The 72,089-nt window shown below is 45.2% G+C and overlaps 4 non-coding genes across 4 annotated transcripts; 3 read left to right on the top strand and 1 right to left on the bottom strand.

Moving 5' to 3' along the window:
• Positions 1-41,086: 41,086 nt before the first annotated feature.
• On the top strand, positions 41,087-41,159 carry trnat-cgu (transfer RNA threonine (anticodon CGU)). The gene has a single exon. It is a non-coding gene; the product is annotated as a tRNA-Thr (tRNA).
• A 9,027-nt stretch (positions 41,160-50,186) lies between these two features.
• trnat-agu (transfer RNA threonine (anticodon AGU)) lies at positions 50,187-50,260 on the bottom strand. The gene has a single exon. It is a non-coding gene; the product is annotated as a tRNA-Thr (tRNA).
• A 1,112-nt stretch (positions 50,261-51,372) lies between these two features.
• Positions 51,373-51,456, top strand: trnat-ugu (transfer RNA threonine (anticodon UGU)). The gene has a single exon. It is a non-coding gene; the product is annotated as a tRNA-Thr (tRNA).
• Positions 51,457-57,140: 5,684 nt separating this feature from the next.
• trnas-uga (transfer RNA serine (anticodon UGA)) lies at positions 57,141-57,224 on the top strand. Its single transcript has one exon. It is a non-coding gene; the product is annotated as a tRNA-Ser (tRNA).
• The last annotated feature ends 14,865 nt before the right edge of the window (positions 57,225-72,089 follow it).

Here is a 72,089-nt window from a genome sequence, read left to right as displayed (position 1 = left end):
GACAAACTCTGTGCATTCTGTCCTCTGGAGCTCAAACATTCTCTGGAGAAAAGACAATCCGACCTTCTGGAACGGTACAAAGACATCATTTGAGCCTGGGAATCTCTCCCATATCAATCACTGAAACCCCCCGAGCGTGAATCAAACCCCAAGTCCAACGAGCCGCTGGAAACGAAGCCGTAAGATTTCGCTATCACCCACTGCTGATCAGCCATCGTTTCAGAGCGCTTCTGTCCATCCAATCCGCTTTCTTACACAATGTTCAACAATATCAAGCGGTTCACTAAATATTCCAAGTCAACAATATTAGTCTCAATTCACCAGATTCGGTTGGAAAGTGCGAATTTTACTTTTCTGAATTACTTTCCTTGCCGTCTCAGTCATTATTTCTTTCTTTACTCTTTCTGCTGGTGTTGCAGGTTCGGGGCAATTCCATCCGGGGAAATATTTTTTTCCAATGAATGACACAAAGCGCAATTTGCTGTGAGGCCGAAATAGCTCAGTTGGGAGAGCGTTAGACTGAAAAAGATCTAAAGGTTCCTGATTCATTCTCTGGTTTTGGCAGTTTTATGGTATTTCCTGTCACTTTCTTTGGTCTGAATCTCGAACTGAATGATTTACTCTGAAATTCTTTATCCGGAACTGAAGGGTTGGGTTTGAATCAATAATGAAAAAAGACTTGCATTTCTATTTTGCATTTCATGACCACCGGACCAATCAAAGCACTTTACAGAAGTGGAGTCACTGTTGTAATGTCGGAAACGCGACAGCCATTGCGCACAGCAAGCTCCCACAAACAGCAATGGGGCAATGACCAGATCATCTGTTTTTGTTATGATGGTTGAGTGACATCTAGAGTGGGACATATTTATATCCTCTGTATTTAGTTTTTATTTCTCGATCTACTTCTGCCATTTTCTCTGGTTTTTTCTCTCTCAGTACCGGGTGAACATTTGATTTGATGCATTTGTCCTAAACTGATGCCTTTTGCACATCTCGGGCGGTCCGACACGCTCTGTCTGTCTGTTAATGCTTGTGACCATTAACGGGAACAGGCCGCCAGTTAAACGTTTATCAGCAAACCGAAGAAACACAAATAAACAAACAGATGTGTTACTCCACCCCAGTGCAAAGGTGCAATGGATGTTATTGAAAATAAATTCCCCTGACATTCTGTATTTTTTTGTAAAGGCGTTATTAACACCGCCTCTAACCAACTGAGCTGACGGACAGAAAGACTCACCTCGAATGGGTGCGAGCCCCAGGCTGGGCGGTTTGTGTTTCACTTCTCACACTGGGTGACAGAGTTACTGTACCAACAATGAATACATCACATCCCCTAAACATTGTTCCGATATAAAATAAAAATTGCCAAATAAAAACTGAATGTGTAACTGGGAAGTAACAGAAAAAGAGCACAATTCTGAAAAACACTGAGTTTCCCTGCTTGCAAACTGTTCCGTTTTATCAATTTAGGAGCGGTTTCTGTAACTGCGCATGATTTTGAACACGCAGCTTTCATGAACTGGCTTCAGACTGCGATACCATTGCGCCACAGTGAACGGAGTAAAGTTGGGATCTATAGGAGTGAGATCAGTGCGGACTGTGGCTCAGGCTTTCCGAGTGCGAGAGGTGGAAGCAGCAACAGCCAGACCGTCTCAACAACAGCGCAGGATCCCCGCCCTCTAATTCAGCGATTCACCCTGTCCCTGAACACATCATCTGACTTGCCGATAATAAACGGAGCAGAGGTTTCCATCGTGTTGTGATTATCACGTTCACCTGTACACGCGAAATGTCTCTGGTTCGATCCCGGGTGGAAACATTATTTGGAACTTGCTCCAGAAGAACCTCCAGGAGCGAAGAATGAAGCCATTGTTTTCGGTCACCATCACGAACTCTGTTCCCTAGCCATTGACTCCATCCCTCTCCCAAATAATTTTTTGAGGCTGAACATCACTGTTCGCAATCTTGGTGTCATAATTGACCTTGAAATGAGCTTCTGACCACATATCCGCGGCATAACGATGGCCACCTACTTCCACCTCTGTAACATCGCCTGTATACACCCCTTGTTTTGCTCATGCGCTGCTGAAACCCTCATCCATGTCTTTGTTACCTCTAGACTTGACTACACCAACGCACTCCTGGCTGGCCTCCAAGATTCCACCCTACATAAACTTGAGATCATCCAAAACTCGGCTGCCCGTGTCCAAACTCGCTCCAAGTCCCGTTCGCCCATCACTCCTGTGCTCGCTGACCTACATTGGCTCCCGGTTAAGCAGTGCCTCGATTTCATAATTCTCATCCTTGTTTTCAAATCTCTCCAAGGCCTCGCCCCTCCCTATCTCTGTAATCTCCTCCAGCCCCACAACACCCGAGATATCTGCGCTCCTCTAATTCTGCCCTCTTGAGGATCCCTGATTATAATCGCTCAATCTTTGCTGGCTGAGCCTCCTGTTGCCGCCCTAAGCTCTGGAATTCCTTGCCTAAACCTTTCCGCCTCGCTACCCCACCTTCCTCCTTTAAGACGGTTCTTGAAACATATCTCTTTGACCAACTGCCCTAATTTATCCTTGTGTGGATCGGTTTCAAATTTTTTGACTTAAAACACTCCTGTGCAACGCCTTGGGACGTTTTCCTACGTTAAAGGCGCTATGTAAATACAAGTTGTTGTTTTTATTGTTGTTGAGCGCCACCGAGAGCCCGATGTACTCTCCAGATAACGAATCCCCTCGGTCCTACTCTGAAATTGAGCTCAGATTTTGTCGGATGTTTGACGCCAATTATGTGTGTGATACTGTCCATCAGGGCCATGGTAATTGAACATCCTGTATGGACGATCTCGCTCCATCAATGTTGAAGTTCGACAGTTAAATGAATCTATAATTGTGGATATGTGGTTTGGGCGATTCTCTGTACGCAACTTGCGTCGTTATAATCCTGAACAACGTGTTCAGGTGAATCGTTGTTTGTGTTCAAAATGATGTAGGAAACATGTACAGATAACCCGTGAGTTTACACATCTTCTCCTTTGTGTCAATGGCTTACTCACTGCGTTGAAATCGAATCTAATTCCTGTATATTTTTCTTTGTCTGATAGTTGCTGCTTTAACAGTTAAAACTGACCGCACCTTCCCTCCTGTCAATAAGCAATACTGAAGGGCTCCTTTAAAAGTCTCATGCTTTATTGCACCACCATGTTGTTTAATTGAGGAGCATTGGCTGGGGTTATATGCTAGAATGCAGCAGGAGTTACTCTCATGTATTCACGAGCTGGTGAATTTACCAAAGGCTGCACCAGATTCCTGGTGTCCTAAGCACTGAACATTTTTACCCAACTCCTAATATATAGTCTGTAAAATGAGAACGGATGAAAATACATCACGTGCAGAACACAATATCTTTTTAAAGTTTTGCCTATGACTCGTTAACCATGTGAGTATTTCGCTGAGTCGGAAACAGAAAGTTAGCAGTTGATTAATGGCGATTAAAACAAACTTTTCACACAGTTTATTGAGTTTTGTGTAATTAATAAAATAAACAGTTTTCTGAAAGTTAATTCCTCGACGTGGAATGGAACCATCGTCGCATGGATAAGAGATTTATAGATGAACAGTTGCTGTTCTGGGCTGTTCCTCTCATTATTTAGAGAGCAGCGGTTTCTGAAGTGTAACTTTCGTCTCAAGTACAACAGGTCCCCGGTTCAATCGTCACTTGTAGGCAGAGATCAATAAAATATATGAACAGCCGCGCAGTATTCTCCTTTTCTCTATACAGTTCTGTACACACTCAAACTCTACAGAGACACCGACAGTGTGGAAGATCATTACAGGATCCTGCAGCGCTGCCTCGGTCAATAGCAACAGTTCGGAGCCGCATTTGAGGCCCGGCAACAAACCCATTGTGTTGGTTTACTGTTCCCCAGCTCCTGGAGTGAGTGAGGCCGCGACAGCAGCAACGTTCAGGCCGCCTGTCCGTCCGGTTCCCTCCAAGCGCCCGCTTCAGTGATAGCTTGTTTCGCAGCGATGGGCAGTTTACGCTCTCTGAGGCTGCAATCGCTGCAATTTGGAAACCGCTGCTCTCTAAATAATTGTAGGCACAACTCAGAAGAGAACTGTCATCTATAAATGCTCTTATTCGTGCGACATGGGTTCCATTAACTTTTCGAAAACTGCTAATTTATTAATTAAGCAAAACTCATTAAACTGTGCAAAACGTTTCTGGTAATCGCCAGTAATCAACCGATAGCTTTCTGTTTCGGACTGATCGAAATACACACATGGTTAACGACTCATAGGCAAAACTTTTAAAAAAATGTTGTGTTTTGCATGTGATAAATTTACATCCGTTCTCATTTTATAGACTGCACTTTTAGGAGTTGAGTAAAAATGTTCTATGTTTATGACGCCAGGAATCTGGTGCAGCCTTTGGTAAATTCATCAGCTCGCGAACACATCAGAGTAACTCCTGCTGCACTCTGTCATATAACCCCAGCCAATGCTCCTCAATTAAACAACAGTAACCAGTGCCGCAGCCCCGCGCACTATTAAGCAATCTGAAAAATTAAGTAAATGAGCATGGATAACTCCAACCCACGGTGCACGTCTCTAGTGGTGCAATCGTTTAGCGTGCCATATTTCTATGAGAGTAGAGGTTCTGGAAATGCCGGCGTTGTGATTTCGAGCCTCACTTGCAGCAGCCAATGCTTTTGCGGTGTGATATTTCTACTGGAGCTGATGGTACAATTGGTGTTTGCGGAAGCTTTCTCCTTATTAGCTGTTTCACGTAGGCACTTAGTTTCCTCAGGCCCACCGTGTTGCAATAACGGATGCGAGTTTTAAAGGAGCCCTTCGGTGTTACTTATTGACAGGACGAAAGTGGAGCCAGTGTTAACTCTTAAAGCAGCAACTATCAGGCAAAGTATAATGTGCAGGAAATAGATTTGATTTCAACGCAGTGACTAAGAATTTGGCACAATCGAGAAGATGTGTAAACTCACGGGTTATCTGTACGAACATACTAATTAGGAGCAGGAGAAGGCCACTCGGCCCCTCGAGCCAGCTCCGCCATTCAATAAGATCATGGCTGATCATCGACATATACTCCACTTTCCTGCGTGATCCCCATATCCATTGATTCCCCTAGTGTCCAAAAACCTATCTATCTCAGCCTTGAATATACTCAAAGACTCAGCATTCACAGCCCTCTGGGGCAGAGAATTCCAAACATTCACAACCCTCTGAGTGAAGAAATTCTTAAGGAAGCTCGGAGCTCTTTGCCTGAGATTTGTCCCACGGATGTGAGAGGATGGATTTACCTTCTTTAACTGAAGAATGACGGAAAGTTTGATACATATTTTAAAAATTGTATTCTTTGTAGTGCGTTTCATGAATCTTCTTTAATTTAAAAGGATTACCGAAATACTTCAGTCAGAATTTAAACTTTGCATTGGCCGGAAATGGAACCCGCATGGTAGGCGAGAATTCTACCTCTGGACCAACAGAGCCTAGTATTCAATTCTGTTGTTACGCTCCTGATTCTTTTAATGAAAGAATAAAACACAAAGCAAAATATTGCAGAGTCTGGAAATGAAATTATTCAGAAAATGTTGTAAACACTCCGCAGGTCCGGGATCATCTGTGGAGATGGAAACACAGGGTTAACGTTTCAGGTCGATGAGCTCTCCTCCGATCTAATGTTTCGCACCAATCATTGAAAAAATTGCAGGTCATTTTATTAAAATTGATATTTCCACGCTCTGGTCTGTGTGGTTTTCAGATACAGAGTTATTTTGTTGCTTAATTTCACTAATTATAAAACAAAGCTGGGAGTCCAAGCCAGAAACACGTGTTTACTGAACAGGCACTTTAACCAACTGAGCCACGGAATTTTAAGAGAGGTAACTTTTCAGGTCGACGAAGGGTCATTGACCTGAAACGTTAACTCCCTTTCTCTCTCCACAGATGCTGCCTGACCTGCTGAGTATTTCCAGCATTTCCTGTTTTTATTTCAGATTTCCAGCATCCGCAGTCTTTTGCTTTTGTGCCAAAGTATTTTTCCTGAGCTAAAGGTATTGCAGTTTTCTCTGGTTGTGTTTATCTTTCATTCTCCATCTATGAGTTGTTTCTGAATCCATGAGTTTGTGCTGCTTTGTGGGTGAGCGGCAGACTTGTAGATATGTCCGGCTCGCGCTCCCAGATTGACAGTGTGGAAAATGTGGAGCAGGCTTCTGTAAACAAGCGGGTTAACATTATACAGTTTCTGTACACCTGAGACTGAATTCCTGCTTTTAATAACAAAATCGCGGGTTTCTTGCGTGTACTGGACACAAGCTCGGTGCAGAATTTTTGCCAGTTATTATTTTAAATCTTCTGCAATGTCGCCAAACTGAGGGATTTGGGGATTTTCGTCTAAAGAACGGGGCTCATCCGCGATTTGGGTCCTCGTCTCTCGCATTTAAGTCAGTGGATTTTTCTGTGCGAGAATTATACCGGTAGACACCATCTCTCAATGTTTCCGTCTCTCTATCTTGCCTCTCTGTGTTTTCCACAGATAGACGTCTCAGGCTTCCTTGAACTGCCAAGGCTGATCTAACCTGCCACACCAGCAGGAAACGGTTAAGAAAGAAATAGTGACTGAGACGGCAGGGTAAGTAATTAAGTAAAGTGAAATTCGAACTTTCAAACAGAACCTGGTGAAGTGAGGATGATATTTTGACTTGAAATGTTTAGTGTACCGCAGATATTGCTGTACATTTTATAGGAAAGCCATATTGAACGGACAGAAGCGGTCTGAATGAAATGCTATGGCTTCATTGCCAGCGACTCGTTGGTCCTCGGGTTTGAATTCTCGCTTGGGGGGTTTCCATTGATTGATATGGGAGTGGTTCTCAGGTTCAAATGATGTCTTTTTACAGTTGCAGAAAGTGCGCAGATTGCTGACATGTTAATTGTTCACAATTCGAAACGACCTCATTGGCTTTTCTCAGTCCTTGAAGGACATCAAAGTGGTTTTGCTTCAGAAGTTCATCATCGAAACCTGACTGAACAGCGACTCTGGCGGCACTCGAATCCACAGCCTTTGAATAACTTTTACCAACTCTTGACACGAGAAGTTCAACGCGCTATTCATTGCGCAACAGAGCCGATTACGTCGGAGGATGCTGAATCCGTGAGTTTGAGCTTCTTTGTGGGTGACTGGGAGACTTGAAGATATGTTTACGTGATTTCCCTGTAAATCATTTCCACTTCCGTCTGTTCCCAAAGTTTATAGAAACGAATTAATGAGAGGATCAAATTGATCGCTCGGAGAAACTCGTCCGCTAAATATTGAAAGTTCACAGTGTTTATTGTGAGCGGTTTAGATTTATTCAGACGCACATCTGGTATAAAAGTAGCCATGATCTGGGCGTCATTCGAACAGGCGGTCTTATAATCTGGAGTTAGACAGGTTCCCGAAATCCTGTGTGCGTCTCAAATATCCCCATATACAGGCTCTTCCATTATGGGGTCGCACTTTGAGACACCACGTCATCAATTCTAACTATGTTGCACATGAAGGCTTTCAAACCCCCGCCAGCTCCCGCGGGGTGTGAGACAGCCATGAGAAGCAACATTCCCTATCAGCACCCATATCCCGCTTGCTTCTGCTGCCTGCTGCCAGTAATCTGCAACAAACCCAATTGCAGAGACAGGGCGCAAATAACAATCGGGGAAAGAGGCATGAACTCAAAATCCAAATTAGCAGGACAGGATCTGAGTGACAATTAATGTTCTGGGGTGTGAACTTCCGTTAGAGCTGCAAACAAATAGGTGTAAGAGAGAGAGAATCTATTTGCTCTGTTGGGAGGGTCCAGCACAACGGGGCCTAACGGTAAAATTAGAGCTACCACGTTCAGGGATGATATAAGGAAGCTGTTCTTCACACAAGGGTAGTGGGAATCTGGAACTCCCTTCCTGAAACAGCTGTTCAGGCTGGGGTTCAATTGACAATTTCCAAATGAGATCGATAGATTTGTGTTCGGCGAGGATGTGAAGGTTTATGGAATCATTGCAAGTAGATGGAGTTCAGATACAGATCTGCCATGATCTAATTGAATTGCGGAGCAGGCTCGAGGGCCTGAATGGCCTTGTGATGTTTCTATGTTCTTATGACAGTAACAGGACAGAAACATCAACAGCTGCAAACATACGTCGCATTTTATTCATAGTTAACAGCAAAAATATCCGTGCCGTGCGCAACTATGCTGTAGCCAGAAAAAATACGCGAAGCTGACGTGTGGCGCTGTGATCATTGATCATATCATCGTTAATGCTCTGCATTGTGGCCGCAGCAACCTCGGTTCAAACTTAAATCATGTCACAGCTCGCTTTTTATCTTCTGTCCTCTGCGGCACCTGCCAATGGAACTGACTGAAAAATCAATCTTTATGACATGAAAAATTATGTTTTTTTGGCGGTGAAAACCTTTTTACTCCTTTAAAACCCCGCGCTCTCACAAGCCTGAGCTTGATGCCCCATAATTCAAACCCACCTCTTCTCCCAGGTTTTAACTCTTCCACAATCAGTAGCCATTCTTTACTTCCCTCCTTCCATTTCATTGTCACTTGCCTGCGGTATTACCTTAATCTAGCATTCACTTTCATGTGCTTACGTGGTTAAATTCTCTCTGCTACCACCGCGGTTCATGGGGGCACATGTCCCATTCGCACCAATGTACAACCAGTCGATACATTTAGATCTGTGTGACAGATCGACAGATAATCACTGTGAAAGCAGGACTGAACTTCAGATGGACAGCGGCCGGATTGTTCACGAAATTTCCTTGGAGAATCTTGTTAACTGAAGGACTGGGATTTATTTTAATGCTGGTTCGTGCTTTTCCCAAAACTGTTGTAGTGCGTGAGTGACAGGGAGCGCTACCTAGCTGCCAATGAGGGTTTAAATGTGAACAAGTGGCCCGCTGTTACAGTGCAGTTGGATCGGCAGTGCTTCGTCTTAATCTTAACAGTTCCTTTGAAGTGTGCGATTGAAACAAATAGAGGTTAAATGGAAAGAGCACTAGTGGGTGAAACCAGCAATTACAGGAGGTTGGCCATAATTGAAATGTTTTTGAATGCCCATGGCGCGGGACCCTCTGTTCTTTATGAAGAGCGGGGGCAGGAATACAGTTTAACAGAAATAAATTGTACAGACGTGTTACAAATCAGAAAACTGCACTGGTCTAAGATCGATAACAGTTTGAAATTAAATTCATTTCCAAAGGACAAAGTTAACCCTTTCTGCCAGCTCCCACTTCATTTGCTTTTTCTGTTTATCGTTCAAGCGGTGTAAGAACATAAGAACATAAGAAATTGGAGCAGGAGTAGGCCATTCAGCACTTCGAGGATTGCCCCGAACAGCAGATTTGGGCACTGAATCTATTTCTATTGTTGCAGGAGTTGTTCTGTTCCTCTAATAGTTCCCTCACCAGGAAAACGCCTGTTTTAACTCACAGGCATTAAATGGGCGGTTTTATTATAGGTTGGAGAGTTTCCATCAAAAAGATTTTAATAAATCTGCAAAAAGACGAGGTTAGGACTGGAACTGATAAGATGTCGATCACAGAGTTAACATCAAATTCAGGCTCATTGTCCAATGAAGCAGGAAACCGTGAACAAGAAGGATGTGAATGAAGCAATGAGGGAAGCAAGGGAGGAAGGAGGAAGGAGCTCTCGATTCGATCTTCTTTCCATTAGAGCTGGGTGAAATATTAGGCTGAAAAATTGGGAGAATTTTACCAAACAGGGAGAGAAAATATTGTCTAACTTGGGGAATGTAACATTTTCAGGCCACGTATCTTCCAACTGGATTAACAGTCCTGAGACGTTAATGTCTCACCAACCTCGAACTAACATTATTATACAAAAGGAGTCATCCAAAAATCCCTTTTATTTCAGTATTTCTGTTTCAAACGGTAGAAACAACCTTTAATAAAGTCTCTTTACCACATGTCCTGCCTGTGTTCCCAGATTGACAATGTGGAAAATGTGGAGCAGGCTTCTGGATACAAACGGACTTATATATTTATTTTACAGATTCGGCACTTCTGGGACTGAACTCCTGCTTTAAATAATAAAATTGCCGTTTTCTTGCGATGTACTGAACAAAGGCTGATTTTCTGCCAGTTATTATTTGAAGACTTGTGGAATGTCTCCAGGCCGAGGAAAGTGGTTCTATTAAAATTTTGGAGCGCATCCGGGATTTGGACCTGGTGCCTCTTGCATTTTAATTGTTGTGAATTCCCAAAACAAGAATCACACCCCTAGAGCAAAGAGCCACTAACCCTGCAATGCGTGTTCAATCTCGGCCGTGATAATTTCACATACATAAAGCAGATATTTTAGATCAGAGACAGCGTTAAATCTCATATATTGCTCAAATGCATCAATGTGTGAATATGACATTAAATGTGCTTCAGTACAGTGGGGGGATTTAAAGCAGATTCGGGGCCAGTGCATTCCAAGGTAATCTTACCTGTGGTTGTCTTGCCTCCCTCCCACATGCTGCCGGTTTTTAGACCTTGTTTTATATCTGCTGCTTTGCTGGGCCAGTGCATTCGACAGTCTCACAACCCTTTCTACAAATACCCTTTCACTGCTTGACTTCTCTGTTCATTAGTTATGAATCACCTTGAGCTGCAATGGTGGTGTTTTTGACGTCAAATTAAAAGGCAGTCTATTGGAAACACGTTGGTTTCACAGTTTCTTTTGCACAGGAATGAACCTATATCTTTCAAGATGGAATATTGTGTTTGCTGCACCAAAATAAAAAATATCTTGTTGTAAATGTTGTCTCATTAGTTCCCCGGTGTCAGAGAAAGAATTGTCTGATCCCCACATTTATTTCATACTAGCAGGGGAGCCTGGCGTTGCCAGGGCAATTTTGGGGTGCGCGGTGTCCGTGCCCCTGTGTGTCCCCCCTCTCTGTCCCTCTCCCCCTCTCCTTGTGCTGTCCTCTCCCTGCATCCCTCCCTCCGCTCCCCCTGCATCCCTCACCTCCCCCTCCCCCCACACCTCCCTCTCCCTCCCTCACATCCCCCTCCCTCCCCTCTCCCTGTCTAGCGCCTGAGGCCCAGTGCCATCCTGATAGCGGCCGTCCGGGGCCTAGCGCTTGAGGCGCGGCCGGGCTGTCGGGCCGAGACGGACCAGAGCTGAGTTCCCTCATGGATTGCGTGGCTGATGGGCGGCCGCTGCAGCGGGATTGGGAGCCACAATGTGGGGGTTCCTGTGGGGATGCAGCTCCCCTGCGGGTGGCGCGGTTGACGGTCGGCCGCTGCCGATGAACCGCCCGTTACGTGGAAACTCACCTGCCGCTGCCGGAGTCAGAATGTGGGGGTTTATTTGGCTGGTAGTGTCCATGTGGGGATGAAATAAATGGCGGCAAAGTTTAAGGAGATTGGAGCATTAGGTCCCGCCTGTGACGCACCGATTTGTCAAGCATCAGGTGAGTGAACTGCAGGATTGGTCAAGTAGCACGTCACGCAACGCTAATGAGAGGTAGGATTGGTCAAGCGCCAATGAGTGGATTTTTGAGTAATTTATAATGTTTTTTGTAGACTGTCCAAACAATATTTGTGTGACTAAAAAGTAAATACAACCACAAGAGTCCACTAGCGATAAGCTTTCTTTTGATATAACATTTGTGTAGGTAAGCTCTATAACTTTTGATTGTATAGCTGGACAGACAGAGAGACAGAGAGACAGAGAGAAAGACAGAGAGACATACTCTTAGATATATATATACTAGCTGGAGTGCCCGGCGGTGCCGAGGCTTTTTTGAGGGCATGTTGTTGTTGGAAGAGAGAGAGAGAGAGAGCGACTGGGGGGGGGGAAGAGAGAGCGCGACTGGGGGGTGGAAGAGAGAGACTGACTGGGGGGGAAGAGAGAGAGCGACTGGGGGGAAGAGAGAGCGATGGGGGGAAGAGAGAGAGCGACTGGGGGGAAGAGAGAGCAACTGGGGGGAAGAGAGAGAGAGCGACTGGGGGGAAGAGAGAGAGCGACTGGGGGGAAGAGAGAGAGCGACTGGGGGGAAGGGGAGGGGGAGGGGAGGGAGGGGAGGGGGTAGGGGAGGGGAGGGGGGAGGGGAGGGGCCAGGGGGAGGGGGAGGGGAGGGGAGGGGGGAGGTTGGAGGGGCAGGGGAGGGGAGGGGGAGGGAGGTAGGAGGGGGAGGGGGGTGTGGGGGGGAGGGGATGGTGTGTGTGGGGAGGAAGGAGGGGGAGCGGAGAAAGGGAGGGGGGAGAAAGAGAGGGGGGGAGCTAGCAGACCCTTTACCCTCTGCCGGCGATGGCTCCGCGGAGCTCCATGCCACCCCACGTACTGACATGGCTCAGCCCGATCCCCGCCCTCCCGAGCCCCGGCCTCCGGAGCCACGCGGTCCCGCGCACCGGCCTCCCGAGCCCTGCGATCCCGCTCTTCCGAGCCCCACGCTCGGCCTCTCCCGAGCCCCGCCCCCCCCAGCTACGCGCTCGCGCTTTCGCGAGCCCCACCCACCCGAGTCCCGCGCTCACTCTCTCCTGAGCCCCGCCCCCCCGAGCCTCACGCACGAGCTCTCCCAAGCCCTGCCCTCCTGAGCTCCGCCCTCCCAAACCCCTCCCCATGCCCGAGCCGGCTTCAAGACCAGAGAGAGAGATGCCGCCGCACAACCTATCGCGTGAGGCCCGGCCGGACTCAAGTCACGCTCCGGGCAGAAGTTGATGCATGCGCTGACTCCCGCCCCGTCCGCCTTTACTAAGATGGTGGCAGTGGCAGTGGCGACGCTTGGCTCAGGCCCGCCCCCTCCAGCCTTCACAAAGATTGCGGCGATCGTGGGCTTTTTGTTGATCGCGACGGGTGGTGACTAGCTCAGGCGTGGCTGGGCAACAGAGGCCCAGGCTTCGCGGCCTGGAAAAATGGTGAAAGGTAGGAAAATTATAGAGGTTAGAGAAAAGATTTACAAATTAATTAACTTTTAAAAAAAATAATTTGTGTTTTTAAAGCAACTTTTTTTTGCTGGAAATGTAGATGTGAATAGAAACACGCAGAAAGTGGGAAAAAGAAATGAACAGTTTGGAATCAAGATGGCGGCCACTCACCTCATCTCAGAACGATAAGGTCAGCCCACACATGCACCGATTGGCCGACCGTCATGTCACCGAAGCGTAGGATTGGTCAATCGTCCTGCCACACGGCTCTGGCAGGGCCCGTCCGCACGCGCAACGAACCTGCCCCCGCCATGCAGCGATTGGTTGACCGTTGGGTCGCTCGACCGTACGATTTGGCCCCGTGGCTTAGCTGATCAAAGCGTCTGTCTAGTAAACAGGAGATCCTGGGTTCGACTTGCAGCGGGGCATTTGTTTTATTGAATCTCTAGGGGTAAGTTTCTTCTCGTGTGAAAAGGCTAAAATTTTTTTTAATGTAACTGCAGCTGCACTGGTTCCCATTCTGGTTGAACGCTCCAATACCTGCGGGGCCTGGGTCGAATTCCACCACTGTCTTAATTTCTGGTGGTGCTGATTTTGGCCTCTTCACCAAAAATCCATCTTTTCTATGCAGTGCCGTGCGTTACTTTGTTGTAGTCAGAGCAGAGCATCAGTAGTTGATGTGTGGCGCCGTGATCGTATAGTGGTTAGTACTCTGCGTTGTGGCCGCAGCAATCTCGGTCAGAATCCCAGTCACGGCACAGATTTTTCATCCTTCCACAATCAATAGCCTTCCTTTACATTCCTCCTTCAATTTCATTGTAAATTTCCTGCAGTATTACCTTAATCTAACATTCACTTTCACCTACTTAAAACGCTAAGGGTGCTCTGCTACCACCGCTGTTCCTGGGGCACATGTCCCATTCACCCCAATCTGAGTTGGTGCTTTCAAACCAGTCGATATACTTAGACCTGCGGGACCCCTCGACAGACAAGCTCTGCGAAAGCACGGCCGGCATTTGGAACCAAAGCAGCCTGATTGTACAAGAAAATTCCTCGGGAAATGAAGTGCACTGGGGAGGCTAACTGAAAAATTGGGTTTGTTCACCTGCTAGTTGCCGCTTTTCCCTAAACAGTTGAGGGGCGTGAGCGATGGGAAGCGCTACATAGCTGCGGATGAAGGGTGAAATATCCAATTTTGACAAACTGGCTACCAAAAATGAAAACGGGCGCTCAGTAGTTATCAAGGAGAGTGAGGGACGCTCCGGATGTAAAAGACAGGGTAAGGAACGCTCCGGATGTACCAGACAGTTGAAGGGACGCTCCGGATTTACCAGACAGAGTAAGGGACGCTCCGGATGTACCAGACGGTTTAAGGGACGAGCCGGATTTACCAAACAGGGTAAGGGACGGTCCTCTTGTACCAGACAGGGTAAGTGACACTCCGGATATATTAAACAGGGTAAGGGACGCTCCGGATGCATCAGACAGGGTAAGGGACGCTTCGGATGTATCGGATAAGGTAAGAGACACTCCGGATGTAACAGGCAGGGTAATGTACGCTCCCGATGTACCAGACATTGTAAGGGAAGCTCCGGTTGTATCAGATAGGGAAAGGGATGCACCGGATGTACCAGACAGGGTAAGGGATACTCCGGATGTACTAAACAGGGTAAGGGATGCTCAAGAGGTTCTGGAGCGCGTAAGGGATGCTCAGGGCCAATCAGACAGAGTAAGGGACGCACAAGAGGTATCAGAGAGTCTGATGGATGCAGATTTATTACTTTCTACAGCTCACATTTTCTAATTATCAATAAAAGCAAAAGTTGAATCCTAATGTAACAGATGGTCTGCCGTGTCCCACGTGGGGGCAATGAGAAGGTAGAATGGGGCCGGAGTGAACATTTACAGTGCTCAGAAATACATTTATAACTGGCATAAATTCCCCCACTCAATACATTTATAAATAATACAGATACATCTAAACATATTTGTAGCGATCAGAGGTGCAAAAGCATTTACAACTAATACAATAGCAACTCACCAATACATTTGTATCTAATATGGACACACACAAATATACTTACAACCATCACTACTGATAGTTTGCTAAAAAAAATACTTTAATTGTTTGTCTTTAAAGCCACAATATTTACATGGTAGTTTGCACTGACCTTCCTCCAAAGCCGCTGGAGACTGATGGAGAATGATTTGGGTTCTAAACGATCATTTCTTAGGCGGATTCGAGCAACTTTTGAGCGCAAGTCCAATATTAGAAGTCGACATTAAAAATGGCCTCACGCGGAACCATTCGCAAATGTCAATCTACAATCCCCAAAGCGAGATTCATACCCCTAGACTAAAGAGTCACTCTGTCTGGAATACAGGCCCAGTCAACTGGTTATCAAACGGAAAATCAAATGGATTTGTCATGTATTGTCCATTGCATTTTGTCTGAAAAGGGGGCCCGCAGTTCCATTCTGGTTCCAAGCCCTCTTTTTGCTGTCGATTACTTGCCCGGAATGTGCTTGGAGAAGTGTTGGAATCGAGGCACAGCCCTTCCCATTGTCGCTTCGTCTAAATCTCCGTCCAGGATTTTCACCAGTGCAAGGTCCATCAGCTTGAGCTACTGTTTAATTTGTTCTCGGCATTAACTGTGCTGATCCTTTAACTTGTTCCACTACACGGCATCTCCAAATTTGTCGATTGCACCTCGAGGGCACTTTTCATAGGTAAACCTGCAACATCTGCCAGAGAAAGATTCAATTTCAGCGTTTCCAACAACGAGTCGATCTATATCAACCTCGACACCCTCACCTACACGCTGCAGATGCAAATCTCTGCGCTCCTCTGCTTCAGTGACATTTTGTTTCGCAGCGATGGGCAGTTTACACCCTCTGAGGCTGCAATCGCTGTTTTCCGCCGGCAGTAGGCGCTTGGAGAGAGCGGGGCCGGACAGGCAGCCTGAAGTTCGCTGCTGTCGCGGCCTCACTCACTCCGGGAGCTGGGTAACAGCAAACAAACTCATGGGTTTGTTGCCGGGTCTGAAATGCAGCTCCGAACTGTTGCTATTGACCGAGGCAGCGCTGCAGGATCCTGTAATGTTATCTCACACTGTCGGTATTTCTGTACAGTTTGAGTGTGTACAGAACTGTATAGAGAAAAGGAGAATACCGCACGGCTGTTAATGCATTTTATTGATCTCTACCTACAAGAGATGATCGAATTAGGGACCTGTTGTACTTTAGACGGAAGTGATAACCGCTACACTTCAGAAACTGCTGTTCCTTAAATAATTAGAGAAGCAGCTCAGAACAGCAATTGTCGTCTGCAAATACTCTTACCCTGCGATACGGGTTCCATTGCATGTCAAGGAGTGAACTTTAAGAAAACTGTTTATACTATTAAGTAAAACTCATTAGACTGTGTCAAAAGTTAGTTGTAATCGTCATTAATCACCGGATAACTCACATGGTTACCGAATCATGGGCAAAAGTTTAAAACGTTTCTTGCGTTTTGCATGTGATGAATTTTTATCGGTTCTCATTTTGCAGCCCGTATTTTAGGAGTTGGGTAAAAATGTTCAGTGTTTATGGCACAAGGATCTGGTGCAGCCGTTGGTAAATTCACCAGCTCGCTAGCACATGAGAAAACACCTGCTTCACTCTTTCGTATAAACCCAGCCAATGCACCTCAATTAAACAACATTGCGCCCCCGCACGATTAGACAACCTGAAATGTGCTAGTAAATGAGCACGGATAAGTAACTCTCATCAAGCGCAGCTCCAGTGGCGCATTTGGTTCGTGTATAGTACTTGTATAACAGCTATAGCTTCGGGGAAATGTCGAGTTTGTGTGCTCGAGCCTCACCTACAACAGCCAGCGTTTTTGCTCTTAGTTTCCTCAGGCCCACCGTGTTGCAATAATGGATGGGAATTTTAAAGGAGCCCTTCAGTGTTACTTATTGAGAGGAGGGAAGGTGGGGCCAGTTTTAACTGTTAAACCAGCAACTATCAGGCAAAGACTAATGTGCAGGAAATAGATTCGATTTCAAATCAGTGACTAAGCCTTTGGCACAAACGAGAAGTTGTGTAAACTCACGGGTAATATGTACATGTTTCCGACATCATGTTGAACACAAACAACGATTCACCTGAACATGATGTTGAGAATTACAAGGACGGAAGTCACGCACAGACAGTCGCCCAAACACCATATCCACAATTAGGTTGTCGCCGACCTTCTTGTTATGGGGAGAATTGAGAGCAGATTCAGGGAAACGGCTCATATGAAGAAGTGGATTTAGGAAAATATAAACTTATTTCAAATGAATGAACAGGTCCTCTGCGAACTGGGTTCGAAACAGCGCAGGGAAACCCAATGCAACTTCGAGACCAAAATCGGCGGCTCGTTGGTCTAGAGACCTGATTCTCGCTCAAGCAATTTCGCTGCTTAAAAATGCGAGAGGTCCCGGGTTTAAAACCCGGATGAAACCCAGCCAACCTTAACAACTGGGTCATCACAGCTAAAATCGCACTCCTGTTAAAAAGACTTATAAAATTGATGATCCGTGACTTTGCGCTCCCTTGGTATAATCATAGAGGCATAATGCCACAGGCAGAGGCACTTCTGCCCATCGAGCCAGTGCCGGCTCTCTGTAGACTGATCAATTCAGTACCATTCCTTCGCACTATCGATGTATTCCTGCAAGTTTATTTCCCTAAAGAGCCTATCCAGTCTCCCCTTGAAAACATTGAGTGTCTCCGATTCCACCACTTCCGACGGCATATGCGTAATTTTTTTTTCCTCACATCCCCCCTGTACCTCTTGCCTAAAGTCTTAAATCCCCTTGTCCTTGTGCCATCAACCAGTGGGAACAGCCGTTCCCCGTCTCGCCTATCGAAACCCGTCATAATCTTGTACACTTCTATCAAATCACTCCTGCACCTCCTTTACTCTAATGAAAACAAATCCAGCTTCTCCAACCTGTCTTTGTAGCTAAGATCCCTCATCCCCGGAACCATTCTGGTAAATCTCCTCTGCACCCTCTCAAGGACCTTCACATCCTTCCTAAAGTGTGGTGACCAGATATGACGCAATACTACAGTTGTGGCCTAACCAGTGCTCTATAAAGACACAGCATACCTTCTCCAGTTATGTACTCAATACCTCTATTTATGAAGCCCAAGATCACAAATGCTTTGTTTCCACTCTCTCAATATGTCCTGCCAGCTCCAGGGACCTATGGACATTAACTCCCAGGCCCCTCTGTCCCTGCACACTATTTTAAACTGTGCCTTTAAGTGTAAATTGCCTTTCCCTGTTCCTTCTGCCAAAATGCATCACCTCACACTTCTCCGTATTAGATCCCATCTGTAACTTGTCTGCCCATTCTGCTAGCCTTGTTATGTCCTTTTTATGTCCTGTAGTCGATTGGCATCATTATCACTGTTTGCCACACCCCCAGGTTTGATGTCATCGGCTAATGTACAAACTCTATTCTGTATTCCAATATACAGGTCATTTATATATATCAAAAAATGCAGTGGGCACAGCACTGAACCTTGTGGAAAACCACTAACTACCATCCTCCAATCTGAAATACAGCCATTTACCACAACTCGCTGTTTTCTGTCCTTATGCCAATTCCTTATCCAAGCTGCCACATACTCACCTATTCCATGAGTATCAATTTTTTTAACCAGCTTTTTATGTGGTACTTTGTTAAACCCAATCGGAGAATCCATGTCGCCAACATCCACTGCATCCACTTCATCAAAGCTCTCTGTTACTGCATCAACAATTCAATTAGATTCGTCAAGCAAGTTCGGCATTTTACACATCCGTGTTGGCTATACTTAATTCGCTGAAACTTCTCCAAAAGCCCGTTAATTTTCTCCTTGATTATTGTTTCTAAAACTTTAGCCACCACTGATGTTAAACTGACCGGCCTGTAGTTACTAGGAGCATCCTTCCATCCTTTCTTGAACAATTCTGTCACATTTGCCACTTTCAACTCCTCAGGGACCTCCCCCGCATCTAGGGAAGATTGGAAAATTATGGCAAGCCTTCCACTGTCTTCTCCCATAACTCTCTTAGCAACCTGGGATGGAAACCATCTGGACCAGGTGACTTGTCCACTCTAAGCAGACACAGCCTTTCCAGGACATCCTGTCGATCAATTTTCACCCCTTCCATTGCTTCTATATTTTCCACTTCGACCGATAATTTGTCGGCATCCAACTTTTTGGTAAACACCGATACAAAGTATTCATTATGTATTCTAGCCTTGCCCCGCGCTTCTAGTTATATATCACCTTCTTTGTCTCTAATAGGCCGCACCCCGCCTCTTACTACCCACTTAATGTTTACATGCCGGTAGTAGATTTTTGGGTTCACTTTTATGTTTCACGCCATTCTACTCTCATATTCTCTCTTTGCTATTCTTATTTTTATCTTCACATCCCCTCTCAACTTATTATACTTGGTCTGATTCTGCCTTGAAGAATTCACCTGACACGCATCATACAACCTCGTTCTTGTTTAAACAGAAAAGAGGTTGTATGATGCATGTCAGGTAAACAAACTCTTTCAACAGATAAAGAATGATCCAGGAATGACAGCACATCCCTTTTAAACAGACACAGAATGATTCGGGACTGACAGCACATCCCTTTTAAATAGATACAGAATGATCCGTGACTGACAGCACACCCCTTTTAAACAGACACAGAATGACACGAGACTGGCAGCACATCCCTTTTAAACAGACAGAGAATGATCCGGGTCTGACAGCACATCCCTAAACAGACACTGAATGATCCGAGACTGACAGCACATCCCGTTTAAACAGCCACAGAATGATCGGAGACTGACAGGACATCCCTTATCCCTTTTACACAGACACAGAATGACACGAGACTGGCAGCACATCCTTTTTAAACAGAGACAGAATGATCGGGGACTGACAGCACATCCCTTTTAAACAGACACAGAATGATCCGGGCCTGACAGCACATCCCTTTTAAACAGACACAGAATGATCCGGGACTGGCAGCACATTCCTTTTAAACAGACACAGTATGATCCGGGACTGACAGCACATCCCTTTTAAACAGTTTATTCGTGGGCTCCAAGTTGAAGATTTAGTCCACTGTCATTTTTTTGTCTTTGCCATTTCACTCGAGCCGAATGAACTGAGTTTAGGTGTCAGCCGTGGCTCAGCGGTAGCAAACTCAAACCAAACTCCTGAGACTTGAGCTCAAAGTCCAGGCTGACAAGCAATTGCAGTACTGATGGTGTGCTGCACTGTCGACGGTACCGTCTTTTGAAAAGACATTCCACCGAAGCCTCAGGTACCATTGCACTATTTTGAAAAGAATGAGGATTTCTCCCCAGTGCACTGCCCATTATTTATCTCTCGCCGAAAGACAATAAAAACAGATAACCTGGACATTGATGTGGATAAAATCTTTTGAAATTACATTTGTTCCTAAAAGTTAAAGTTATGTTTCGGCTCTCTAATCATTTGTTTTCCCGCTAGTCTTTCAGTGGGTTTCAATCTCAGAGGAAGGAAGAGAGAGGAAAAAGTGTATCTGCGATTCGCGATCTCTGTTCTACGTTTATGCAATGAGTCCATGTTTATTTTTGCAGTCGCATGAAGAGCGCAGAGGCACAGACTCAAAAGCCCCGTGTGGCCAGCAATAATGAGGATAGCGATTCACACCCATGCGGCCAGAGCACAATGGATTAGTACGAATGACCATCGGTTTTAATGGTCGGTTTTAAGCTTGATTCAGAGCAGAGAAGAAAAAGTTTCGCCCAGTGAGTTAACAGACCGTGCATCACTCTGCTGCTCTCCCCCATAGTCCGACAAGGTATTCCATTCCACCTATATATTAGTAATTTGAGCCTTGCCATGAGCTAAGTGTAGCATGCTTGGGAGGAAAATGTGATTTTGCCGGAAGGATCTGTCGGGTTTTTATTTTACCTCTCTTCACTCTTTAGGGTAATCAGAGCTAAGATCAACCAAAGCTTTAAACTTTTCAAACAAATCGTTTTATTAACCTAATAATACAAGTTTTCACAGAGAGATTTGTACAACCTTTAACTCAGTGGTGTAACTCAACACTCAGATTGGTCAATTATGCTGCTTCGGGAGATGGAGAGATGAATTATGTATTGGTGTCCTCCTTGGTGTTTTTCTGGTCGGTCTTCCACATCTCCACTCCATTTGTCAGGAACAGTGAGAGCGGAGCCTCAGTGAATATTTAAACTCACTTTTGTGGGCTTTTTACAGAGGCCTTTGTCGGGAGTGGTGAAAGCGGAGCTTCAGTGGTTATATAAGCTCACTTTCCCAGGCTTTTTCAAAGAGGCTTACCAATCTCACAGGCTGGTGGTGGCGCTCCAGAGCCATGTCATGATTCTGAACGTGACGTGGGTAGGAGGAAGCAGCTGATTGCGTGAGTACTTATACTACTCTATAGCTGGACAATTGAGGTTCATAAAGTTTAGAAAGTCTTAATTTTGTGATTATATTTGCTGTGGTCTCTGTTGTGTAGCGGGGAGTGCTAGGAAACAAGGGCCCTTGAGTATATCATTTAATTGTAGTTTAATTGTTGGTATTGATTTAATTTAAATTAATTAAAAGATAAGTCATGGCAGCACAGCTCGGCCCTGTGGCATGCTCCTCCTGCACTATGTGGGAAATCAGCGACACTTCCTTTGTCCCTGATGACCATATGTGCAAGAAGTGTATCCAGCTGCAGCTACTGACAGACCACATTGCGGCGCTGGAGCTGTGAATGGATACATACTGGAGCATTCGTGATGCTGAGGGCGTCATGGATATCACGTTTAATCAGTTGGTCACACCGCAGGTAAAGGGTGCAAAGGCAGGAAGGGAGTGGGTGACCACCAGGCAGAGTAGTAGGCGCAGTCAGGTAGTGCAGTGATCCCCTGTGGCCATCCCCCTCTCAAAGAGATATACCGCTTGGGGTATTGTAGGGGAGGATGGCCTATCGGGGGAAGGCAGCAGCAACCAACCTCCTGGCACCATGAGTGGTTCTGCTGCACGGGACGGGAGGAAAAAGAGTGAGATAGCTATAGTAATAGGGGATTCTATTGTAAGGGGAGTAGATAGGCGTTTCTGCGGCCGCAAACGAGACTCCAGGATGGTATGTTTCCTCCCTGGTGCAAGGGTGAAGGATATCTTGGAGCGGCTGTAGGGCATTTTGGAGGAGAAGGGTGAACAGCCAGTTGTCGTGGTACATATAGGTGCAAACGATATAGGTACAAAACGGGACGAGGTCCTAAAAGCTTAATATAGGGAGTTAGGAGGTAAATTAAAAGCTAGGACCTCAAAGGTAGTAATCTCAGGATTGCTACCAGGGCCAAGTGCTAGTCAGAGTAGAAATAGAAGGATATGTCAGATGAACATGTGGCTAGAGGAATGGTGCAAGGGGGAGCGATTCAAATTCCTGGGACATTGGAACCGGTTCTGGGGGAGGTGGGACCAGTATATACAAGATGATTTGCACCTGGGCAGGAGCAGGACCGATGTGCTAGGGGGAGTGTTTGCTAGTGCAGTTGGGGAGGTTTTAAACTAAAATGGCAGGGGGTTGGGAACCTGTGCAGGGAGACAGAGGAAACAGAAGCAAGGATGGAAGCAAAAGACAGGAAGGAGAAAATCAAAAGTGGAAGTCAGAGAGGTCAAGGGTGTAAATCAAACATGGCTGCAGTAAACAAAAATTCTAAAAGGTCTAAGATGGTTAAAAAAACAAGCCTTAAGCCTTTGTGTCTTAATGCGAGGAACATTCGTAATAAGGTGGAAGAATTAGCTGCGCAAATAGATGTAAACAGGTATGATATAATTGGGAGTATAGCGACAAGGCTCCAGGGTGACCAAGGCTGGGAATTCAGCATCCAGGGGTATTCAATATTCAGGAAGGACAGGCAGAAAGTAAAAGGTGATGGGGTAGCATTGCTGGTTAAAGAGGAGATTATCACAATAGTCCGGAAGGGTATTTGCTCTGATGATGTGGAATCTGTATGGGTAAAGCTGAGAAATACCAAGGGGCGGAAAAAGTTAGTGGGAGTTAGATACAGACCCCGAAACAGTAATGCTGAGGTTGGGGATGGCATTAAACGGGAAATTAGAGATGCGTGCAATTAGGTCACAGCAGTTATCATGGGTGACTTTAATCTACATATAGATTGGTCTAACTAACTTAGTAACAATACTGTGGAACAGGAATTCCTAGTGTATGCGGGATGGTTTCCTGGACCAATATGTCGAGGAACGAACTAGAGATCGGGACATTCTAGACTGGGTATTATGTAATGAGAAACGATTAATTAGCAATCTTGTTGTGCGAGGCCCCTTCGGGAGGAGCGATCATAATATGATATAATTCTTCATTAAGATGGAGAGTGATGTATTTGATTCAGAAACATGTGTAATGAATTTAAATAAAGGAAACTACGATTGTCTGAGGCGTGAGTTGGCGAGGATGGATTGGGGAAGGTTACTTAAAGGGTTGACGGTGAATAGGCAATGGCAAACATTGAAAGATCACATGGATGAAGTACAGAATTTGTTCATCCCTGTTTGGCATAAAAATAATACAATAAAGGTGACTCAACATTGGCTAACAAGGGAAATTAGGGATAGCATAAGATCCAAGGAGAGACCACATACATTGGCCAGAAAAAGCAGCAACCCTGAGGATTGGGAGTAGTTTAGGATTCAGCAAAGGAGGACAATGGGATTAATTAAGAAGGGGAAATAGAGTATGAGAGTAAGCTTTCGGGGAACATAAAAACTGACTGTAAAAGCTTCTATAGATATGAGAAGAGAAAACGATTGGTAAATTCAAGCGTAGGTCCCTTGCAATCAGAATCAGGGGAATTTATAATGGGGAACAAAGACATGGAAGACCAATTAAATTTATACTTTGGTTCTGTCTTCACAAAGGAGGACACAAATAAACTCTCAGAGATGTCAGGTAACAAAGGGTCTAATGAGAGTGAGGAACAGAATGATATCAGTATTTGTAGGGAAATGGTGTTAGGGAAATTGATGGGATTGAAGGCTGATAAATCCCCAGGGTGTGATAGTCTACATCCTAGGGTACTTAAGGAAGAGGCTCAAGAAACAATAGATGCAATGCTGGTCATCTTCCAAAATTCGATCGACCCTGGAACAGTTCCCGTGAACTGAAGGTTAGCTGATGTATCCCCACTATTTAAAAAAGGGGGTAGAGAAAAACGGGGAAGTATAGACCGGTAAGCCTTACATATGTAGTGGGGAAAATGCTAGATTCCATTATAAAAATGTAATAGCAGAGCACGTGGAAAACAGTGACAAGATCGGACAAAGTCAAAATCGATTTACAAAAGGTAAATCATGCTTGACTAATCTACTGGAATGTTTTCAGGACGTAACTGGTAGAATAGATAAGCGGCAACCCGTGGATGTGGTGCATTTGGACTTTCAGAAGGCTTTTGATATGGACCCGCATAAGAGACTAACATGCAAAGTTAACGCACATGGGACTGGGGGTAAGGTACTGACTTGAATAGAAAACTGGTTGGCAGACGGGAAGCAATTAATTGGAATAAACAGGTCTTTTTCCAAGTGGCAGGCAGTGACCAATGGGGTACCGCAGGGATCGGTGCTAGGATCCCAGTTATTCACAATATATATTAATGATCTAGACGAGGAAACTAGATGTAATATCTTCAAGTTGGCAGAAGGCACAAAGCTGGGTGGGCGTGTGTGCTCTGAGGAGGATGCAGAGAAACTCCAGTATGATTTGGACAGGTTGGGCTATTGGGCTGATGCATGGCAGATGCAGTATAATGTGGATAAATGCGTGGTTCTCCACTTTGGTGGCAAAAACCGGAAGGCAGATCATTATCTGAACAGCAATAGATTGGAAAAATGGGAAGTCCAGCGAGAACTGTGTGTCGTTGTGCACCAATTGCTGAAGGTCAGCATGCAGGTGCAGCAGGCGGTTAAGAAGGCAAATGGTATACTGTCCTTCATAGTGAGAGGATTCGAGTACAGGAGCAAAGATCTCTTGCTGCAGTTCTACACGCCTTGGTGAGACCACACCTTGAGTATTGTGTGCAGTTTTGGTCGCCTCATCTGTGGAAGGATGTTCTTGCCATGCAGGGAGTGCAGCGAAGATTCACTAGCCTGATACCTGGAATGGAAGTAATGATGTATGAAGAGAGATTCGGTCGATTAGGCTCATATTCGCTAGAGTTTAGAAGATTGAGAGGGGATCTCATTGAAACTTATACAATTCTAACAGGACAGACAGACTAGATGTAACGAGAAAGGATTAATTAGCAATCTTGTTGTACGAGGCCCCTTGGGTCGGAGCGATTATAAAATGATCGAATTCTTCATTAAGATGGAGAATGAAATAGTCGACCTATAGACTTGTGTCCTAAATGTAAATAAAGAAAACTATGATGGTCTGAGGTGCGAGTTGGGTAGGATTGATTGGGGAATGGCACTCAAAGGGTTGACGGTGGATAGGCAATGGCACACATTCAAAGGCCACATGGATAAACTACAGAATTTGTACATCCCAGTTTGGCATAAAAATAAAGCAAAAAAGGTGAAGCAACCGTAGCTAACAAGGGAAATTAGGGATAGCATAAGATCCAAGGAGAGGACATATACATTGGCCAGAAAAAGCAGTAATCCTGAGGATTGGGAGCAATTTAGGATTCAACAAAGGAGGACAAAGGGATTAATTAAGAAAGGGAAATTAGAATATGAGAGTAAGTTTTCAGGGAACATAAAAACTGACTGTAAAAGATTTTATAGATTTCTGAAGAGAAAAAGATTGGCGAAGTCAAGCGTAGGCCCCTTGCAGTCAGAATCAGGGGAATTTATAATGGGGAGTAAAGAAATGGCAGACCAATTAAATACATATTTTGGTTCTGTCTTCAAAAAGGAGGAAACAAATAACCTCCTAGAGATGTCGGGGAACATAGAGTCTGATGAAATGGAGGAACTGAAAGAAATCAGTATGTGCCGGAAATGGTGTTAGGGAAATTCATGGGATTGAAGACCGATAAATCCCCAGGGCCTGATAACCTACATCCTAGGATACTTAAGGAAGTGGCCCTAGAAATAATAGATGCATCGCTGATCATCTTCCAACATTCGATGGAATCTGGAAAAGTTCCCATGGATTGGAAGGTAGCTAATGTTACCGCACTATTCAAAAATTTGGTGGAGAGAAAACGGGGAATTACAGACTGGTAAGCCTGACATTGGTAGTGGGGAAAATGCTAGAGTCCATTATAAAAGATGTAACAGCAGAACACTTGGAAAGCAGTGACAAGGTTGGACAAAATCAACATGGATTTACAAAAGGTAAATCGTGCTTGACTAATCCACTGGAGTTTTTTGAGGATGTAACTGGTAAAATAGATAAGGTAGAACCAGTGGATGTGATGTATTTGGACTTCCAGAAAGCTGTCGATAAGGTCCCACATAAGAGATTAGCGTGTAAAGTTAAGGCACATGGGATTGGGGGCAAGGTATTGACTTGGATAGAGAACTGGTTGGCAGACAGAAAGCAAAGAGTTGGAATAAACGGGTCTTTTTCCTAGTGGCAGACAGTGACTAGTGGGGTAACGCAGGGATCGGTCCTTCGACCCAAGCTATTTAAAATATATGGTAATGATCTAGACAAGGGAAGTCGATGTGATATCTCCAAATTTACAGACGAAACAAAGCCTAGTGGGCGTGTGTGCTGTGAGGAGGATGCCGAGAAACTCCAGGATGATTTGGACAGGTTGGGGGATTGTGCAAAAAGCATGGCAGATGCAATATAACGTGGATAAATGTGAAGTTATCCACTTTGGTGGCAAAAATAGGAAGGCAGATTACTATCTGAATGGCAATAGATTGGGTGAAGGGGAAGTGCAAAGAGACCTGGGTGTCCTGTGCACCAATCGCTCAAGGTTAGCATGCAGCTGCAGCAGGCGGTTAAGAAGGCAAATGGTATGTTGGCCTTCATAGCGAAAGGGTTTGAGTACAGGAACAAGGATGTCTTGCTGCAGTTATACAGGGCCTTGGTGAAACCACATCTTGAGTATTGTGTGCAGTTTTAGTCGACTTATCTGAGGAAGGATGTTCTTGCCTTGGAAGGAGTTCAGCGAAGATTCACCAGGCTGACACCTGGGATGGCAGGAATAATGTATGAGGAGAGATTTGGTCGATTGGGATTGTACTCTCTGGAGTTTACAAGAATGAGAGGGGATCTCATTGAAACTTATAAAATTCTGACAGAACAGACAGACTAGATGCAGGAAGGCTGTTCCCGATGGCGGGGAGTCCAGAACCAGGGGTTATAATTTAAGCATAAGGGGAAAGCCATTTAGGACTGAGATGAGGAGGAATTTCTTCACCCAGAGAGTGGTGAACCTGTGGAATTCTCTACCACAAGAGACAGTTGAGGCCAATTCATTAAATATATTCAAGAAGGAGTTAGATATATTTCTTAAGGCTAAATGGGTCAAGGGATATGGGGAGAATGCAGGGAGAGGGTACTGAATTCGGATGATCAGCCATGATATCATTGAATGGCGGAGCAGGCTCGAGGGGCCGAATGGCCTACTCCTGCTCCTATTTCCTAAGTTTCTATGTTTCTATGTCTGTCTCCTGGAATGTGTTTTGCTTTTCACTTTAGTATTGCAGCTCTCATAAAATTGCTGCTGACAGTAAATAATAATTCTAATCGGCCGAAGACCGTTAAAAGAACAAGCCTGGAGGCTTTGTGTCTTAATGCGAGGAGCATTCGTAATAAGGTGGATGAATTAGCTGCGCAAATAGAGGTAATCGAATATGATTTGATTGGGATTACGGAAACATGGATCTAGGGTGGCCAAGGCTGGTAACTCAACATGCAGGGGTATTCAATATTCAGGAAAGATAGGCAAAAAGGAAAGGGAGGTGGGGTAGCTTTGCTGGTTAAAGAAAGGATTAACACAATTGTAAGGAAAGACATTGGCTCTGATTATGTGGAATCTGTATGGATAGAACTGAGAAAAACCAAGGGGCAGAAAACGTTAGTGGGAGTGGTATATAGACCTCCAAACAGTAATGTGGAGGTTGGGGATGGCATTAAAAGGGAAATTAGAGAAGAGGACAATAAGGGCACAGCAGTCATCATGGGTGACTTTAATCTACATATAGATTGGGCTAACCAAATTAGTAACAATACTGCGGAGGAGGAATTCCTGGAGCGTTTACGGGATGGTTTCCTGGACCAATACGTCGAGGAACCAACCAGAGAGCAGGCCATCTTAGACTAGGTATTATGTAACGAGAAAGGATTAATTAGCAATCTTGTTGTTTGAGGCCCCTTGGGTCGGAGCGATCATAAAATAATCGAATTCTTCATTAAGATGGAGAATGAAGTAGTCGACCCAGAGACTAGGGTCCTAAATGTAAATAAAGGAATCTATGATGGTCTGAGGTGCGAGTTGGGTAGGATTGATTGGGGAAAGTCACTCAAAGGGTTGACGGTGGATAGGCAATGGTACACATTCAAAGACCGCATGGATAAACTACAGAATTTGTTCATTCCAGTTTGGCATAAAAATAAAACAAAAAAGGTGATGCAACCGTGGCTAACAAGGGAAATTAGGGATAGCATAAGATCCAAGGAGAGGACATATAAATTGGCCAGAAAAAGCAGTAAACCTGAGGATTGGGAGCAGTTTAGGATTCAAGAAATAAGGACAAAGAGATTAATTCAGAAAGGGAAATTAGAATATGAGAGTATGCTTTCAGGGAACATAAAAACTGACTGTAAAAGCTCTTATAGATATATGAAGAGAAAAAGATTGGTGAAGTCAAGTGTAGATCCCTTGCAGTCAGAATCAGGGGAATTTATAATGGGGAACAAAGAAATAGCTGACCAATTAAATACATATTTTGGTCCTGTCTTCACAAAGGAGGACATAAATAACCTCCTAGAGATGTCGGGGAACATAGAGTCTGATGAAAGTGAGGAACTGAAAGAAATCAGTATATGTCGGGAAATGGTGTTAGGGAAATTGATGGGATTGAAGGCCGATAAATCCCCAGGGCCTGATAACTTACATCCTAGGATACTTAAGGAAGTGGCCCTAGAAATAATAGATGCATTGCTGATCATCTTCCAACATTTGATGGAATCTGGAACAGTTCCCATGGATTGGAAGGTAGCTAATGTTAACCCACTATTCAAAAAAGTTGGTGGAGAGAAAACGGGGAATTACAGACTGGTAAGACTGACATTGGTACTGGGGAAAAGGCTAGAGTCCATTATAAAAGATGTAATAGCAGAGCACTTGGAAAGCAGTGACAGGATCGGACAAAATCAACGTGGATTTACAAAACGTAATTCGTGCTTGACTAATCCACTGGAGTTTTTTGAGGTTGTAACTGTTAAAATAGATAAGGGAGAACGAGTGGATGTGGTGTATTTCGACTTCCAGAAGGCTGTCGATAAGGTCCCGCATAAGAGATTGGCGTGTAAAGTTAAGGCACGTGGGATTGGTGGCAAGGTATTGACTTGGATAGAGAACTGGTTGGCAGACAGAAAGCAAAGAGTTGGAATAAACGGGTCTTTTTCTGAGTGGCAGCAGTGACTAGTGGGGTACCGCACGGATCGGTCCTTCGGCCCAAGCTATATATATTAATGATCCAGACAAGGGAACTTGAAGTAATATCTCCAAATTTGCAGACGAAAAAAAGCTGGGTGGGCTTGTGTGCTGTGAAGAGAATGCTGAGAAATTCCAGGATCATTTGGACAGGTTGGGTGATTGGTGATTGGTGATTGGGCAAAAAGCATGGCAGATGCAATATAACGTGGATAAATGCGAGGGTATCCACTTTGGTGGCAAAAACAGGAAGGCAGATTATTATCTGAATGGTAATAGATTGGGAGAAGGGGAAGGCAACGAGACCAGGGTGTCCTTGTGCACCAGTCGCTGAAGGTAAGCATGCAGGTGCAGCAGGCGGTTAAGAAGGCAAATGGTATGTTGGCCTTCGTAGCGAAAGGGTTTGAGTACAGGAACAAGGATGTCCTGCTACAGTTGTACAGGGGCTTGGTGAGACCACATCTTGAGTATTGTTTGCTGTTTTGGTCGCCTTATCTGAGGAAGGATGTTCTTGCCATGGAAGGAGTTCAGCGAACATTCACCAGGCTGATACCTGGGATGGCAGGAATGATGTATGAGGAGAGATTGGTTCGATTGGGCGTATACTCGCTGGAGTTTAGAAGAATGAGAGGGGATCTCATTGAAACTTATAAAATTCTGAAGGACTGGACAGACTAGATGCAGGAAGGATGTTCCCGATGGTCGCGGATTCCAGAACTAGGGGTCACAGTCTAAGGATAAGGGGTAAGCCATTTAGGACAGAAATGTGGAGGAATTTCTTCACCCAGAGAGTGGTGAACCTGTGGAATTCTCTACCACAGAAGGCAGTAGAGGCCAATTAATTAAATATATTCAAGAAGTAGCAGCAATTATTTTTTAAGGCTAAAGGGATCAAGGGGTATGGGGAGAAAGCAGGGACAGGGTACTGAATTTAGATGATCAGCCATGATCGCATTGAATGGCGGAGTAGGCTCGAGGGCCGAATGGCCTACCCCTGCTCCTATCTTCTATGTTTCTATTTTTAACTCTGGAACAATCTGCTGGTTCGGGCAGTGGACGCCGATTCGCTGAATTTCTTCAAGCGAGAGCTGGACCTGTTTCTGGCTGGGGCAGATTCACCTCTTGCAACAGCTCGGTACTGTGAGGGATACAGGGCCAGGGTGATTTCCTGGGCTAATTCCACTCACCTAGATGTGTCAGAGAGGATTTTCCCCGAATAGAAACCGAGATGGAATGGACACACGCTGTTTGAAAGGCGGGCTGATGGGGTTTTGGTGGCAGTTAAATTCTACACTGGCTGAACGGCTATGTTGCCAACGGCTCGTTGTTTTGGTGGTGTGATTCTCGCTACAGGGTTTCACTGATTGAAATGTGAGGTCACATGTACAAATCCCGGACAAGCACAATATGTTCCCATTTGTAGTGAATAACCATCAGTTTCTTGCGCAGCACAAACCATCTTGCCTCGCGCTTGCTGCAACATATATGTAATAATAATGACGCACGCCTTCAATGCATCATTATTTTGATTCGAGTTCCGAGCAATGTCAGGCTCCATAATCATAATTGATCATAAGCTGCCATTCAGCGATTCTGGTTTGTCTAAATTGAGACTCAAAATGAAAAAGTCCTCGTTTGCTCCGCGTTTCTATAGCCTCCCACGTCCCTATAATGTCCGATTCTCCCAGTTATTCACACAGAAATTGCTGCCCTGCCAATCCAGGTCAGTAAGCACAGGAGTGATGGCTGGATGGGACTTGGTGCGAGTAAAGACATGGGCAGGCAGGATTACCTCAGTTTTCTGAAGGATGGAACGTAGCAGGCCGGCCAGGCGTGCTTTGGAATAGTCAAGCCTGTTGTTTTCTGTTATGGTCACCGCACGCAGGAAGAATATATTGTCCTTGGAGTGGTGCAGTGCAGATTTACCAGATTAATACCGTGGCTTACAGGGTTAAATTATGAGGATTAATTGTATAAATTTGGCTTCTGTTCTCTTGAATTTAGTAGGTTGATGAGTGAGCTGATCATGGTGTTTTAAGTGTTAAAAGGTTTAATAGTGTAGATAGAGTTAAACTCCTTCCTCTGACTGGGGAATCAAGTACAAGGGGGAAAAATTTAAAACTACAGCCGCTGCATTCAAAAGTCAAATCCGAAAGCATCTTTTCACATAAAGGTTTGTAGGAATCTGGAACTCTCTCCCCAATAATTCCGTGGGGGTCAATTGTTGCTTCCAAGACTGAGATCGGCAAGTTGTTGTTAGGTAAGGGGATCAAGCTATATGGAGCAACGCCAGACAAATGTAGGTGAGGTGCAGATCAGCCATGAACTAATGTAATGTCGGAGCAGATAGAAGGTTGAAAGCACTACACCCGCTCTAATTTCGGGAATTCTGTTCTCTTCCTTCTCAGATAAGTTTACCCTATATTAGGTGTCTGCAGACTGGATCAAGAAATCGTCCTTTCACTCCTTCTATTCTGGAAGGTCGCTTCCCCCGAAGCAACTCCACCCTTCATTCTCCTTTTCCAGTTCTGGCACAGCTAGAAGCAGAGGAGGTCGAAGCTGGACCAGGTTCAACCATACACAGCAGTACTGCGCAGCAGCCAGCAGAGGGAGCAGCAGAACCAGGTGGTGCAATACTGCACAGCGGCCAGAGGAGGGAGAAGAAGTACCAGGTGTTGCAATACTGCACAGCGGCCAGAGGAGGCTGCAGCAGTGCCAGGTGGTGCAATACTACACAGCGGCCAGAGGAGGGAGCAACAGTACCAGACACACCTGGATACTGTTGAACAAACATACTTACGTGGAGGGATTTTACCCCTACCCGCTCGGGGTTAAAATCGAAATTTTCAGCCTAGTATGGAGGCAGCTGCGGCAATGGAGAGATCTACAAGAAAGTAACTCATGTGGAATACCAGATTACAAGAAGAAACAGCCTCAAAAGTAAAAGTGAGCTCTTTAGGGCTGATATCAGAAGAATGATCAACACTTAGAATGGACTCCAGGCAGAGCGGTGGTGGTAAACCCTCGGAATGATTTATAGGAATAAACTGGATTAAACAATGAGGTGAAGACTATGGATGCCCTGGAGGGCTGTATTAGAATGGGCTGAATGGCCTTCCTCAGAGGTAAGGATCTTGTGGTCATTGCGGGTAGGTGTGAAAACTGTGTCCTTCCCAGTCCCAATCATTATTTATCTTAATGACTGCCTGTATACTGAATAAAACTGGGACATCAATCATTCTGGCCAATTTTTATTCCTCAATCAACATAACAAAAAATAACAGATGATCTGGTCATTATCTGATTGCTGTTTGTGGCAGCTTGCTGAGCGCAAATTGGTCACCATTACATTACAACACTGATGTACAACAGTACTTCATTGGCTGTAAAGTGCTTTGGGACGTCCGTTTGTGGTAAAAGGCGCACAATAAATGCAAATCTTTTGTTCATTTATCTACTTTAATGCGATGAAAATCCAGAACTGGTTGAATATCGCATTCAACTTCCAGAAAAAACTCGTTTATACAAATAGTAGGCCGTAGAGGTTACCTTTGATCCGGCATATTTGCACTGACCCTCTTACCAAAGCGCTTGAGATTCATGTGGATTGATTTGGAAACTGCTCTTTTATCTTTCCAAATGTTTCAAAGGGAATTCAAGGTCAAAAGTCGACAGCAAAATGAGGGCTCGTCCGGGATTTGAACACGGGACCTCTCACATATTCTATGCTATTTAACCCGAAGCGAGAATCATACCCCTAGACCAACGAGCCATTGATATAAAAGCAGCACTTAGAGCGTTTCCATAATTAAGACATGTGTTGGCTGTTCTTGATAAGCAGAGCACTTGAGCCCGGGACAGCTCTGACATTGCCTTGTCTGCCAGTCTTCTGAAGCGCCGCACTGCTCCACTCAGACAGTTAATGAATTGTTAGGACGGTAATGTATAGAGGCAGCAGGTACCCATCCCGAGAGCAGCAGCAGCGTTTCTGCATTAGTTTGGTGCGAGGCCTCGGATTTGCACAATATCTCAGCAAAGGCAGTGAGAAGATATGGAGGCAGTGAGTGATGCAACAACCGCCCAGGAAGTGACCATTCGTTTCTGTGACTGAGGCAAGTTTTGTTTGGGCAGGAGGTTTAATCTCAGTTCATAGCCCCACCCATCTCCTCCCATGCCCATCGTGATTTCTGCCACATTTGCACATTCAGGACCAGGCCCGGCAGATTCATCCCTGTCTCACCCGGGGGCGCTGAGGCTCCAACCGCCCCTGATTATCATTTCACCCATCTGTAAATTAAAACGTAAATAAAACTGCTTTACAAAGCACAGGTGAGGACGGAGACGTTGTGACCTTTTGACGAAATCTCAGCCCCATCAGACAGATGTTTTTGTCTATAAAGATCAAAGCAGTTCCTATTTAGTCCCAGAAAACTTCGGTTCAGGCCCGTAAGCATATTTAGACCTACAAGGTACCTACCCTGACAGTGGGAGCACCATCACAGGCACAGACTTTATAGACGGAGCCAGTCAGCTCCTACCCTAACACAGGGAGCACCACCACACGCACAGGCTTTCCTACACAGACCTAGGTAGCTCCTACCCTGACACAGGGAGCACCATCACAAGCACAGACTTTCATACACAGACCCAGTCAGCTCCTGCCCTGACACAGGTACCACCATCACAGACACAGACTTAACTACACAGACCCAGGGAGCTCCTATACTGACACAGGGAGCGTCACCATAGGCACCGACTGTCCTACACAGACCCAGGGAGCTCCTACCCCGAACCAGGGAGCACCATCACAGGCACAGACTGTCCTACACAGACACAGGGTGCTCCTACCCTGACACAGGGAGCACCGTCACAGGCACAGACTATCCTACAGAAAACCAGATAGCTCCAACCCTGATCCATGGAACACATGTGCTGACCCAAGAGCTCCTGCTCCGACCCATTCGCTCCTACATAGACCCAGACAATTCCTACAATGACTCAGCCAGCACCTATGCATGAGCCACTACACTGACATGGGAACTTCCTACACGGGCATGGACAGTTCCAAGAAAGGCACAGAATGTGCCTACACGGACCCAGGCATTCCTACGCAGAACCAGACAGCACATACACAGACCCAGATATTCCTATTCAAAACTAGACAGCTCCTACGCAGACCCAGGCCGCTCCTACACAGACATTCCTACACAGACCCAGACAGCTCCTGCTCAGACCCAGACCTTCCTACACAGACACAGACAGCTCCTACAAAGACCCAGGCACTCATACACAAATCCAGACAGATCCTGCACAGACCCAGATATTCCTACACAGACCCAGACATCTGCATCATAGAAACCAAAGCAAAATGCTGCTGATGCTGGAAATCTGAAATAAAAACAGTAAATGCTGGATATACTGAGCAGGTCTGGCAGCATCTGTGGAGAGAGAAACAGTTAATGTTGCAGGTTGATTGCCTTTCGTTAGCTTCTTCATAAACCCTGGTTGCTCCTACACAAACCTGGAAAGAACCTACACTGACTCAGATATAACATACAGAGCCAAACAATTCCTACCCTGACACAGACTGCCCTTACACAGATCCAGATATAACGTACCGACCCTGACAGCTCCGACCCTGACACAGACAGCGCTTACTCAGATCCAGATATAATATGCAGAACTAGACAGATGCTACCCTGAGACAGACTGCCCTTACACAGATCCAGGTGGTTGGCCCAGAAATTAGTTTCGGGGGCTTGCCGCGCGTGCAAGCCCCCGATGTGCACTCACCCGGCACGCCGACATCTGAAGCCTGGGCCTGCTTGCAATTCCTGTCACTGGCCCGGTTCAGATGTCAGCGCGCTGTGCTTGCCTGATCCAGCGGCGTAGTTAGTGCGATGTGCCGGCTGGGATCAGGTGAGCACTATGCAGCCAATCAGGGGAGGGGAAACTTCATTCATGAGTTTATAGTAAGATCTGTCAAACTCATGAAAAGTAGTGCGCCCAAAAGACTAGTTTAACTTTAAATAAAATTTAAAAAAGCTTCCCAATAATTATATAAACTATAAATAACTTTAAAAAAACCATTTTAAACAATTAATCAAATTTTTGAAAAAAATAATTTTTTAAGAAATCGGGTCTAAAAATAAACTTACCTTACTGTAAAGTCCTTAAGAACAATAAAGCTGTGGAAAAAATGTTATAATTCTAAATAATAGACCACTTACCTTAAAGAATCAAGTCCTTACGCCTCCTTTTTATATGTCTAAAAAGTTCAGGCCCTTGCACACGGGCAAACCTGTCAAAAAGAAGGAAGTTCAACGCGTGCGCGCAGGACCTCTGAACCCCTTGGAGGAAATGCTGGTTTCCTGCTCATGCGCTGTGCATGCTGATATCCGGCACTTCCAACGGGCCCACACGTGAGTACCCCGTCCGTACTCACGCGTTGGGACCGGAATTACTGGCGCAACTGTATGTTGGCATCGTCAGAAGAGATGCGATGGAGAGGGAGGAACTTAGAAAAAGGAATAGAGTCCTTACAGGAAGCAAGGTGGGAGGACGTGGCGTCAAGTTAGCTTTGGGAGCAGCTGGGTTTCTTTGGTTGAAGTGAGTAGATTCAAAGGAGAAGTAGTTCAATGTAAGTTCAATACAAGTTCAGCCAGGCGGTGGAGGTTGGTAGTGGATGGTGACTGTGATGGCCTCCGTTCAAGGAAGAAGCGGAGGGTCATCCAGCCATCCTGGTGGGGGATGGAGGTGTAGCGGGATTGGACGCCCACAGTGAAAGGGAGACGGTGAGGACCAGGAAACAAGAATGTAAGTGATGTTATTTTTCCCACAGCAGCTTTCAAATCACTGGCATTATCAATGGATTTGTATTTTGACGTGAAAGGAATTTGTTGAATTGTGTACAACTGCGCGTCGCTGTTTATATCACCAGGATGGCCGAGTGGTTAAGGGATCTGAGTGAAGATTGAATGTACGTCATTACGTGTGAATTCTGAGCCCCCCAATGTTGGATGTTATCGATTGTGATAACTCATCGAAGTATTGTAATCATTGGAAAGGAAATTTCAATATTTATATTTCACATTTCCAGGCAGCGTTGCTACATTTACAGCAGGTGCTCCGCCGATTGACAGAAAATAGGAAAAGGAGTGGGCCACTCAACTCTTCGAGCATATTCCACCATTCAGTGAGATCATGGCTGACCTGGATCTTAACTTCACCCACCTGCTTTGAACGTCTAATCCATTCGTACCCTTGTCTAAAAGAAAACTATCGATCTCAGGTTTAAATTATTAATTTAATTGGCAAAAGAACGCGAGGTGAGATTAGATTGTTTTATTACTGAGGGGATGAGTTTTTTTATTACTCAGAGGGTAGTTATGGTCTGGAATTCATTGTCTGAACTGTTGGTGGAAGCAGATCGGATCGCTGATGCAATAGTCAGGAGGGAATTGGATAAATACTTGATGACGAACAATGTGCAGGGCTGTGGGGAAAGTGCGCCATTCTATGGTTCTATGATGCGACAATCCTCTACCTCAGTGACCTTGTGTTTTCACCGGTAAACCGCAGGTCACGTCTCCAATTCACGCCCGTGCCGGCAGCGACTTTCTCACCTTTAATGTGATGTTTCTCTTTTTCTCGCTCTATGATTCGCTCTATTTCTCTCTGTTGCTGTATTTATTTCCTGGTGTCAGTCTCTCTGTATGCCTCACTCAGCCTCAGTCACTTTCTGTAAGCTTTTCTAATTGGGTCACTGTTTAACCGTCCAACTATTACCTTCTCTCCGTCACTCTCTCCATCGCCCCCCCACATCACTTTACTCTGCACCTCACGTGTTAACCCTTTAAGCGCTGGTTCAGTTTACAGCTTGCTGATCCTGAGTGTTTCACGTGCATTTTAACATTATTCCTTCATAGGTGTTCGGTGTTGAACGGGAGGGTTACATGGTCCATGGGCTAAAAGCCGAGGGAGTTCTTGTTTCGTTACGCACGATCAGTTCAATGCATCACTTGCCCAGCTGCTGTGCTTTTGCAGTTCAGCTTTTCACCGTCCGTAGCTTTAGAAAATGTCTTTATCCTCTCACATTTTTAGATTATGCTGACGTGTAGTTTGCTCGGCGCTGACAACTAAATTTAGAGTCTGCAAGGGATTTGTCGAATTTTCAAGCACTGCGCGGCACGGATTCTATCACCAGGATGGCCGAGTTTTTAAGGCGTTAGATTAAATTCTAATAGAAGTGTGTTTGCGTGTGCTCGAACCCCACTTCTGGTAGATGCTCAGGCAACGGGGGTTGAAAATAAAACATCCAGCCAATTTTGGTATGAAATGGATTAAAAGTCATTTGATCTCTGCAAGGGATGGTGCCATATTTATAATTCACCCTTCAAGACAGCGTTTCTTCATTTACAATTGGTGTTCTGAACATAGGAACAGGAGGAGGCCATTCAGCCCCTTGAGCCTTTTCGCCATTCACTGAATTCCTGTCTGAGCTGTGTCTTAACTCCATCCATCTGCTTTGGCAACACATCATTTGAACGCATGTCTAGCAAAGACGTACCGATCTCAGGTTAACATTATTAGTTGAGCTGGCATATACTGCTATTTTGTGGGAGAGAGTTCCACACTGCTGCCAACATTCACGTGCAGAAATGCTTCCTAACTTCTTCCCCGAATGGCCTGCCTCTGATTTTACAATTATGTCCCCTTGTCCTAGACTCCGCCACCAACGGCTAAACATGATTTCTCTCTATCTACCTTATCAATTCGATTCAAAATCTTAAAAACCTCAATCAAATGCTACAACCTTCTAAATTCCAGGAAGTAGAAGCCCAGTTTATGTAATCGCTCCTCATATTTTAACCCTTGGAGCGCTGGTAACGTTTTGGTGAATGTGCACTGCAACCCCTCCATTGTCAATCTATACTTTCTAACGGCCGGTGCCCAGAACTGTACATAGAACCAGGTATCTAGTTAGCTGTAGAATAACTTCCTCTCCTTTATATTCTAGCCTCTCGTTATAAAGCCTTATATGCTGTGCGATTTCTTGATTATTTCTGTACCTTACTGCTACCTTTTAGTGGTCTGTGTGCATGAACCCGAAATAACTTTGGAACTCCACTGTTCCGATCTGTGCACCATGTAATCAATACTCCGATCTACATTTTTGGTCTAAAATGAATGACGACATAATTACCTGCATTGAAATCCATCAGGCACGGTTTCGCCCATTCACTTAAGCTATCAATATATCTTTGTAATTATATGCTGCTGGCTACACGACTTACCGTAGCACCAACCTTTGTATCATCGGCAAACTTGGATATATGGCTCTATATTGTGTTTTCTAAGTCATTAATGACGATAGAAGGAACAATTTATTTAATATCAACATTTATGAATGGGCCTTGCTGGGACAACCTGGCAGGGTCTGTGGGGAGAGGAAGTTGGAGTTAAGGTTTCAGCCCGATGACCATCTGTTACTACAAATAAACATCACGCAATTGTTAGTAGTTTTTAAATAGTGAAAAAGAAAACTCGCTCTCCTATAGCAGCTTTCACGACCATGGGACGTCCGGATTGCTCACGAATGCTCAGTCTGAGTCCCGACAGGACCACTAGGATCCAGACCTCATTACACCCTTGATCCTAACATGGCCAAAGGCGAGGTGAGAGTGATTGCTCTTAGCATCAAAATAGCATTAGGCCGAATGTTGCATCAAGGAGCCCGAGTAAAATTGAAGTCAATGGAATCTTTCGGGGGACGTGAGGTAGGGGGAAACTCCTCTGCTGGACACATGCCTAACATAAAGGAAGATGCTTGTGGTTGTTGGAGGCCAATCATATCAGCACCGGGACATCACTGCAGGAGTTAATCTTCACCTGCTTCATCAAAGACCTTCCCTCTATCATAAGGTCAGAAGTGGGGATGTTCAGCGATGATTGCACAGTGTTCAGTTCCATTCTCATCCCATCAGATAATGAAGCAATCCTGGCCTGCATGCAACAAGAATTGGACAACATTCAGGCTTGAGTTGATACGTAGAAAGTAACAATCGCGCTACACAAGTGCCAAAGCTTCTTCCACAGCACCTCCCAAAGCCGATGCCTGTACCTCCTAGAAGGACAAGAGCAGTTAGTGCATGGGAACACCAACACCTGCAAGTTCCCCTCCAAGGCATGCACCATCCTGACTTGGAAATATATTGTCGTTCCTTCATTGTCGCTGGGTCAAAATCCGGGAACTCCTTCCCTAACAGCGCTCTGGGTATCTTCACCTCACGGACTGCAGTGGTTCAAAAAGGCACTCATCACCACCTTCTCAAGGGCAATTGGGGATGGTCAATAAATGCTAGTATTGCCAGCGACCCCCACATCGCATGAATGGCGAATGTTTAAAAAAAAATTGCTTTACAGAAAATGAAGTACTTTTTGAAGCATGGTAACTGCTTGTAATGTATGAAAACAAGGCTGCCAATTTCTACACAGCAAGATCCCACTGGTGATGTTGGCTCTCGGACACAGATATGCCCAGGACACCTAGGAGAACTCACTACCTGTTAGAATCATAGAACCCTAGAAATTTGCGGCACAGAAGGAGGGCCATCGGCTCTGGACGAAAGACCTATCCAGCCTAATCCCACTTTCCAGCTATTGGTCCGTAGCCTTGCAGTTTACGGCACATCAAGTGCATATCCAAGTATTTTTAAATATGATGAGGGTTTCTGCCTCTACCACCATTTCAGGTAGTGCGTTCCAGATCTCCACCACCCTTTGGGTGATAAAAGTTCTCCTGAACACCCCTCTAATCATTCTACCAATTACTTTAAATCTATGGCTCCTTGTTATTGACCTCTCTGCTAACTGAAATAGGTGCTTCCTATCCACTCTAGCTCGGCCCCTCATAATTTTATACACCTCAATTAAGTCTCCCCTCCGCCTCCCCTGTTCCAAAGAAAACAACTCCAGTCTGTCCAATCTTTCCTCAACGCCAACATTCTCCATTCCTGGCAACACCCAGAGGACAACAGAGGACTCAAACTGAATGTAATTGGAAAGAGCACCAGAGGGCAGATGAGGAAACATTTTTTTACATTGCGAGTTATTATAATCTGTAATGCTCTGCCTGAAATGGTGCTGGAAGCAGATTCAATAGTAACTTTCAAAAGGGAATTGGATAAATACTTGAATTGGAAAATTTTGCAGGGGTATGGGGAAAGAGCTGGGAATAATTGGATTGCTCTTTCAAGAGCACGACGGGGCAAATGGCCTCCTTCTGTGATGTATGATTCTCTAATTATCTGAAAGGTTTTATTGAAGGATTCATGTAAATGAGGCTGTTATTTGCCTGCTCCACTATCTCAGTTTATTTCTGTGCACAAGTGCCTGTTCTGTTTCAACCTCATTGAAATGATTCGGGGTTCGGTACTAATGAAGCTCAAGTTAAACTTTGACATATGGCGTAGTGGCCAAGTGGTAAGGCGTCGGTCTCGTAAACCGTAAGAGCATGGGTTCGACCCCCATCTACGCCTCAGGACATTTATCGCATTTAATTTGACATTTTTAATGTTTCTCCTTTTTATCTCTATCAAATACATTCATAACTTTGAACATTTCTTTCAACTCTCCTCTTGACATTCTTTGCTCTAAAGAGAAAAATCCCTGCTTCTCCAGTCTCTTTGCATAAATGAGGTCCCGCATCCCTGGTACCATTCCAATAAATCGATTCTGCACTCCCTCCAAGGCCTTGCCTTCTTTCGTAAAGTGTGGTGCCCAGAATTGAACGCAATACTCCAGGTGAGGCCTCACCAGTGCTTTATAAATGTTTAGCATAATTTCCTTGCTTTTATACTCTATTCAGCTATTAATAAAAGACAGGATCTCAAATCCGTTTACACAGCTTTCTCAACTTATCCCGCCACCTTCAATGATTTGTGTGCGCACACCCCATGTGTTCCAGTTCGTGCACCCTCTTTCAAATTGTACCATTTAGAGCTGGTTAATTAATTGCAGGGGAGAGCATTCTGAGTGGTTTCGGGGCCAGTGGTCTGCAGAGGGAGCCGATTAAACGAAATAATCGGCCCCATTAAAGTTCTACCATTTAGTTGACATTGTCTCTCCTCATTCTTCCGACCAAAATATATCACTTTGCACTTCTCTACGTTAACTTTATCTGCCATGTGTCTGCCCATTTCACCAGTCTCTTTCTCTTCATACTCCCCCTTTGTAGCTCTTACTATCTGCTTTGTGACCCTTTGCTGTTCTTTGTAACTTTCCCATTCACCAGGATCGCTGCAATGTTTTGCATTTGTGTTTGCTTCTCCTTTTATTTTAATGCGGTCTCTTACCTCTAGCCGCCCATGCCTATTTTTTGGCCAGTAAAATTCTTGCCCCTCAGATGTTTAAACTGATTCAATTTCATCTTAAATTATTTCAGAACACCTCCCACTTCTGTCGTTTTACTTGTGAACAGATTTGCCCAGTTTATTGTGGACAGGCTCTGTCTTGTTGAAGACGGCCTTGCCAAAACGTAGAATCTTTGTAGCTGCTTTGCATTTCTCCCTCTCAAACATTGCGGTGAACTCGAACATGTTATGATCACTATTAAATACAGTTTCACGTACGCTTAATCTGATGAATAAATCTGGCTTGTTACTCATTACTAAATCTAATATGGCATGCCCCCTTCTTGGTTCTCGGACATATCGTTGTAGAAAAGTATCCCGGACACACTTAAAAAACCTTTCTGATAAGTGCTAGTCTGCTTACCCCAATCTCTGTGAAAGTTAATATCCCCCATTAATACAACACTGCCTTTATGACGCGCTTGTCTAATTGCTGCATTTATACAATCTAGCACTTCAGACCAGCGACCAGGGAGCCTATACACAAATCCCACTGTCTTAATCGCTCAGTCTTAAATCGTTTCCTATTTCTTAATTCTAACCATAAATTCTCCACTGTCTGTTTACCTCTCGTTATATCCTCCTTAACATTGAATTGATTTCATCCTGAATCACTAAGGCTACTCCTCCCCCTGCACCATTTCCCTATCTTTCCTGTAGTCCTCCAGCAGCACCTCCGCCCCTTTGTATTCCCGCCATCTTGAGATTAAGGCTAATATTCCATGAACCTAGCATTTTTTTGTACGTGTCCGGTAGTTTGAAGTAACTACTCTACGTGGACTATTAAATCTCTCTGCTCCTCCACAGTTCCTAACTATTTGCCATTTTGAAATTACTCTAATCCACCCGTCAGCCACAGTTTTGCCGATTCACTTAAAGTATAAATGTTCCCTTGCAAATTTCTGCTTCCATCTACACTACTTACTGTGCTGCCTAACCTGGTGCCGTCAGCAAACTTGGACATACGATGGAAGTCATCGAACTGTGAAAGAGTGCTCAGAATGGGAATCGAACTTTGGGCTGGCGTGAAAGGGCGTTGGTATTCGGAATGTACAAAATACAGTCCCCAATGCTCCGCTTATCTGCAGCAGACCGAACGTAATTCGTAATATATGTTCGATCCTTATTGGTTGCTGTAACCTGATGCTGTAGCTCGGTGAATCATTGTTTCAATATGGAAAGGGTTTTGCCTCTGTGGGACAATCAGTTAACACGGTCGGCCGTGAGCTCAAAAATTAATGGTTCGACGAACGATCGGGTAATCTTTACATTATTGGCTCACAGTTTCAGATTTCAATGTGTGTTTTGACTGAAAGGAAATGTGCTACAAACATTGCCAGCTGGGCAGAGCTGACGTTCCCACCATTAACCCTGTGATCGGAAGCAGGCACATCAAAAATATGTAAAAGCCTGAGATTGGCTTCACGGAAATCAGATTTCATCTTAGCAGACAAGTCTCCGAAAGGCCAATGGGAGGCTGTACTGGTTGCAAGAGAGCTGGTTAGCTGTGACATGCATATTTCCGCAGTGAGCCAGACCAGACTCTATCCAGGTTTCCACAATGAAAGTCACACCGTTTATTTTGGAAAAGCAAAATGATACTTACATCCTGACTGGTTTCAGTTGATATTTGAGAGATCATTATAAGATCCTGCAGGGCTGCCTCGGTTAATAACAACTGTCCGAAGCTGCATTTCAGACATGCCATCAAATCCATCGTTTTGTTGCCGTTTTCCAGAACCCCGAATGAGTGAGGGCGCGAAAAGCAGCTCTCTTCAACCACCCGCTGCTGGCAAGAAGCCGCGAATTAGGCCTCAGTCAGCGCATTACAGCCCATCTCTGGTGAACACGATACCACTGAAGCAGAGTTGTGCACAACTTTGCATCTCTCGCCTATAGGTGACGTTGTGGAGGTCGATATTATAGAATGGTAGAATATTACAGCACAGAAGTGGGCATTCGGCCCATCGTGCCTGTGCCGGCTCTTTGAAAGAGCGAAACAATTAATCCCACTCCCCTGCAATTTCACCATAGCCCAGTATTTTTTTCAAGTAGTTATCATATTACATTTTCAAAGTTACGATTGAATCTGCTTCCACTATCCTTTCAGGCAGTGCATTACAGATCTTAAATATCGCTGCGTATTAATGTTTCCTCATCTCTAAACATAACAGAAGTCTTTCATCCCTTGTGCCATTCTAGTAAATCTCTACTGCAGACTCTCTGAGGCCTTTACATCCTTCCTCACTGTGGTGCCCAGAATTTGCCACACTACTCAACCTTATGCCTAAATGATGTTTTATGAAGTTTGAGCATAGATTCCTTGCTTTTGTTCTCTATTTCCCTGTTTATAATATCAAGGATCCCGAATGCCGAATACTGTCCTGCTGAATGTTTAAAATGTTGCCAACCCATCAGCAAACTTTGAAATTTGCTCCCGATACCCAAGTCCAGGTCATTTATATATAACAGGAAAAGTGATGGTGCTAATACCCACCCCTGGGGGACCCTACTGCAGCGAAGGCAGCGCATTGCTGTCCATCCTTGGGAAGCAAGATACAATATGGCCTGGCGAAGCCTCCTCATACACCGAGCACAGCGACATAAAATCCGTGGAGATTGAATCCAGGTCAATCGGCCTTCCAGCAACAGTTGGCGAGGACCGAATGAAATGAAACGTTTTACTTGCCTCAGTGAGGAAATCACTGGATAATGTTACAGGAAAAAAACAGAAAATGCTGGAAATACTCAGCAGGTCAGCCAGCATCTGTGAAGAGAGAACCAGAGTTAACGTTTCGTCAGAACTGGAAAAAAGCAGGCGAAAGAACAGATTTTAAAGCAAGTGTAGGTGCTGGGAAAGGGGGAGGGAATGAAAGAACAACAAGGATGGTCTGTGATAGGATAGGAGGCAGTAGAGGGTAAGAGACATTAACCGATATTCAAGGCAAAAGGAGCTGGTAATGGGGCAGCTTAAGAAACAAAAGATGGCTCTAGATGAAGTGTAAATTGCCCTGACAGAAGGAAAGGCAGCTGCCATGTGGGAGAGAAGAAAATAAAACACAAATAAACAAAAAAGAAGTGTGGAAAAAAATATACATGCTAGGTGCCGATGTTATGGTCTGAAATTGTTGAACTCTATGTTGAGTCCAGAAGTCTGTAAAGAGCCTAATCAAAAGACGAAGTGCTGTTCTTCGAGCTTACTTTGAATTTCAGTGGAACAATGTAAGAGGCCTAGGACGGTGAGGTCTGAGCGGGAGTGCAGCGGAAAATGATAGTGACAGGCGACCGAAGCTCCGGGTCACCCTTACGGACTGAATGGAGGTGTTCTGCAAAAGGCCACCCAATCTGCGTTTGGTCTCCCCAGTGTAGAGAAGACCCCATCGTGAGCATCGAGTACACTATAGTAAATTGCAAGAAGTACAAGTAAATCGCTGTTTCACCTGGAAGTGATGTTTGGGGCCCCTGACAGTGGGAAGCAGGTGGTATAAGGGCATGCGTTGCATCTCCTGCGCTTGCACGGGAAGGTGACGGGTGAAGGGGAAGAGGTGATTGGGGTGATAGGGGAGTGGACCAGGGTATCGCGGAGGGAGCGGTCCCTTCAGAATGGTGAAAGGGGAGGTGAGGGGAAGATTTGTTTGGTGGTGGGATCACGCTGGAGGTGGCAGAAATGGTGGAGGATGATCCGTTGAATGTGGAGGCTGTTGGGGTGAAAGCGTAGGGGAACCCTATGGTGGTTGCAGGAGGGAGGGGCAGAGGTGAGGGCAGAAGTTCGGGAGATAGAACGGGCATGGCTAAGGGCCATGTCAACCACAGTAGAGGGGAATCCTCAGTTGAGGAAAAATGAAGACATGTCAGAGGAACTAGTGTGGAAGGGGGAATCGTCAGAGTAGATGTGGTGCAGATGGAGAAACTGGGAGAATGGAAGAGAGTCCTTACAGGAAGCCGGGTGTGAGGGAGTGTAGTCCAGGTAGTTGTGGGAGGAAGTGGGCTTATAGTGAATGTTTGTCAATAACCTATCCACAGAGATGTTGACTTAGAAGTCGAGGAAGGGAAGGGAAGAGTCAGAGATGGACCATGTGAAGGTGATGGACGGGTGGAAATGGGAAACAAAGTGAAGGAAATTTTCTTGTTCAGGGCGAGAGCAGGAAACAGCACCGATACAGTCATCAATGTTCCAGAAAAAGAGATGATGGAGGGGACGTGAGTAGGATTGGAACAGTAAGTCTGGATGACCAGTCGGTCTCAGGTGTTTAGGTCGGGGTTGCTCCTGGAGGTGTGGGCTCGCATCCCACTTCTGACGTTTAATCCTTTGTTTATATCGCACGATTTTGCGAGAGGTCATTTTTCGGCCCTTTTGATTATTGCTTCCAGAAAACGAAGCCGACTTCCATCCACGGCAGATTTGTTTTATTGGTTGTAAGTATGTATTGTGTTGGGAGTAAACAGAACAGGGCCCGTGGAATCAATCCATTATGCTCAAATTTGCAGTAATCCACGCAAGAAGTTATCGGACAGGACCGAAATCAGTTCACAACAATCTCCAACGGTTCTGGAAGAAGGTCACTGCAAACCACGATATTGATATCAAGCCTTTAAAGACATCAATTAATGTCTTTCTTAGCAATCAATTACCTGTGGTCCTTGTAAATATAATCGGATGTGTCCATGTTAGATAAAGATGTATTTGTGAGTTGCTGTTGTGCTGAATGTAAGTGATTTTGCGTCTCTGTAGTTTGCTGATATACTTAGCTGTGTCTGTATTATCTATATATATATAAAGCGGTCGATCTGTCTGTCCTTCTGTCTGTCTGTCCTTCTGTCTGTCTGTCCTTCTGTCTGTCCTCACGTGTGCGTCTGTCTGGTATGCGCTCGAAAGTTATAGAGCGTACCTACGCGTGCGTTACGTCAAAAGAAAGCTTACCTCTTCCAAAACGGTCTTAAGCGTATTTACGTTTCAGCCGGGCAAAAATCGCGCCCGCGGTACCCGAAAAACCTTCAACATTCCGCTCATTAGCATCTCATTATCCGCTCATTAGCGACAGAGTGACCTCGAGGTTTGGTGACCTGACGGTCGACCAATCGGTGCGTGTGTGGGCGGGCCTTATCGTTCTGAACTGAGGTGAGTAGCCGCCATCTTGCTTCCATTCTTTTTCCTGCTTTCTGCTTCTTTCTTTTCAAATATACATTTCCAGCAAAATAAAATTGTTTTATTAAATTGTTTTAAAAAAAACTAGACTCATTTGTAAGTATTTTCTCTAACCTGAAGATTCTTTTTCCTACCTTTCCCCGTTTTTGTTAGGCCTGAAAGCCTGGGCCTTTCTTGCACAGCCAGGCCCGAGCTAGGTAATTGTCCCACGGTTTCTGCTAAGCTCCTCACCAGCCCCCCCCCCGCGCCCCCCGGTGTCACGTTACCCGGGGCAACGGCGTCAGCCACGAGAGTCACGGTGCGCGCACAGCAGGAGCAGCTGAGACGTGGCGTCTCTCTGTTCCCCGCTCGGCTCGGGCGGGGGGTCGGCGGGGCTCTCGGGAGCGCGGATCTCGGCCGGGGCTTGGTGAGCAGGAAGGGTTACCCCGGCAACCGGGTCCGCCAGCCGTCTCTCACAGGCGCAATCGGCGGTCTTGAAGCCAGCTCGGGAGGGCGGGGCTCCGGAGGGCGGGGGGCCGGTGTTCGGAAGATCGGGTATCCGGAGATCGGTGGTGGGGTTGGTGGGGGGGTGCCAGGGTGAGCCTCGGGGGGGCAGGGATCAGGGGGCTCGGGAGTTCGGGGGGGCGAGCCTCGGGGATCAGGGGGCTCGGGAGTTTGGGGGGGGGCGAGCCTCGGGGATCAGGGGGCTCGGGGATTCTCCCCCTTTATCCTCCCCTTCCCCTTCCCCTCCCTCTCCCCCTCCCCCCCCTCCCCCTCCCCTTCCCCCTTCCCCCTCCCCTTACCCCTCCCCTTCCCCCCCTTCCCCCCTCCCCTTCCCCCCTCCCCTTCCCCCCCTTCCCCCCTCCCCTTCCCCCCTTCCCCCTCCCTTTCCCCCCTTCCCCCTCCCCTTCCCCCCTTCCCCCTCCCTTTCCCCCCTTCCCCCTCCCCTTCCCCCCTTCCCTCCCCCCTCCCCCCCTTGCCCCCTCCACTTCCCCCCCTTCCCCCCTCCACTTCCCCCCCTCCACTTCCCCCCTTCCCCCCTTCCCTCCCCCTCCCCTTCCCCCCCTCCCCTTCGCCCCCTCCCCTTCCCCCCTCCCCTTCCCCCCTCCCCTTCCCCCCTCTCTTTTCCCCCCTCTTCCCCCCAGTCGCTCTCTCTCTTCCCCCCAGTCGCTCTCCCTCTTCCCCCCAGTCACTCTCTCTCTTCCCCCCAGTCGCTCTCTCTCTCTCTTCCAACAACAACATTCCCTCGAAAAAGCCTCGGCACCGCCGGGCACTTCAGCTAGTTATTAATGTATTGGTGGGTGATCTGTGTCAGTTATAAATGTATTTCTGAGGTCTGAAAATGTCCAGTCCGGCACGATTCTACCTTCTCATTGCCCCACGTGGGGTACGGTGGACTATCTGTTCCATTCGGATTCAACATTTGTTTTTAGTAACTATGTTGACATTTAGAAATGTGATAATTATAAAAAAAACAACTCTTGTTCCACCAGCCTCTCTGACACCGCTTCCGCGTCACATAATCTCTCTGCTACCTCCCAAGTGTCCCTCAATCTTTCTGATACAACCTGAGTGTTCATTACCCAATCTGATATCTCCATAGCATTGCTCACCCTCGCTGATAGATCCTCAGTGTCTCTTACACTCTTTGAAACATCCGAAGCGTCCCTTACGCGCTCTGATACATCCTGAGAGTCTCTAACCTCCCTGATACCGCCACAGAGTCCACTACTCTCTCTGGTATCCACTCAAAGCCCTCATACCCCCTTGATACTATCTCAGGAACCCTTCAATTCCCTCACATCCTCTGAGCTGACCTTTGCTCTCGCAATCCCCTCTGAGAAACTTTTAGACTCCCTGATACCAGGTGCAAAGAGTGTTTTGAATGCCGTGGCTCAGGCCAATATGGGCGGAACCGGCTGACTTCACAGTGTGTGTAGGAAAGTTAAGTGGACTTTGTGTGTGAGAAGACCACCGAAACGTTTTGCTTGGAGCTCCGCTCTTGAGGCAAGTTTTGTGTTGTCAGGTAAACTGCTACAGTGAAAGCACAAAATTAAAAACAGAAAAAGCTGGAAATATTCAGCAGCTCAGGCAGCATCTGTGAAGAAATATTCATTTTACCAGGACATCACTGCCCACTGTGACTGATACTTCACGTGGGTCATAACTTACAATTTCAACACCTCCGTGCAAGGAACAGTTTGGGCGGGAATGAGGTCCTTGCTGATTTGAGAAAATAGAGCGAGGCAGCAAAACAAAACTCCCCACTGCGGATTGGGCAAAGATGGCACTCAGATGCAGGAGCCTTGGATGTGTTGAAGTAATGAAAAAAAATCTAGTCTGAAATGCAACAACGCTAGAACTCGAAACCCTGCGTGCAGAGCGGAGTCGCTTAACTGTCCACCTGCTTAACCTCTCAACCACCGCGCCCCGTAAACACAGCACAGAGAGATCTTTTCTTTCCTTCTTTCTCAATGCAAATCCCTGGACCCAAAGCAAAAGCAACAGGAAAGTCAGCTTTCAGTTGTCAGTCCCCAGCTTCAGAAATGAGATAGCAATGACGTGCTAGCGTGGCTGAGCGTTCCAAGGCGCTGGATTTAATTTTCAGTCTTTTCAGGGGAGTGGATTCAAATCCCACCGCTGCCACAATTATGTTTATTTTCGGGTTTTACCAAAGAAATGCTCGCTGCAAAGTTCAAAATAAAAATATATGATATTGGAAGCATTGATTGGGTCAAGCAGCATCTAGTGAGTCATACTCTTCATCAACAATCCCTTTATTAAGCGGTATCGTGCGTGGCAATGCTATTCTTTTTATTCCCTCCTGGAATGTGAGCATCGCTGACAAGGCCAGCACTTATTGCCCATCCCTCATTGGCCTTGAGAAGGGGGTGGTGAAATTCAACGCAGGCCTCGCAGCCACTGGAGCCTTCATCCAGAATGGGAACTGGTGCAGGCACAGTTACTTTTAAAAGAATTGTAGCCTTTTCACACGAGAAGAAACTCACCCCTGGAGATTCTATAAAAACAGGCCCCGCTGGGAATCGAACCCAGGATCTCCTGTTTACTAGACAGACGCTTTGACCAGCTAAGCCACGGGACCCAATGCTGGCGCAATTTCTCGCCCCCACTCACTGATGTCTATCAGCTTCCGGTCGCAGTCTTCTGGACTCTCAGGCCGTTTCTTATTTCTCCAGCTCTCTTGTCTATTCCGCCATATGTCCCATTGCTCTCTGTATCTCCCGCTTAATTTATCTCAGTGTCAATCTGTGAGGTGATTCTGAATGATTACCCTATGTTTGTGTCTTATATGAAATAAATGGGGGGATCAGACAACTCTTCCTCTGACACTGGGGAACAAATAAGCCAACAGTTATAACACGATATTGTTTACTGTGATGCAGCAAATACAATATTTCATCTTAAAAGTTTCAGTTTCAATTCTGGGCAAAAGAAACTGTGACTCCAACGTGTTTCCAATAGCCTGCCTTTTAATCTGACGTCACAAACGCCACCATTGCACCTCAAGGTGATTCATAACTAATAAACAGAGAAGTCAAGCACTGAAAGAGTATTTGTCGAAAGGGTTGTGAGACTGTGGAATGCACTGGCCCAGCAAGCAGCAGATTTAAAACAAGGTTTATAAATCGGCAGCCTGTGGGAGGAAGGGGGCAGAGAGGCAAGAGAGACACAGGAAAGATCAACTTGGAAACTATTGACCCCGAATCTACTTTAAATCCCCCCACTGCATATCAACCCATTTAATGTCAGATTCACAAATTGATGCATGTGAGCAATTTAGGACATTTATCGCTGTCTCTGGTCTAAAATAACTGCTTTATTATTTGCTCCCACCCGCTGTGTTTAGGCTCTAACCTGAATATTTATCTCCGACCTAGAATCAGTTTGTAATCTGGAGACAAGGTTTCTGCAGGCGGCGGGCAGGGAGCAGAGGCTGTGACTGATCTGAGTCATGTGGGAGCAGAACACAATGTTTCTGCTGTTTATTTTCATTACCCTGCAGAATATACCATACTGTTCTCAACATCTTACATACCGTTAAATATAGGAAGTTTTCTTTTATTGTAATGATCGCTGCGATTCTTCTGGACTTGCTGAATTTGCAGCAAATTAAATATCACGAAACCGTCATCGCCAACAATAAACAGGGTCAGCGATTTGAGAATTTAGTATCTTGGAGCCGACATTTCTGCGGCTGCGATGGCCGAGTGGTTAAGGCGTTGGATTTGTAAATCCAATGAGATTTTCCCCGCACAGGTTCGAGCCCTGCTCCCAGCGGGATTTCTCATTATGATAATTAATTACTTCAAATAAATTATTTTCTTCAATCTGCTCCCTCTGGGAGGATTTTGGAATTTTCAATGCCGGCTTTAAGAAACTAAAGGATTGTCGAGACAACTGGATCACTTACTTCAAGAAGGTTTGCTGACCGAATTCCAAAAGTTATCTGCAGATTGTCTGGAAGCTCCAGATAAGGAGGCCTCGACAGTCTCTGAGGTACCTTCCCATACACTCGCTGCTGTCCGGTAGCATCAGTCTGTGTAACCATGGGAGAGAGAGAATGAAAAGTCACTGGAAGGCATGTTTCTATCAGCAGCAATGTTACAAGAGCAGCCATTCTAAAGTGAAAAGCAGAACACATTCCAGGAGACAGGCCAGGAGACAGACAAACGGAGTGGAGATCTGGAAGACTGACCAGAAAAATAACAAGGAGGACACCAACTCATAATTCATCTCTCCCTCTCCCGAAGCAGAAGAATTGAACATTCTGAGTTCTGAGTTGCACCACTGACGTTGTACAAGTCTCTCTCTGTAAAACTTGTATTATTATGTCAATAAAACGATTTGTTTGAAAAGTTTGAAGCTTCATTTCCCAAGGAATTTTCTGGATCGGGCTGCATTGGTTCCGAAGGCCGGCTCTGCTTTCGCAGAGCTTGACTGTCGGGAGGTCCCGCAGGTCGAAATGTATCGACTGGTTTCAAAGCACCAACTCAGATTGGGGCGTATGGGACATGTGGCCCAGGAAGAGTGGTGGTAGCAGAGCACACTTAGCAGTTTAAGTGGCTGAAAGTGAATGTTAGATTAAGGAAATACCGCAGGAAAATTATAATGAAATTGAAGGGGGAAAGTAAAGGAGAGCTATTGATTGTGGAAGGAAGAAAAGTCTGCGTTATGTTTCGGTTTGGAGCCGAAGTTGCTGCGGCCAGAATGCAGATTATTAATCACTATACGAGCACGGCACCACACATCAACAACTGGAGCTCTGCAAAGTATCGCATGGCACTGCTTAGGAAACATGGATTTTTGGTGAAGAGTCCAAAATCAGCACCGCCAGAAATACCGAAGCGGTGAAATTCAACGCAGGCCTCGCAGCCACTGGAGCCTTCATCCAGAATGGGAACTGGTGCAGGCACAGTCACATTTAAAAGAATTGTAGGCTTTTCACACGAGAAGATACTCACCCCTGGAGATTCTATAAAAATTGGCCCCGCTGGGAATCGAACTCAGGATCTCATGTATACCAGACAGACGCTTTGACCAGCTAAGACCACGGTACCGTATGCTGGACGCAATTCCTCGCCCCCGCTCACTGATGTCTAGCAGCTTCCGGTCACTGTCTTCTAGACTCTCAGGCCGTTTCTTATTTCTCCAGCTCTCTTGTCCATTCCGCCATATGTCCCATTGCTCTCTGTATCTCCCGCTTAATTTATCTCAGTGTCAATCTGTGAGGTGATTCTGAATGATTACCCTATGTTTGTGTCTTATATGAAATAAATGGGGGGATCTGACAACTCTTCCTCTGACACTGGTTAACAAATAAGCCAACAGTTGTAACACGATATTGTTTACTGTGATGCAGCAAATACAATATTCCAGCTTAAAAGTTTCAGTTTCAATTCTGTGCAAAAGAATAGCCTGCCTTTTAATCTGCCGTCACAAACGCCACCATTGCACCTCAAGGTGATTCATAAATAATAAGCAGAGAAGTCAAGCACTGAAAGGGTATTGGTAGAAACGGTTGTGAGACTGTGGAATGCACTGGCCCAGCAAGCAGCAGATTTAAAACAAGGTTTAAAAACCGGCAGCCTGTGGGAGGAAGGGGGCAGAGAGACAAGAGAGACACAGGAAAGATCAACTTGGAAACTATTGGCCCCGAATCTACTTTAAACCCCCCACTGTATTTCAACCCATATAATGTCAGATTCACAAATTGATGCATGTGGGCAATATAGGACATTTATCGCTGTCTCTGGTCTATAATAACTGCTTTATTATTTGATCCCACCCGCTGTGTTTAGGCTCTACCCTGAATATTTATCTCCGACCGAGAATCAGTTTGTAATCTGGAGACAAGGTTTCTGCAGCCGGCGGGCAGGGAGCAGAGGCGGTGGCTGATCTGTGTCATGTGGGAGCAGAACACAATGTTTCTGCTGTTTATTTTCATTACCCTGCAGAATATTCCATACTGTTCTCAACATCTTACATACCGTTAAATATCGGAAGTTTTTTTTTATTGTAATGATCGCTGCGATTCTTCTGGACTTGCTGAATTTGCAGCAAATTAAATATCACGAAACCGTCATCGCCAACAATAAACAGGGTCAGCGATTTGAGAATTTATTATCTTGTAGCCGATATTTTCGCAGCTGCGATGGCCGAGTGGTTAAGGCGTTGGACTTGAAATCCAGTGGGGTTTTCCCGCGCAATTCGAGCCCTGCTCGCAGCGCGTTTTCTCATTATGATAATTCATTACTTCAAAAAGTTTATTTTCTTCAATCTGCTCCCTCTGGGAGGATTTTGGATTTTTCAATGCCGGTTTTAAGGAAGCTAAAGGATTGCCGAGACAACTGGATCACTTACTTCCAGAAGGTTTCCTGACTGAATTCCAAAAGTTTTCTGCAGAATGTCTGGAAGCTCCAGATGAGGAGGCCTCGACTGTCTCTGAGGTCCCTTCACATACACTCGGTGCTGTCCGGTAGCATCAGTCTATGTAACCGTGGGAGAGAGAGAATGGAAAGTCACTGGAAGGCATGTTTCTGTCAGCAGCAATGGTACAAGAGCAGCCATTCTAAAGTGAAAAGCAGAACACATTCCAGGAGACAGTCCAGGAGACAGACAAACGGAGTGGAGATCTGGAAGACTGACCAGAAAAAAAACAAGGAGGACACCAACTCATAATTCATCTCTCCCTCTCCCGAAGCAGAAGAATTGAACATTCTGAGTTTTGAGTTGCACCACTGAGGTTGTACAAGTCTCTCTCTGTAAAACTAGTATTATTATGTCAATAAAACGATTTGTTTGAAAAGTTTGAAGCTTCATTTCCCAAGGAATTTTCTGAATCGGGCTGCATTGGTTCCGAAGGCCGGCTCTGCTTTCGCAGAGCTTGACTGTCGGGAGGTCTCGCAGGTCTAAATGTATCGACTGGTTTCAAAGCACCAACTCAGATTGGGGCGTATGGGACATGTGGCCCAGGAAGAGTGGTGGTAGCAGAGCACACTTAGCAGTTTAAGTGGCTGAAAGTGAATGTTAGATTAAGGAAATACCGCAGGAAAATTATAATGAAATTGAAGGGGGAAAGTAAAGGAGAGCTATTGATTGTGGAAGGAAGAAAATCTGCGTTATGTTTCGGTTTGGAGCCGAAGTTGCTGCGGCCAGAATGCAGATTATTAATCACTATACGAGCACGGCACCACACATCAACAACTGGAGCTCTGCAAAGTATCGCATGGCACTGCTTTGGAAACATGGATTTTTGATGAAGAGTCCAAAATCAGCACCGCCAGAAATACAGAAGCGGTGAAATTCAACGGAGGCCTCGCAGCCACTGGAGCCTTCATCCAGAATGGGAACTGGTGCAGGCACAGTTACATTTAAAAGAATTGTAGCCTTTTCACACGAGAAGAAACTCACCCCTGGAGATTCTATAAAAATAGGCCCCGCTGGGAATCGAACCAGGATCTCCTGTTTACTAGACAGACGCTTTGCCCAGCTAAGCCACGGGACCGAATACTGGCGCAATTTCTCGCCCGCACTCACTGATGTCTATCAGCTTGCAGTAACTGTCTTCTGGACTCTCAGGCCGTTTCTTATTTCTCCAGCTCTCTTGTCCATTCCGCCATATGTCCCATTGCTCTCTGTATCTCCCGCTTAATTTATCTCAGTGTCAATCTGTGAGGTGATTCTGAATGATTACCCTATGTTTGTGTCTTATCTATATATATAAATCGGTACTTCTGTCTGTCATTCTGTCTGTCATTCTGTCTGTCATTCTGTCATCGCCTGTGCGTCTGTCGGGCTATGCGTTCGAAAGTTACAGGGCGTACCTACGCGCACGTTACCTCCAAAGAAAGCTTACGCTTCAGAGACGGTTTTAAGCGTATTTACTTTTCAGTCGGACGAAAAGTGTTCGCGCCTTATGCAAAAAACCTTCAGCAAAAATCCTTCAAAATTAAACTCATTATCTGCTGGCATTGATTGACTGACATCAAGGTTCCACCAATCCTGTTCCGTCACGATTGACCAATCCTACAGTACGGTCCCCTGATGGTTGGCCAATCGGTGTGTGTGTGGGCGGGACTATTCGTTTTCATCTCGGGGATGTGGCAGCCATTCTTTCACTAAGCTTCCAGCTCAAATTACTTCAGCTTCCAGCTATAACAACTTTCAAAGTTAGTATCTCTTTTAAAACTAACATAAGATTTACCAAAAACGTTTTATAAGTACTTTCACTTTCATTTTTCAACCTTTTAAAAGGTAGACATACAGGGACACAGACAGGGCCCTAAGCCTGCCACTCGATTTAAAATGTTGCCCAGCACCAGATTCACAAAAGGACACAGACAGGGCCCCAAAGCCATAAGTAGTTTCACTTTCATTTTGCAAGCTTTTAAAAGGTAGACAGACAGGGACACACACAGGGCCCTAAAGCCTGCCACTCGATTTAAAATGTTGCCCAGCACCAGATTCACAAAGGGACACAGACAGGGCCCCAAAGCCTGGCACTCGATTTAAACCGCCTGCCCCAAAACAGCCCCGGCAACGTCGGGCTCCCCAGCTAGTATGAAATAAATGGGGGGATCAGACAACTCTTCCTCTGACACTGGGGAACAAATAAGCCAACAGTTATACCACGATATTGTTTACTGTGATGCAGCAAATACAATATTCCAGCTTAAAAGTTTCAGTTTCAATTCTGTGCAAAAGAAACTGTGACTCCAACGTGTTTCCAATAGCCTGCCTTTTAATCTGACGTCACAATCGCCACCATTGCACCTCAAGGTGATTCATAACTAATAAGCAGAGAAGTCAAGCACTGAAAGGGTATTTGTAGAAAGGGTTGTGAGACTGTGGAATGCACTGGTCCAGCAAGCAGCAGATTTAAAACAAGGTTTAAAAACCGGCAGCCTGTGGGAGGAAGGGGGCAGAGAGGCAAGAGAGACACAGGAAAGATCAGCTTGGAAATTATTGACCCCGAATCTACTTTTAATCCCCCCATTGTATTTAAACCCATTTAATGTCAGATTCACAAATTGATGCATGCGAGCAATATCGGACATTTATCGCTGTCTCTGGTCTAAAATAACTGCTTTATTATTTGATCCCACCCGCTGCGTTTAGGCTCTACCCTGAATATTTATCTCCGACCTAGAATCAGTTTGCAATCTGGAGACAAGGTTTCTGCAGCCGGCGGGCAGGGAGCAGAGGCTGTGGCTGATCTGTGTCATGAGGGAGCAGAACACAATGTTTCTGCTGTTTATTTTCATTACCCTGCAGAATATTCCATACTGTTCTCAACATCTTACATACCGTTAAATATCGGAAGTTTTCTTTTATTGTAATGATCGCTGCGATTCTTCTGGACTTGCTGAATTTGCAGCAAATTAAATATCACGAAACCGTCATCGCCAACAATAAACAGGGTCAGCGATTTGAGAACTTAGTATCTTGGAGCCGACCTTTTCGCTGTGCGATGGCCGCGTGGTTGAGGCGTTGGACTTGAAATCCAATGGGGTTTACCCGCGCAGGTTCGAGCCCTGCTCGCAGCGGGCTATCTCATTATGATAACTAACTACTTCAAATAATTTATTTTCTTCAATCTGCTCCCTCTTGGAGGATTTGGGAATTTCCAATGCCGGTTTTAAGGAAACTAAAGGATCGCCGAGACAACATGATCACTTACTTCAAGAAGGTTTGCTGACCGAATTCCAAAAGTTATCTGCAGATTGTCTGGAAGCTCCAGATAAGGAGGCCTCGACAGTCTCTGAGGTACCTTCCCATACACTCGCTGCTGTCCGGTAGCATCAGTCTGTGTAACCATGTGAGAGAGAGAATGGAAAGTCACTGGAAGGCATGTTTCTGTCAGCAGCAATGTTACAAGAGCAGCCATTCTAAAGTAAAAAGCAGCACACATTCCAGGAGATAGGCCAGGAGACAGACAAACGGAGTGGAGATCTGGAAGACTGACCAGAAAAAAAACAAGGAGGACACCAACTCATAATTCATCTCTCCCTCTCCCGAAGCAGAAGAATTGAACATTCTGAGTTCTGAGTTGCACCACTGACGTTGTACAAGTCTCTCTCTGTAAAACTTGTATTATTATGTCAATAAAACGATTTGTTTGAAAAGTTTGAAGCTTCATTTCCCAAGGAATTTTCTGAATCGGGCTGCATTGGATCCGAAGGCCGGCTCTGCTTTCGCAGAGCTTGACTGTCGGGAGGTCCCGCAGGTCGAAATGTATCGACTGGTTTCAAAGCACCAACTCAGATTGGGGCGTATGGGACATGTGGCCCAGGAAGAGTGGTGGTAGCAGAGCACACTTAGCAGTTTAAGTGGCTGAAAGTGAATGTTAGATTAAGGAAATACCGCAGGAAAATTATAATGAAATTGAAGGGGGAAAGCAAAGGAGAGCTATTGATTGTGGAAGGAAGAAAAGTCTGCGTTATGTTTCGGTTTGGAGCCGAAGTTGCTGCGGCCAGAATGCAGATTATTAATCACTATACGAGCACGGCACCACACATCAACAACTGGAGCTCTACAAAGTATCGCATGGCACTGCTTGGGAAACATGGATTTTTGGTGAAGAGTCCAAAATCAGCTCCGCCAGAAATACTGAAGCGGTGAAATTCGACCCAGGCCTCGCAGCGACTGGAGCCTTCATCCAGAATGGGAACTGGTGCAGACACAGTTAAATTTAAAAGAATTGTAGCCTTTTCACACAAGAAGAAACTCACCCCTGGAGATTCATTAAAGAAAGGACCTGCTGGGAATCGAACCCAGGATCTCCTCTTCAATTAGACAGACGCTTTGACCAGCTAAGCCACGGGGTAGACTGCTGACACAACTTCTCGCCACCACTCACTGATGTCTATCAGTTTCCGGTCACTGTCTTCTGGACTCTCAGGCCTTTTCTTATTTCTCCAGCTCTCTTGTCCATTTCGCCATGTGTCCCATTGCTGTCTGTATCTCCCGCTTAATTTATCTCAGTGTCAATCTGTGAGGTGATTCTGAATGTTTGTGTCTTATATGAAATAAATGGGGTGATCAGACAACTCTTCCTCTGACACTGGGGAACAAATAAGCCAACAGTTATAACACGATTTTGTTTATTGTGCTGCAGCAAATACAATATTCCATCTTAAAAGTTTCAGTTTCAATTCTGTGCAAAAGAAACTGTGACTCCAACGTGTTTCCAGTAGGCTGCCTTTTAATCTGACGTCACAAATGCCACCATTGCACCTCAAGGTGATTCCTAACTAATAAACATAGAAGTAAAGCATTGAAAGGGTATTTGTAGAAAGGGTTGTGAGACTGTGGAATGCATTGGCCGAGCAAGCAGCAGATTTAAAACAAGATTTAAAAACCGGCAGCCTGTGGGAGGAAGGCGGCAGAGAGGCAAGCGAGACACAGGAAAGATCAACTTGGAAACTATTGGCCTCGAATCTACTGTAAATACCCCCACTGTATTTAAACCCATTTAATGTCAGGTTCACACATTGATGCATGTGAGCAATATAGGACATTTATCGCTGCCTCTGGTCTAAAATAAATGCTTTATTATTTGATCCCACCCGCTGTGTTTAGGCTGTACCCTGAATATTGATCTCCGACCTAGAATCAGTTTGTAATCTGGAGACAATGTTTCTGCAGCAGGCGGGCAGGGAGCACAGGCTGTGGTTGACCTGTGTCATGTGGGAGCAGAAGTACGACGCCAACGTTAAAAAGGGGCTCACGAGGGACCTTTCGCAAATTTCAATCTACAATCCCTCAAGCGAGATTCATACCCATTCACTGAAGTGTCACTCTGTCTGGAATACAGACCGAATCAACTGATTATCAAATGTATATTCAAATAGGTTTGTCATGTGTTGTCCATTGCATTTTGACTGATTCAGGTAAGCAGAGTATTGGAGACAGCAGTTTTGCATTCCCAATACCAATGCTCTGTCACGCGTGCCCGCAGTTCCATTTCCATTCCAAACCGTCTTTTTACTGTCAATGATTTGCCCGGAATGTGCTTGGAGAAGTGTTAGAATCGCAGTACAGCCCTTCTCAATGTCGCTTCCTCTAAATTTCCGCTGATGATTTTCACCAGTGTAAGATTCATCAGCTTGAGCTACTGTTTAATTTGTTCTCGGCATTAACTGTGCTGATCCTTTAACTTGTCCCACTGCACGTCATCTCCAAATTTGTCGATTGTACCTCGAGGGCACTTTTCATACGTAAATCTGCAACATCTGCCAGAGAACGATTCAGGTTCAGCTGTTCCAAAACAATGAGTCGGTCATATTACCTACACGCTACAGATGTAAACCTCTGCGCTCCTCTGCTTCAATGATATCTTGTTACGCAGCGATGGGCAGTTTACGCTCTCTGAGGTTGCAATTGCTGCTTTCCACCAGCAGAGGGCGCTTGGAGAGAGCGGGGCCGGACAGGCGGCCTGAATGTTGCTGCTGTCGCGGCCACACTCACTCTGGGAGCTGGGGAACAGCAAACAAACTCATGGGTTTGTTACCGCATCTGAAATGCAGCTCCTAACTGTTGCTATTGACCGAGGCATCGTTGCAGGATCCTGTAATGATCTCTCACACTGTCGATATCTCTGTAGAGTTTAATTGTGTACAGAACTCTTGTCCATTTCGCCATGTGTCTCATTGCTATCTGTATCTACCGCTTTGTTTATATCTGTGTCAATCTGTGAGGTGATTCTGAATGATTACCCTGTGTTTGTGTCTTACATGAAATAAATGAGGAGATCAGACCATCCTTCCTCTGACACTGGGGAGCTAATGAGCCAGCCTTTATAACAAGATATGTTTTATTGTGATGCAGCAAATACAATAATCCATCTTGAAAGATTCCGGTTCAATTCTGTGCAAAAGAAACTGTGACCCCAACGTGTTTCCAAATCGCCGCCTTTTAATTTGACGTCAGAAACGCCACCATTGCAACTCAAGGTGCTTCATAACTAATAAACAGAGAAGTCAAGCAGTGAAAGGGTATTTGTAAAAAGGCTTGTGGGACTGTGGAATGCTCTGGCCCAGAGAAGCAGAAATAAAACAAGGTTTAAAAACCGTCAGCGTGTGGGAGGAAGGGGAGAGTGAAATAACGAGCCACAGGTAAGATCACCTTAGAAAGCATTGGCTCAGAATCTGCTTTAAATCCCCCTACTGTATTGAAACACATTTAATGTCATATTCACACATTGATGCATTGAGATTTAACGCTGTCTCTGATCTAAAATATCTGCTTTATGTATGTGAAATTCTCATTGCCGAGATTAGACAATCAGTGCAAGGTTAGTGGTTCTTTGGTCAAGGGGTGTGGTTGTCATTTTGGGAATTCACATCAATTAAAATGCAAGAGGTACCGGGTTCAAATTCTGGACGCGCCCCAACATTTTAATAGAACCACTTTCCTCGGCCTGGAGACATTCCACAAATCTTCAAATAATAACTGCCAGAAAAACAGCTTGTGTTCAGTACATCGCAATAAAACGGCAATTTTATTCTTTAAAGCAGGAATTCCGTCCCAGAAGTGCTGAAACTGTGAGGTCAATGTGTAAGTCTGTTTGTTTCCAGAAGCCTGCTCCATATTTTCCACATTGTCAATCTGGGAGCTCGGCAGGACATGCGGTAAAGGGGACTTTATTAAAGGTTGTTTCTACCATTTGGAAACAGAAATACTGAACTAACGAGCCACAGGTAAGATCACCTTAGAAACCATTGGCTCCGAATCTGCTTTAAATCCCCCTACTGTATTTTGTATCAGTCTTTACAGTAGAGGACGCTAAAAATATCCCAACACTGGACAAACAGGGGGCAATGGGGGGGGGGGAGCTAAACACGATTAAAATCACTAAGGAGATGGTACTCAGTAAAATAATGGGACTTAAGGCGGATAAATCCCCCGGACCTGATGGCCTACATCCTAGGGTCTTGAGAGAAGTGGCGGTAGGGATTGTGGATGTATCGGTGATTATTTTCCAGATCTCCCTGGACTCAGGAAAGGTCCCAGCAGATTAGAAAACTGCTAATGTAACACCCTTATTTAAGAAGGGAAGTAGACAAAAAGCTGGAAACTATAGACCAGTTAGCCTAACATCTGTGGTTGGCAAAATGTTGGAGTCCATTATTAAGGCAACAGTAACAGAGCATTTGCATAAACATAATTTAATAGGACAGAGTCAGCATGGTTTTACGAAGCGGAAGTCATGTTTGAGCAATTTGCTCGAATTCTTTGAGGATGTAACATACAGGGTGGATAAAGGGGAACCAGTGGATGTAGTGTATTTGGACTTCCAAAAGGCACTTGACAAGGTTCCACACAAAAGATTACTGATCAAGATAAAAAAAATCACGGGGTTGGGGGTAATATACTGGCATGGGTGGAAGATTTGCTATCTAACAGAAAACAAAGAGTTGGTATAAATGGTTCGTTCTCGGGCTCGCAATCAGTAACAAGTGGTGTTCCGCAGGGGTCAGTGCTGGGACCCCAACTCTTTACAATCTATATTAACGATTTGGAGGAAGGGACCGAGTGCAACATATCCAAGTTTGCCGACGATACAAAGATGGGAGGGAAAGCATTGAGTGAGGAGGGCATAAAAAACCTGCAAAAGGACGTAGACAGGCTAAGTGAGTTGGCAGAGATTTGGTAGATGCAACATAATGTTGGAAACTGTGAGGTTATGCACTTTGGCCGAAAAAATCAAAGAGCAAGTTATTATCTAAATGGAGAGAAACTGCAAAGTGCTACAGTACAAAGGGATCTGGGGGTCCTGGTGCATGAAACACAAAAAGTTAGTATGCAGGTGCAGCAGGTGATCAGGAAGGCCAATGAAATCTTGGCTTTTATTGCAAGGGGGATGGAGTATAAAAACAGGGAAGTCTTGCTGCAGTTACACAGGGTATTGGTGAGGCCACACCTGGAATACTGCGTGCAGTTTTGGTTTCCATATTTAAGAAAAGATATACTTGCTCTCGAGGCGGTTCAGAGAAGGTTCACTCGGTTGATTCCAGAGATGAGGAGGTTGATGTATGAGGAAAGGTTGAGTAGGTTGGGACTCTACTCATTGGAGTTCAGAAGAATGAGAGGCGATCTTATCGAAACATATAAGATTGTGAGGGGACTTGATCGGGTGGATGCGGTGAGGATGTTTCCACTGATGGGTGCGACTAGAACTAGGGGGCATAATCTTAGAATAAGTTGCTGCCCTTTCAAAACTGAGATGAGGAGAAACTTCTTCACTCAGAGGGTAGTAAATCTATGGAATTTGCTATCCCAGAGAGCTGTGGAAGCTGCAACATTAAATAAATTTAAAATGGAGATAGACATTTTCCTAGCAGATAAGGGAATTAGGGGTTACGGGGAGAGGGCAGGGAAGTGGACGTGAGTCTACATTCAGATCAGCCATGACCCTATTGAATGGCAGAGCAGGCCCGAGGGGCCGTATGGCCTACTCCTGCTCCTATTTCTTATGTATTGAAACACATTTAATGTCATATTCACACACTGATGCATTAGAGCAATGAGATTTAACGCTGTATCTGATCTAAAATATCTGCTTTATGTATGTGAAATTCTCATTGCCGAGATTAAACAATCAGTGCCAGGCCTGCTTTTAACATGGTAAGTGGTGAATTAAATAAAATTAAAACTTTTTTCCACAGGTTTATTATTTTTAAATACTTAAATGAAAGGTAAGTTTATTTTAAGCCGCGTTAAAAACAGTAATTATTTTTTTCAAAATTTAATTTTTTTTTTAAATAGTTATTTTATGTAATTTATAGTTATTTTAAAATTGTGATGTTTTCTAAAAAAATGTTGAAGTTTTAGTTAGGTTTTCGGGCAGATCTCTATTCATTGATTTGACAGGTCTTCCTGTCAAATCTGATAATAAAGATTCCGTGCTACGATTGGCTCTCCATTGCCCACGTGATCCCAGGGGACTCTTCGAACTAATGGCGCCACTGTGACATGCAAGCACTGCGCGCCAGCAGCTGGAGCAGGCCCAGGATCAGAATCCCACGCGGGCCCACAGCACAACCGCAGGCGCGCTAGGTAACTGCAGGTCGGGGGCTTCCACGCACGGGAAGCCTCCGACCCGAATTTCTGGCCCATAGTAGGCCCAGAGATTCGGGTCCCAACGCGTGAGTATGCACGGGGTACTCACGCGTAGATCCGATGGAAGGGCCGATATCTCGCATGCACCGCGCATGCGCGGGAAACCGGCACTTCCGATCCTCTGAACGAAGTGGTTCAGAGGTGGAACGCGCGCGCAGGGGAGGCGGCGCGTGCGCTTTGAACATAGTTTTTTTTTACAGGTTTTCACGCAAGGGTAAGCCTGTAGGATTTACACATTTGAAAAGCAGGCGTAAGGCCTGCTTTTTAAACGTAAGTGGTCAATTAATTGAAATGAAAACATTTTTTCCAGAGGTTTATTATTTTTAAATACTTTAAAGTAAGGTAAGTTTATTTTTAGCCCCGTTTTTTTATAAAATTATTTTTTTCAAAAATTTAAATTATTTTTAAAATAGTTATTTAATGTAATTTAAAGTTTATTTAAAAAGTGTGATGATTTGTTAAAATTTATTTGAAGGTTAACTACTGTTTTGGGGACCGGAGTATTCATAAGTTTGACAGGTCTTTCTGTCAATCTTATGAATGGGCTTTTCCCTCCTCGGATTGGCTGCCCATGGCTCACGTTATCCAAGGGGACGCATCGCACTAACTATGCCGCTGGAACACGCAAGCACAGCGCGCCGGGAGCGAGACCGGGCCACAGAGAGGAAATCCACGGAGCCCGAAAGCTCAACTGCCGGCGCGCAAGGTAAGTGTAGGTCGGGGGCTTGCACCCACGGGAAGCCCCCGGCCTGAATTTCTGGGACACATAAAGACAAACAATTACAGTACTTTTAGCAATCAATCACCTGTGATGGATGTAAGTATATTTGTGTATGTCCATGTTAGATACAAATGTATTTGTGAGTTGCTATTGTGTTAGATGTAAATGCTTTTGCACCTCTGTTCATTACAAATATATTTAGACATATCTGTATTATTTATTAATGTATTGGGTGGGGGAATCAGTGTAAGTTATAAATCTATTTCTCAGCGCTATAATTGTCCAGGCCGGCCCCTTTCTACGGTCTTATTGCCCCCACGTGGGAGACGGCAGACCACCTGTTACATTCGGATTCAACTTTTGCTTTTGTTGATAATTAGAAAATGTGAGGTTTAGAAAGTAATAACTCTGCATCCATCAGCCTCTCTGATACCTCTTTACCGTCCCTTATTCTGTCTGATAGGTCCTGAGTGCACCCTAACCGCTCTAGAACCCCCTGAGCATCTCTTACCCTGTCTGGTAATTCCGCAGTGTCCTTTAGAATGTCTGGTACATCCGGAGCGTCCCTTGCCCTGTCTGGTACATCGGGAGCGTCCCTTAATCTGTATGATACATCCGGAGCGTCCTTTACCCTGGCTGGTACATCCGGAACGCCCCTTACCCTATCTGATACATCCGGAGCGTCCCTTACACTGTCTGTTACATCAGGAGCATGCCTTACACTGTCTGATCTATCCGGAGCGTCCTTACTCTGTGTGATACATTCGCAGAGTCCTTTACCCTGTTTGGTACATCCGGAGCGTCCCTTACACTGTCTGGTAAATCTGGAGAGTCCCTTAAACTGTCTGGCAGATTTGGAGCGTCCCTTACCCTGTCTGTTACATCCGTAGCGTCCCTTACCCTGTCTGTTACACCCGGAGCGTCCCTTCCTCTCTTTGTTCCCTACTGAGCGTGCATTATGCATTTTGATTACCAGTTTGCAAAAATTGCATATTTCACATTTCACGATTCATCCGCAGCCATGTACTGCTTCCCATCGCTCACGCTCCTCAACTGTCTAGGGAAAAGCGCCAACTACCAGCTAAAAAAAAAAACAGTTCTTCAGTTAATCTCCCCAGTTCACTTCATTCCCCAAGGAGTTAACTTGTAAAATCGGGCTGCTTTGGTTCCAAAGGCCGAACCTGCATTCCTACAGCTTGTCTGTCGAGCGGTCCCTCAGGTCTAAAGGTATCGACTTGAGTTCGGGGCGAATGGGACATGTGCCCCAGGAATAGCGGTGGGTGCAAAGCACACTTAGCGGTACGAGTAGGTGAAAGTGAATGTTAGATTAAGGTAATACCACAGGAAAGTTACAACGAAATTGAAGGAGGAAAGTAAAGGAGGGCTATTGATTGTGGAAGGAAGAAAAACCTGTATTATGACTCGGATTCGAAGCGAAGTTGCTGCGGCCACAACGCAGAGTACGAACAACTATACGATCACGGTGCCACATATCAGCAACTGTTTGCGGTTTCCTGCCCCATTGCAAAATGAGCCTGAATTTGATGTTAACTCTGTGTATCGTCATCATACCAGTTCCAGTCCTAACCTCATCTTTCTGCAGATTTATTAAAATCTATTTGATGGAAACTCTCTAACATATAATAAAATCGCCCATTTAAACGCTGTGAGTTAAAACAGGCGTTTTAATGTTGAGGGAAATATTTACAGGAACAGAACAACTCCTGCAGCAATAGAAATCGAGTCAGTGCCCAGCTCTGCTGTTCGGGGCAATCCTCGCCACCTCGTGTTTCATTTTCACATCGATGGGAAAACTGAGAGCGAACTCCAATCTACACGGGCTTTACACTGGTTAAGAGACAGACAACAAAGAGTAGGGATAAACGGGTCTTTTTCAGGATGGCAGGCTGTAACTAGTGTGGTCACTCAATGATCGTGCTTGGGCCCCAGCTATTCACAATCTATATCAATGATTTAGATGAGGGGACTAAATGTAACATTTCCAAATTTGCTCAAGATACAATGCTAGGTGGCAGTGTCAGTTGTGAAGAGGATGTGAAGAGGCTTCAAGGGAATCTGGACAGGCTCAGTGACTGGGCGAGAACATGGCAGATGGAATATGATGTGGATAAATGTGAAGTTATCCACTTTGGTCGAAAAAACAGGAAGGCAGAGTATTTCCTGAATGGAGAAAAATTGGGGAATGCAGATGCTCAAAGGAACATGGGTGTCCTTGTATATGAGTCACTGAAAGTGAATGCGTAGGTGCAGCAAGCCATTCGGTTGGCAAATGGTATGCTGGCCTTCATTACAAGAGGATTTGTGTATAGGAGTAAAGAAGTCTTACTCCAAGTATATAGGGCATTGGTGAGGCCACACCTGGAGTACTGTGTACAATTTTGGTCTCCTTTCCGAAGGAAGGATATACTTGCCATAGAGGGGGTGCAACGAAGGTTCACGAGATTGATTACTGGGATAGCGGGACTGTCCTATGAGAAGAGATTGAGTAAACTAGACCTCTATTCTCTTGAATTCAGAAGAATGAGAGGGGATCTCATTGAAGCATACAGAATTATTTCAGAGCTTGATAAAGTGGATGCTGGGTGGATGATTCCCTAGGCTGGGGAGTCTAGAACCAGTGGCCACCGTCTCAGGATAAAGGATAGGCCATTCAGGACTGAGATGAGAAGACACTTCTTCACACAGAGGGTGGTGAATATTTGGAATTCTCTACCCCAGAGGGCTGTGGAGGCTCAGTCATTGGGTATATTCAAAATAGAAGTCGATAGATTTCTGACGAGTAAGGGCATCAAGGGATATGGCGATAGGGCCGGTGAATGGAGTTGAGGCAGAACATCAGCCCTGATCTCATTGAATGGCTGAGCAGGCTCGAAGGGCCGAATGGCCTACTCCTGCTCCAATTTCTTATGTTCTTATGTTCTTACACCGTTTGAAATATTAACTGAAAAAGCAAATGACGAGGGAGCTGGCAGAAAGGGTTAACTTTATCCTTTGGAAATGAATTTAATTTCAAACTTTTATCTATCTTAGACCAGCGCAGTTTACTCATTCGCACCAAGTCTGTACATTTTATTTCTGTAAAACTTTATTCCTGCTGCCGCTCTTCATAAAGAACACAGGGCCTTGCGCCACGGGCATTCAAAGACATTTCAACTCTTTCCATGTATCCTATATTTGTTTCAATCACACATTTCAACAGAACTCTTAAGATTAAGACGGAACACTTCCGATCTAACTGCACCATAACAGCGGGCCAATAGTTCACAGTTAAACCCCCATTGGCAGCTTGGTAGCGCTGCCCGTCGCTCACGCACTGCAAGAGTTTTCGGAAAAGTGCCAACCAGCATCAAAACAAAACCCAGTTCTTCAGTTAACAAGATATCACAAGATTCTCCAATGAAATTTCGTGAACAATTCGGCCGCTGTTCTTCTAAAGGCCAGTCATGCTTTTGCAGCGCTTATCTATCAAGCGGGCAAACAGATCTAAATGTATCGACTGGTTGTACACTGGTGCAAATGGAGCATGTGCCCCAATGAACAGCGGTGGTAGCAGAGAGAACTTAACCACGTAAGCACATGAAGTGAATGTTAGATTAAGGTAATACGGCAGGCAAGTGACAATGAAATGGAAGGAGTGAAGTAAAGAATTGCTACTGATTGTGGAAGAAGAAAAAGCTGGGAGAAGAGGCGGGTTTGAATTATGGAGTATCAGGCTCAGGCATGTGAGAGTGCGGGGTTTTAAATGAGTAAATAGGTTTTCACCTCCAAAAAAACATCTTTTTTCATGTGGTAAGATTTGATTTATCAGTCTGTTCCATTAGCAGGTGCCGCAGAGGACAGCAGATATAAAGCGAGCTGTGAGGTGATTTAAATTTGAACCGAGGTTACTGCGGCCACAATGCAGGGCACTAACCATGATATGATCACAGCACCACACGTCAGCTTCGCGTATTTTTTCTGACCACAGCATAGTTGCACACGGCACGGATATTTTTGCTGTTAAATATGAATAAAATGTGCCGTATGTTTGCAGCGGTTGAGGTTTCTGTCCTGTTACTGTCACAGGAGCAGAGAAATAGGAGGAGGCCATTTAGGACCTCGAGCCTGCTCCGCTATTCAATTAGATCGTGGCAGATCTGTATCTGAACTCCATCTACCTGCGATGATTCCATAATCCTTCACATCCTCGCCGAACATAAGTTTATCGATCTCATTTTGAAATTGTCAATTGACCCCAGCCTGACCAGTTGTTTTGGGAATAGAATTCCAGATTTCCACTGCCCTCTGTGTGAAGAAGAGATTCCTTACATCATCCCTGAACGGGGGAGCTCTAACTTTACTGCTTCACCCCATTGTGCTGGACCCTCCTACCAGAGGAAATAGATTCCCTCTCTCTTGCACCTATGTGTTTGCAGTTCTGACCGAAGTCCACACTCCAGAACATTAACTGTCCTTCTGATGCTGTCCCTCTAATTTGGATTTTGAACCCATGCCTCTTTCCCTGATAATTCTTTGCGCCCTGCCCCTGCAATTTGATTTGTTGTAGAACACTGGCAGCAGGCGGCAGAAGCGACAGGAGCTGGTGGGGGGTTGAAAATCTTCATGTGTCACAAAGTCAGAATGTGTGAAGCGGTGTTTCAGAATATGACTATATATAGAATAAAATCTAAATGTTTAAGACACAACTGGATTTCAGGAACCCGTCTCACTCCAGATCATAAGGCCTCCTGTTGCTACTTTTACATCACATGTATGTCTCAATAAATGGAATCCCCTCACAATAAACACTCTCACCTTTCACAGTTTAGCGGACGAGATTCTCGGAGCGATGTGTGTGACCCTCTCATTTATGCGTTTGTACAAAGTTCGGGAAAAGACGGAGTTGGAAATAATTTACAGGGAAATCATTTAAACTTATCTTCAAGGCTCGCGTCACCCACAGAGAAGCACAAACTCACGGATTCAGAGCTGTAATATACAGTAGGCTCCATGGCGCATTGGATAGCGCCTTGGACGTCTCATTAAAAATTGGAATAAAACATTCAAAAGTGGTGGGTTCAAGTCCCATCAGAGCCGTTGTTTAGTCAGGTTTTTGGTGACGACATTTTGCAGCAACACCACAACTCGTTCACTGATGTCCTTCAAGAGATTCGCGTGCAAAGTTAAAGTACATGGGATTGGGGGTAATGTCCTGACTTGGATAGAGAACTGGTTGGCAGACAGTAAGCAAAGATTTGGAAAAACCGGGTCTTTTTCCGTGTGGCAGGCAATGACTAGTTGGGTACTGTAGGGATCGGTGCTAGGACCCCAGCTATTCACAATATATATTAATGATCTAGATGAGTGAACTAGATGTAATATCTCCAAGTTTGCAGACGACACAAAGCAAGGTGGGCATGTGTGTTCTGAGGAGGATGCAGAGAAACTCCAGTATGATTTGGACAGGTTGGGTGATTGGGCAGATGCATGGCAGCTGCAGTATAATGTGGATAAATGCGAGGTTATCCACTCTGGTGGAAAAAACAGAAAGACAGGTTATAATCTGAACGGCAATAGATTGGGACAAGGGGAAGTGCAGCGATATCTGGGTGCTTTGTGCAACAGTCGCTGAAGGTAAGCATGCAGGTGCAACAGGCCGTTAAGAAGGCAAATTGTATGTTGGCCTTGAGAGCGAGAGGTTTCGAGTACAGGAGCAAGGATGTCTTGCTGCAATTGTACAGGGCCTTGATGAGACCACACCTTGAGTATTGTGTGCAGTTTTGGTCACTTTATCTGAGGAAGGATCTTCTAGCCATGGAGCGAATGCAGCGAAGATTCACCAGACTGATACCTGGGAAGGCAGGAATGACGTACGAAGAGAGAGTGGGTCGACGAGGCTTATATTCGCTAGAATTTAGAAGAATGAGAGGGGATCTCATTGAAGCTTGTTAAATTCTAGCAGGACTAGACAGACTAGATGCAGGAATGATGTTCCCGATGGCGGGGGTCCAGAAACAGGGGTCATAGTCTAAGGATAAAGGGTAAGCCATTTAGGACTGAGATGAGGAGGAATTTCTTCACCCAGAGAATGGTGAACCTGTAGAATTCTGTACCACAGAAGGCAGTTGAGGACAATTCATCAAATATTTTCAAAGAGTTAGATATATTTCTTAAGGCCAAAGGGATTAAGGGATATGCAGAGAAAGCATGGACAAGGTACTGAATTTGGATGATCTGCCACGATCTCATTAAATGGCGGAACAGGCTCGAGGGGCCGAATGGCCAACTCCTGCTCCTATCTTCTATGTTTCTATATTTCAAGAACTGGGAATCGCCAATGAGGCCGCTTGAATTGTGATTAATTAACATGTCAGCTTCAATCTGCGCACCTCCTGGCAACATTTTCTTTACTCCACGTGTGTTGTGTGGACAAACCCTGTGCATTCTGTCCTCTGGAGCTCAAACATTCTCTGGAGAAAAGACAATCCGACCTTCTGGAACGGTACAAAGACATCATTTGAGCCTGGGAATCTCTCCCATATCAATCACTGAAACCCCCCGAGCGTGAATCAAACCCCAAGTCCAACGAGCCGCTGGAAACGAAGCCGTAAGATTTCGCTATCACCCACTGCTGATCAGCCATCGTTTCAGAGCGCTTCTGTCCATCCAATCCGCTTTCTTACACAATGTTCAACAATATCAAGCGGTTCACTAAATATTCCAAGTCAACAATATTAGTCTCAATTCACCAGATTCGGTTGGAAAGTGCGAATTTTACTTTTCTGAATTACTTTCCTTGCCGTCTCAGTCATTATTTCTTTCTTTGCTCTTTTCTGCTGGTGTTGCAGGTTCGGGGCAATTCCATCCGGGGAAATATTTTTTTCCAATGAATGACACAAAGCGCAATTTGCTGTGAGGCCGAAATAGCTCAGTTGGGAGAGCGTTAGACTGAAAAAGATCTAAAGGTTCGTGATTCATTCTCTGGTTTTGGCAGTTTTATGGTATTTCCTGTCACTTTCTTTGGTCTGAATCTCGAACTGAATGATTTACTCTGAAATTCTTTATCCGGAACTGAAGGGTTGGGTTTGAATCAATAAAGAAAAAAAGACTTGCATTTCTATTTTGCATTTCATGACCACCGGACCAATCAAAGCACTTTACAGAAGTGGAGTCACTGTTGTAATGTCGGAAACGCGACAGCCATTGCGCACAGCAAGCTCCCACAAGCAGCAATGGGGCAATGACCAGATCATCTGTTTTTGTTATGATGGTTGAGTGACATCTAGAGTGGGACATATTTATATCCTCTGTATTTAGTTTTTATTTCTCGATCTACTTCTGCCATTTTCTCTGGTTTTTTCTCTCTCGGTACCGGGTGAACATTTGATTTGATGCATTTGTCGTAAACTGATGCCTTTTGCACATCTCGGGCGGTCCGACACGCTCTGTCTGTCTGTTAATGCTTGTGACCATTAACGGGAACAGGCCGCCAGTTAAACGTTTATCAGCAAACCGAAGAAACACAAATAAACAAACAGATGTGTTACTCCACCCCAGTGCAAAGGTG

Source organism: Somniosus microcephalus, unplaced genomic scaffold (assembly GCF_052327205.1).
Source record: "Somniosus microcephalus isolate GS21.2 unplaced genomic scaffold, FLI_Smic_1.0 unresolved_chr1, whole genome shotgun sequence".
NCBI lineage: Eukaryota > Metazoa > Chordata > Chondrichthyes > Squaliformes > Somniosidae > Somniosus > Somniosus microcephalus.
This window is presented reverse-complemented; position numbering and strand designations above follow the sequence as displayed.